The following is a 72,089-nucleotide window of genomic DNA, read 5'->3' as shown; positions in this document are numbered from 1 at the left end:
TGAGCAGGTTTTAAACTTTTGCCATCGGGACCTATTATGATGTAAGCGTACCCGCAAGCTTCATGCTTCATAATGGGTTGTGTGTATGAGGTAGCATGACTCGGTTCCGACGTATGCACTTTTTTGACGATAGCCTCAAAATCAGCATATATGATATATGGAATTGGATGTTGGAAATGTTGATTTCTAAATGAAAGAAATTTATCTTCCTCCAAAGGCATTTTAATATGCTGCGGTGAGTGTTCTTTGCAGAAAGTCATGTGCTTTTTTAAATTTCGCTCTTCCGAAAATCTGTGGAGACAGCGATAGCAGTAAAAAGTGCATGCCTTAAGACGTGTTAAATCTCCCATTAACCGCGAAAAATTTCTAATGAGGCAATAATGACTGCCTCCTTCATTAGAAATGTAGAGCAAATTAATACAGTCCTCATTTTCTTGAGAGGATACATAGAGGGGGAACACTTCATCATCTTCATATCCGAAGACGTTAATACGGATATTATTCAGTCTTTCAATGACTGGTATTTTCGTGACTGGAACGGGACACTGGATCTTGCCTAATTTAATATCTGCTTCATAGGGTATGTAATGACTAACTCGTTCAGGGTTATTTTTCCAGTGAATCTTCATTTTATGTGCTAGTAGACACCATACGAAGCATTTTAAGTCCATGTTCTGGATATTTAAAATGGCTTTCTTATCAGCCAGCTTTTTGGGAAGGGGGATGTAACTACTCGGGGCAAGCGGATGATATTTTGCCACACATAAATCTAATTGATTTATTTTATCGAGAATCCATCCCGATCCCCGCTGAGTAAATGCTTCGAAGGACTTTAGGATTTTTTGAAATCCCTCTTCCACATGACCTTCCACAGTTTCCTCCATTAATTCAATACCACATTTAGATCGGAAATGGGGGGGCAATAGTATCTAATTCCCCATCCCGTGTTGTGCGTGTTAAATGAACTTTTGCCACGACATACCATTTAATAGCAGATTTGTCGGCTAATTCTTCTTGTAATTTTGATGTAATTTGGGGGCGCATCTCTTCAAAACATAACAAAAAGTCGGACGCATTTTCCTCAGAGGGTGTAAACGTATGTACACTAAATACGTTTAAAGCACCTTCTTTCCTCATTTTTTTCACGGGACGATAGAGCGCATCGACCTTCCTTTTAGCGTAATGAGCCGTGCGCACATGTAGCAATTCACTCTTTTGAGTGAACACTTGGTCGCAAATATTACAAGAGTATTCTTTAGAAGGCTTGATATGGATCAAAGCATGACGTTTCAAGTCAGAATTTCTTGCAAATGCTTTCTGACAAACATCGCAAGTAAAACTTTTTTCTCCGGTATGAGTTTTCATATGTCTGGTTAAACTCTCCTTGCGGGTAAGAATTTAGAACAGATGGTACAGACCTAGGAAAATTAAAGGGGAACCCTATAAGTATATATCTTTTCAAGGTGTATGTTACATATTATATAAATATGCGTCACGCAAAGTGTAATAAAAATTTCTCATCTACCCCAACTATTTCACATAACACGCTTAAACATAACAGATATAACTAAACATAGTTTCCTCAAGATTTAAATCCTTTCGCATTTAACTCAAAGATACGGAAAAACATGAAGTGAATAATACCCTGAAAGCGAGCAGTTAAGTGAGAATCTTTACAAATACGGAAACGATCGCTGATAATGATCAGGTAGAAACTCTTCACAAAAGGGTCACGTGTGCAAAGCTGGTTAAAGTCACAAAGCAAGATTGCCAATTGTATCGTTACTTAAAAGATAACAAATAGAATTCTTCTACCCCAAAACAAGAATATATTTTCAATAGAAAGTGTGTATCTAAAATATTTAACTAACTACCGATATTTTTTCTTTTCTAACATTTAATGTATACATGGATTTACGTTGCATTTCAAGTACTGAGAAACATAGTTATTTCGGAATTTAAGATTCATTCATGTCTTAAGCGTGTAACGGAGAAGGATTATTGTTAACATACTACATTTTCTGATACCGTACCGCTACCTTTCTTAAAACACAACAACTTTGCAAATTATATGCAATACATAAAACTGAAAATGTAATATCAAAAATCACAACTATACATATGTAATTAAATATCAATACCTCTTCAAGAAACATTTATCAGCGTTAACTAAGTTCACGTTATAAGTTTAAACTTTCGAATGAGGTACTAAAACTTCAAAACATACACTGATACTAAAAATTCACACCGTAAAATCATGTAAAACATACCTAACAAACTGAAAAACTTAATCTGTAATAATCCATTTTAAAACTTTTCCCTAACATAAGAGGTCCTGAAAGAATGATCCACCCTAAAATAATTTTTGCAAAATAAAATATTTTATAAAAAAAAAAAAAAAACTTACATGTTCCGGAACCATACTGATTATCAGATCTCCAGCAACATCATTTTCAAAAGTTGACATTTTCAATTTAGAAAATATTAATGAGGAAGACTTGCTCTTTCCGAGATTGTCGAGCGAACTGACTTCTTCCATTTCTGAAACACCTTTTATAGGGATTAAAGAATGTTCTCCAACATTCCAGATTTGTGTAATCTGAACCAGGATAACCCTTTCTTTCGAATACAACTTCAACTTCCATTAACCCTTATCATGATAACGTGAAGTCTACAACGCTTATCAAGGATCTTCCTTCACTTATGTATGTATTGTCAAACTTGGAATAGCAACAACAACCTTAAGATAATACATTCTTTCGCATATGATTATCAGAGTTTTAGAAATTTTCCATTACTCTATCATGATAAGTGGATGATGCTTTTAAGATTCCCCTTATGCATATATGTAATGTCAAACTTAAGAATAACAACTCTTTCAAATAAGTTTTCAGTGATTATCAGAGTTTTCCATTAACCTATCTTACCCTGATAACGTAATATACATATGACGCCGGACAGACTGTCCTTCCCAAACAAGACAAGACAAGAATGTATTACGATAAGTGTTGATGAATTATATTGGTGAAGATATATTTTTATGTATTAATTTTAAAAATATAAGAGATTCTTTAAGGCAGGAAAAAATTGTTCATTTATTTTGTGATAGGTTTTTTGAATCGAAATGTTATGAAGATTATAAAAATGCATTGATATAAGTACAGCTATTCTATTTAAATTTCTGTGTTTGGTTGATGTTATGACTATTTTTTTTTCCTTATGTTTTTAATAGAAATATATTGAAATTTTGTTTTAATTTTAAAGCAAACGTGTATATCAAATGTCAGTAAATGGATATTGCTGTTAATTTGACATTAACTAATGAAAGAAAATTCCAAGTATATTTTATGTATAATACAGAAATTTATTCTTTGAAAATAAATGTATTGAAAGGTAAAAGCTTCTTGGTGAAATGAATGTTTTTCATAACATTTAAAAACGATGTAAAACAAATATTGATTGTAGAGAGAAGAAAGAGTCTATATATAAAAATAATGATTTTATTCATTTAATAAGGTTCCCATTTTCGTGGAGAACGTATATGTTTTACAGATTTAACATGCAATATTTTTTTTTCATATTAACATCATGATTCTGTAAATTTTCATTTATGATATAATCCATTGGCATGTTGATTTCAGTCAAGGCTTTTAAAAATTCGTTTTTAGCAGGAATATTAATCTTTTTCTTTTTGGTTGTAAAAATGATATTGAATAAGTCTATAATATTTGAGTGCTTAATTTTTTCCTTATGATAAAGTACCTCGCCTTTATCATTCCACTTAAGAATATCAGGATGTCGCTTTAAAATAGCTAATGCATTTTGTGCTTTTCTTCTCATTCGTAAAGGTACACTGTCTAAGATAACAGTAGAATAATCAGTTACAGTCATCTGTTTGTCGCCGTCTGTCACAGATGAAGGGGCTTCTTCCTCTTTCACTTTCTTGATCTCAGCTGAATCGTCTAAAGAATTTTGTGAGTCGTCTTTAGGAGGTTTAAAGGGTGAATTGTATTCCTTTAAGTTCAATTTCTTTTGTAAAAGTTCATAATAACGCACTATTTTCTCACGATCGTCAACTGAACTGTTTAAAATATGCATCATGGCTTTATCCAATTCACTTAACTGTTTATCAGAAATGGTATGCTTTGTCATCATCTCTTCTGGAACTAACACATATTTCTTAGTGAACTCCATTGATTAGTCCTGTAAGAACACTGAGAGCAGCAGGAATCAAAACGTTTAGAAAACCTCCTTTTTGTAAAATTAATTTTCGTTTCTTCACAAGAGAAATCTTACGATTTCCTAATTTTCGTAAAGTTGTTTTATGCTTACAGAGAGACTTCTTTTGTTGCTCCGACAATGGAACGTTTCCTTTGAGTATGTTTAAACTACATTCGCATATAGCTTTTATGCAATTGATATTAATTTTCTTTAATAGCTGTTTCCGTAACTTTAACGGACAAATGTTTAACAGCTGTAACTGTCTTAGCTGTTTCTTGACCAGCGTCATTTTATAAAATGATGATGCATTTTATAAAGCTGTTGTTTTTATTATTTTTTAATAACGTTTCATTTGATAAACATACTGTACTTGGTTAGGTAAAATTTGGGTGCGTAAACGTAATTCTTCCGGAGTTTCACTGCGCAGATCAATGAATAAATAAGAAAAAGGTTTCTTGGTTGCATCTTCATATACTTCTTGAAAAAACTTTAAATGACGCGGAAAGAGCTGTTTTCCTAAATGTACGATTTGACTGACATCTCTTCTGTTTTTACACAAAATCAAATAGTGTGCATTTAAAGTCACTTCACGCATTTCTTTTCCCTTGTGAAAAAAGTTTTGTGTGATAAAAATAACGCTTAAATTTAAATGATGACTTCCTTTTGTAAATAAGTTAGTCAGACGTTTATCATTCCCACATTCACTCATCAAATCGTCTATGATGAATAATGTGTTGGAACCTAAATATTCTTGATATTTAATTGGTAAACCTTCGACAAAAGTAACATTCGGTATATCATTATACAGAGGTTGGTAAATTCCATAACACCATACTACTTTATCGGGAATCGTTGAAAACATTTCCTCTTTATACTTTAACAGTTCTCGTACAAAATAGGTTTTCCCACATCCAGTGGGTCCCGAAATCACCATTGTGAAAGGATGTTGTAGCTTTGGAAATTCCATATTAAATGAGACAAGACACATAATGTATAAAGTTTAAATGTATTTATTGATAGAAAGAAGATCTTACATGAAATTTCTTGATTACAAAATTATATACTTTAATATCATTAGATATATGTTGAGGTATGAAAGATAACAATATATCATTGAGAGATTGTCCACGACATTTACAATGTAAATAGTATATGCAATATTGACCACATACTGCTGTTACATTAGTTTGGAGAGTCATCGAATTAAAGTCCATCTGTGGAAATCGTTCTGCATACTTGGCTATCGGTCCAGGAAAATAGGATGGGTCATGTCCATAGGAATCGAAAAATTCTAAATGCTGTGGGGATGAAATGTAAAAGGCTAACCAGTGACTACCGGATTCAGATGCACGATCTACATTAGCTATAAAGCAACTTGGATATTTCTTGATCTCGATAGGGAGTCGATCACTTGCAAAAACTCCCAGAAATGCTTTTCGTGTCTTTGCATTCTGAGAGAGTGCTCTGTTTATTTCAAGGCTGTCCATTGCTTAATTAGCAAAATCGCATAGTACATGACGAGATTTTGTTATTTCTATCACGTTTTGAAATTCTGCATAGACTAGCACCGAGAGAGTCACAGAGAGAGCTTTAGCAAATTTAATTTCTACTCGCAAATTACCTTGATGCTGTAAGTTAAAATGAGATCCATCACACATATCTGGAGTTAAATCGAAAGCATATAACACATGTCCTTTCACAAATTCTTCTCGAGATAAATAGATGCCTTTGTCGCGATTAAATCCAGAAAATAAACTGTGGTAAGCACGCACATAATGATTAGATTCGAAATCAAGGTCCATTGGTTTACATGGAACGGGTTGTCCATCTACATAAATCGATATAAAGTTGACATGATGATGGGCAAACAGAAAGGGATTCATTGAATATTGTCCATTCATTGCAGCATTTTCTACACAAGTAATAATGACTCGCTTGGGCATCAATCCTAAAAATACATTATCTTGCATAAAAGACCAACTTCCCTTAGATACTGAATATGCTTTGCATAATACTCGATCTATAGGGTATTTAGCAGAACTTTTTTCCAACGCTTTTACATGTCCGAGAGAGACTCCAGGGTTTACTTTTACTTTTCTGATAAACAAAGAAGCATGATCCAAGATCACTTTATAATCGGCATCTTTCTCAGTAGAAACTAGACAGAAAGCAGATTTACTACGCACCATTTTAATTTTCACATCAACTAAATTTAACATGAGTCGATTTTGTTGGAAAATGTCACAATGTAATTGTCCTATCAAATCCACACTTTGACTGTTTTTTATAAGTTCACCGCGAGCTTTTAGTCCAGCATCCGCATCTTGAGCTAAGACATCTATTTTATTAGATGAAGTGTCTTGGAAAAATCCTTCGCAGGTGAGTAAACTTTTCTTTGCATCTTCCCCATAATTCAATAACGTTTCGATGAAGGCTCTATAGGGATAGGTATTTGTCGCAGATGAAATGTTTCTTTCATTTAAACTTACATCTACTTGCGAAAAGAGAGAATGTAAAAATAAATTTACAGGGGCAACCGGTTCTTTGTCTGTTAGATTGGATCCGTCTGCCTTAACTACTTTAACTTTCACGTGTATATAAGAAGCAGCTAGATCAATATAGTCTTCACCACTGCCAGAAATATTAAATTCGATAGGTCCTCCATCTCGTATATTTGCGAGAGGGTGATATTCCACAAACTGTCCTTTTTCTATAGCTGTTTGCGTAGGAGGAATGGTAAATAAATCTAATTCAGATTTGACGCAAACGGGAGAGTCTCGATGTATATACGAAGTCATACTTTTTTTTTAAGAGAAAATATCCTGTGCTTTCACCTTCTTTGATCGGTGAAAAATGGTACGCTTTTTCCTACGTTTCTGCTTTTTATTGACTCGTCCAGAACCAATCATGTTCTTCACTTTAGTAGCAGCTTTATCCGTTAATATATTTCCGGCTTCTTTCAGTCGACGCTTAGCAGCCTCTTTTACATCTTGTCCTTGTGATACATCATTTAACAAATTCAGTCCACTATGCCATACTTGTTTTCCAATTGCTTTGGCTCCTGATTTAATAAGAGGTACGGCAGCGCGAAAGAAGGATCTGAATAGACCCCCTAATCCGTATCCTCTCTGATAAAGATTACCTTGATAATAATTCAATCCATGTCCTGTTTGTTGTACATAATAATCTTCAAAAGATTTTTGACAACACTGATAAGGTACATACATTATGACAAGTATTTTTGACGGAAATGAAGTTTCACGTATGACCTTCCTCGTTCAAATGGCGTAAATGCTCCCATATGCGTTCTTATATCGATTTCCAAAGTGTCTATCATTTTCCGATTCACAGGTAAATAATGAGGTCTATCAAATAGTGCACTCACCACTTCTCCATCGCTACCAGTTACTCTTACAATTCGAAGAAGAGGAGCTAAAACATCTCCTACGATTTGAGGTTCCACAATATCCGTATATATCATTAATACACGATAATGTGCACAGGGGTCGGCTGCAAAAGGACTTTCTACAACAGTTTCGGAACTATCATCTGTAGATGTAATTTCCATAGGTTCAAAACCTAACATTTGTGCTAACCCATCATGTAAAATCACTTTAGCGTTATTTTTCACTTTGATTTTCACTCGTTTTGTTACTGGGTTATAATTAAATATTATTTTGTTTTGATGTTCTTTAATATAAATAGCTTTTAAAATATCAGGTACTGTTTCATAACATCCTGGAGGTAATCTACGACCTAACATTTCACCATCTTTCTCTAAAACAAATCCAATTAAGTTATTGTCTGCATTCACATTGTGCCATGTGTGCGGATATAGCAATTCAACCAAACCAACTTCCCACATACCTTTTAATTCAATGGGAACAGGTAAACGTGTTATAAAATGTGAAATTTTATTTTCGGGGAAATAATTCATAGAGCTATCGCTCGGAAGTGTTACGTAGAAACTCATTTTCACAAATGATTCGGATACAATATTTTCTCACACTTTATATCGAGAGTAAATTAGAAGCTGGAATCCATTGATTGAATTTGTCGGGATAACCACGATATTTTACAAAGTATTCTGTCTGTTTCTTACGCATACGTTTCTTTAAAATTTTTTCAATGCGATATTCCTCTTTCAGTCTCACTTTCTGCAACTCTTGTGCATAAAACGTTCCTTTTACTGAGTCTCCAAGTAAATCTTTAATTCTATACACGGCTGGATGTCTTTTAACACACTCTGTCACCACAAATAGTTCTTCCGTCCAATTGGTTTCATAGCCTTTTTCGAAAGTAAGCTTTAGTTTGGAAACACGTACCACATCTCCTACAGCGAATATACATTTAGAAACGTTAGAAGGATGATCTTCATACAAGGTAAACCATACATCACTCTCATTTTCTGAATTGACTTCTATGGGAGCTCGCTTTATACTTGAATGAAAAGTAGCATTATAACTTTCTATTAATTTGTCCAAGACATCTACATATTTATACGTATTTCGAGTCGTAAAGTATTTCCACATTTTTGTTTTCAAAGTGCGATTAAACCTTTCCACCACGGATGCTTTGGTAGTATTGAATGTATTGAAAAGTTTAACTTGATTTCTTTTTAAAAATTTTATAAACACTTTATTTTTAAATTCGGTGCCCTGATCCGTTTGAAGGAATTTTGGTTTACGTTGACTCATTATTTTTTGAAACGCTTTCACAATATCTTCTCCTCTCTTTTGTTTCAGAGGAACAGCCCATGCATATTTGGATAATATGTCAATACAGGTTAATATATATCGATAACCATCATTATGATCACGTAAATGTGAAACATCCACTAAATCAGCTTGCCATTGTTGATCTATAGAATACACGATTACTCTATTCGTTGGAAATTTTCGGCGAATCGGTTTGTGAAGCGTGTACGCATCTATTCCCTCTAACCATGTTTGAATCTCTTTCCTGGAAACTTTACCTCCTGCAGCACGATGTAAAGCTTCAACACCACCAAAACTTGCAACATGAGCCGGATCCTGATACGATAAATTCATATTCATAACCTATTGAATTATTCTTCATATGGATAATGATAAATTCCCACTGTCGTTAAGACGTAGCGTAAAATCAATAGGAATTTTATGAAATTCTGTAAAAATATAGATGGATGATAAAATAACACATAAAACAGTGTATAAACACACCGCAACGGTGGCTTCTCTTGGGGCAGGCATAATTGCAATTGATGAGCTGATTCAAATTCCATTTTCTTATATAGGCTTTTTTTACCTGAATCTGAATGTATCCCGTCAGCTTAGTGGTTAAAATCTTCAAACTACTGAGCTGGTGAGATATTTTGTTTGAGAGTTCAATTCTATATTTTGAATCATACAACATTTTTTTAATAAAAGAAACTTCTAAATAAATTATTTTCTTTTTTCGTCCCTAGAGGACGCCATGAGCAATTCCTAAATAAATTATTTTCTTTTTTCATCCCTAGAGGACGCCATGGCTCCGTTGCCAAATTAAAAAAAACTAACTTTTAATGAAAAGCAGGAGGTCTACAACTCAATCAGCTATCTACCAACACCTCAACTCCTCTCGTGACCACGCCTCCTAGTGTGATGACGTTGCCTTTGGTCCCGCCCTCTGTGACGTCATTGACCACGCCCACACCGCACACCGCGTGCAGGTGAACCCGTATTTTTATACTACTCGTATTGCAATACGGATGATAGAGTTGTGAAGCATTAAATGAAGTATGTCCTGTTGTCTTTCTAGGTGAAAAAGTCTGCATATAGTTTTCGCGGGCGCATAGATTCGGATGGGATTATTGAGAATGAACTAGTGCTGGGTCTTTCGGTTTAAATTAGCGTTTCTGCAACTCTAATCGTTGTGTTTTGCATTTGAATCTCGTCCAACAATGACAGGTATTTTATCGGGAATAATGGAGAAGAGAACGCTGTCAATAAGTGTATTGCCTGAGGTGGTACATTGCAAAGAGAAAGACGTCTCCGTAGTATGGAAGAGTGGCTGAAGAAACCATGATCTCGTAACCTTGCTGTTGTCCTGGGTGATTAAGCAAGAGGAAAATTTATTATTTACATAGATCAAGATTCTTCCAGCTCTATGACGAAGCCTGTCACAACCATAGGAATATGATTCGTGATTTTCATAATTTTCAATTTATCACTCTCGTGGCGTGTTTTTCAGTAAGCAGACGAATGTCAGTATCATTATTCAGAATGAGGTCGTCGTGCTCATCAAGCTTGTTTCTTAGACTGTATGTATTTCATACAGCCATTTAACTGTGGGAAGTACAGTTCGGCATGTTATCCAACATGCAATGATGATTTCACAATGGAGTCTCTGTTTCTGAAACAGGTTTTTCTTAGGTACTTTCTGCGAGATCGCTAATTCCAAAGTTCTTGATATACAGGGTGATTCAGAATTTATCATCAATATTTGGCGAGGAGGTAGGGAATATTAAAAGAAGGAGATTTCGCATAGGAAAGTATGGGTGCAGACGAACGCATGGTGGTGTAGAGGGCGCTGTATGTACACAACTTTCATACATAAGCACAGCTGTTTGACGTGTACAGCCAGTCGTCATTCGACTATGTGACTTTGCAGAAATAACATGAACCAGTATACGTGGAATGAACTTGCAGATATGCATGTAAATGCCAGGCATATTCCAGAAGGTCCGATTGTCCATGCAACGCCGTTGTGAGTCATGCATTCTAGCACATGGTCAGCAGTTCGAGCACCTCTTGTAAGCCTGTAAAACCGATGCAAAGAAACGTTACATGTAAGATAATAAATGTTTTTTTCCTTACTACTTCCTTTTTATGTGTTCTTTCAATTATTAAACTGGGGTCATTTTGCCCTACTACATGGCATATGCGCCCATGCATTCCTATGTGAAATCTCCTTCTTTTCGTTTTCCCTACCTCCCCACCAAATATTGATGATGAATTCTGACTCACCCTGTATTTGATAAGGACTTGCAAGTCTTCTAGAGCTTTATTAGGGTCACTGACACGTTTTTGTAGGCGCGGCAAGAGCTTCTGGGTAACTTTTGTTGGAGATCGGAGTAATTTCTATGATTAGATTTGTCAGAGTTTAAGAATTTTGAAAATGTTTCGAAAACATGATATTTCATGATGAAGTTGGCACTGCGATGTACCCTCTTTTTGGGGGAACAATCCATTGAAAATGCGGGCTGCCATACTTGGCACACCTGGAGTTATGTCTACACGCAGTTTGAGTACGATGGAAGGAGTATCAGTGGTAGTACTGCATGTGGCCAACGCGAACACTGTATGACACGCTCTTTACTTCAAGGAAATGCATAAATCTAATGTTGTAGATAGGTCATGTTCTGTCACTTTTAGAGGCAGCAATCAGGAATAATTGTAGTTTTGTACATTTCTCAGTACTTCTTTATATCTATTGCTTAGTCTTCAACAGTTGATGCCCTAAGGAAATTATTTCTTGTTAGATATCATCTGCTTCGGTGTATGTGGAAAGCTTTTCGATATTTATGTTAGGGTTGCATTTTCCAAGCAAGATGAAGGAGTGATATTTAATTTAATTTAATTAATGAATAAAAAAACAGCCATTGTTCTGTGAGTCTGAGGGTTTCTCACACATACTTTAAAATGCGTGTCAGGCAATTTATTTCTTTTCCAGTCCATGGTAATAGCAGCTTTAATGACTTTTATGAAGTCCTTCCGCACTTATACGTAGAGTCTTAGACTACAAAATGAGGCATTCTGGCAGTCCGTATCGGGTGCTGAAATTCTGTATTATTTGCAATTTCAATTTCCGGAAGGGTTTTTTGAATCCCTTGAAGGGTTTGAAACATTCTCACATGCATTTGCATCGTCACTGGAGCTGTTTGGAATGGGAGCTTCATCCATTTGTTCCAAAGAAGCAGAGGGTGGGGCCTGTCAAGCTAAGTGATGGGTTTGGCTTTTACGTCTATATAAGACAGTAGACGTTTTAGGACTTTTGGTTCTACCTTTTCATCTTCAGAGTTAACGTTTTCTAAAAGGATTCATTAAATGAGTTTTATACAGAAATGTACTCAAACGTTGGGCTCAGACGCTTTATTGTTGGATCACATTGCTTCATCTTCAATGCGCATGAATTCGGTGGTTGTAGTTGCATTTTCATCATCAGATTCGGGAAATGGTGAGAGTAGTGGTAGGAATCCAATATGGGCTGATTCGTTATAAGAAGGAACAATCATCAATTCAATAGTTTTCCCAGAAAATATAGCAGGGTGTGAGCTAAATTAAGATTGGGAATCCTTCCATTCTAATCAGTACATCTAGTTCGGCAAGTTCTTTTACGGTGATGAATCCAGTTTCCTCCTTTCGTGACTGGAATCTGTAATTTCCTCCTCTGCAATCAAAGTCTGAAATTCGCTATATAATTCAGATCCAGATTCAAGTCCACATACTTTCAGAAGCAGACAGTAAAACCGTTCAAATGTCGAAAGAACCATTTTACAGCTCTCTTGAAACGAAGTTCCAAGTGTCAGCCTTTTATGAGCAAATAATACGAATACGCAGGGCAGAAAATCAAAATATTAAAACAATTGGAATCTCACCTAAAACAACTGCACAACTGCTTTCATTCACTCTCTCCCAGCTTAAGAATTCTATACTTATATCCATTAAGTAATTTGCATCATGGTGAGAGTTGACAAAAACTGAAGTGATAGTGTAGATAAAATAGTATAATAATTGGGTTAATCAATATTAAATCTTCAAAAATCCAATCTGAATGTTCCGAAAGATCATTTAGTTACTTTAAACTCCCATTATCGTCAATAAAATATTTTTCATTGTTTTCAAATTTGAATTGTGTTCCCTTTTAAGTGTTTGCTGGCCCACAAGCGGCAATTAGGTAAAATCATTGAACAGTGGTAATGCAGCAGGAAATCATATCCGACGAACGGACTGGCTTCATGGGAGGTTTCGGGGTTTTCTTCATCTGTAACGTTAATATGAAGCAATCTGTCTTAGAAAGGCCTCCACTAAGACATCCCTCCTCTTAGATAGATAGCCCTCCAGTGCTTTGCCGTAATCCAATTATTGCATTTGGGAAATGTGATCATCTTTTTTTTTACTATATTTTTGTTCTAAAACTTTTAAGGTATAATAATCAAGTATTTTGATAAATGAAATATTACAGTAAAAGTAAGGAGTTTAAATACCATACTCTGCAGAATAATAAATAATCGGTTTAAATTAATTATAATAGCCGTATCGAGCTGAGCGATTTCAATTAGGATTTCATCTACTATTCTGGTTATGGACTAACGAATATGCTTGAAAACAAATATGTAATAATGTATTACTAAGAATGTCTGTGGGGCACAGCTAACGATATTATTATTTCAAGGAAATTCTGAAAAAGGGGGAAATAACTTTCTCAGAATTGCTGCAAGACAGAATAAACATTCATGTATATTTGTTTTATATATGCATGCATCAAAATAACCATAACAATGATCTGTAATCAAATAAAAAATTCCTTTATTGTCTGTGTTAGGTATCATCGTCAGTCACACTGATATCTTATCAAAGCAATGTCAGAACTCGTAGTTTACGGAACGGAGCGTAGTAGTAATATCACTTCATACATACTTCACAGTCACGTGGTCTATCACGTTTTTGAATTTTGCTTTGATTGCTCGGAAAAATTGAAATTGAAATTCCTGTTACCTACCCCACTGATAAAGGCTGTAATAGCACGATATTCAAAAAAGGCTTCTCCTGGGAGAATATGAAATGACAGATGACCTGGAAAGATCGTCGTCAAATAGCTTGATACGCTACTTATAATAGTTAACAGATAGTTTTTGAAAGATATTTATGCGCATAATTATAATCCATTCATATGGCATAAAATTCCTTATATCATCTTCTATCTATAAAATTACTTCTATACAGAACAGATGAATTGTTTTTCCGTACAGTTTCTCGCGTATGCCTGCAAGAAGGATCTCTCACAAAATGAAGAATTCTCATTCTAGACAGCAAATCTGTTTTTTGTTCGCTTGCTACATCCACATAGCACAACACTGACCAGGTTTCAGATTTTTCAACTTTCTGTAGGTTAAGAGCATGAAAAGGAATTTAAGTTATAAGGTATTTCTTCCGCCTTCTTAGCATGCCTTCGTAGTGTAGTGGTCAACACGTTGGGCGCGTATTCCAGAGGTCCGTCGTGGTTCGATTCCCGGCGAGAGCGTTTCTAATTTTTCATGACACCTGCTTCCAAAAAATACCTAATGTCTCTACAACGTGTCCAAAAATTCACAGCATTAACGTAAATGTATGCAATGAAAGCGGAAGCAGAATTTTCCAGTCAGTTGGATATCTGAGCACATTCTTCACTAAACTTTCCAGAAAATATCGTCAATTGTTGTTTAAGAAATGTAGTTGAACATAAATAATCCATTCAGGATATAATTGATTTGTTCGGACATAATACTGTTTATAAAGGCTGACAACATGAAAGAAAACTTTTTTGGAAGAAGTGTCATAAATATTAAAGTAATATAACAATTTTGAGGTTCTTCATTTTCGATTGTTAGTCTAAGGAATGAATTAAGAAGCAGTTTTGAGTTATGTAAGCTGTATGAAAAGCTTTGAGGGAAAGGCTGAGTAAAGAAGTTGCCAAAAAAATGCCAGTTGTTTGATAATTTTAATTATCAAACAACTGGCATTTTTTTAACGTTTGATAATTTTAATTATTTGCTTCACCATATAATTATTAGAAAGGGAAACTCCATCACTAAACTACACAGTGTTTATGCATCCTTTCAGACCAGAAACAAAACATTTTTAATGTTTTGTTTCTGGTTAATAATTAATTAAACAGAAACAAATTTAATGTTAAATTTGTAGTTGAAGCTAAGATTAAGTGGAGAATACAGATAATTTCATAGATTCTTATGATTTAAAAATAAACAATTAGATTGCAGAGGAAATGACTAAAATACCTAGATTTACTAGAGTTCTATTTGAGGTCTTTTGCAACCTATTCCTTCTTTCCTTATCCTTTTTTTTATTTGATTTATTTATTTATTTATTTGGACACACTAGACACTTGAAAGAATAACAAAAAAAAAAAAAGTAAATAAATAAATAAATGAAGATTACCAAATGTTCCGTATTCTTTATCAGAAATTTAATTTTCTTTGACCCTGGGGAAATACGGGAGAAAACCAGAATAAAGCTATGTAGATCTGGCTCTAATCCTGAAAAGTTAAAAGCACAGGGGGCAGGAAGTAATGCTGAATATCAGTCGCCATATAATTTAAAAAATACATCCCTGAAGGCGTTGCAACTGATATGTAATAACGAGGAAGATACTACGAAAATCGATTTGTCGAGCGTTTAAAGGGAGACAGTGCGTTAGAGGTATTCAGACTACGAAGCGTTGAGATCTTTCGGGCCTTGCGTTTCATTTCTCCCTCTTCCACAGCCGATTTGCATGGGTCCATGGAGGTAAGAAAGTTCTTACTTCCTACTACCTCCATGCATGGGTCTATTTTGCGCGGGAACGTTTCGATCCCATGGGTTTAATTGTACATTTTACAACCAAAATTAAATTCTTGTTACACTTCCTTTGGGACAACGCAGTAGGCTCAAATGTTCCTTTAACTGACGGCATTCTCAGTGGAAAGAGTGATGTATGGAAAATAAGCAGCTAAACGATTTGATCAGATACTAATCGATTTGATTTAAATGACCTTACTACGAATATTTGGCATATTATGAAGTATAAAAAGATTCTAAACTCGATGAAATATAATCAAATGCAATGATGCATGCATTTTCGGACGCTAGTCTACAAATATATGGCGCAGTAGCTTCATTTAAATTAGCTCCAATTAGCTAACTGGAGCTAATTCGTATCTCAAATCTTTCAAAGGAATCCTGCAAATATGTATAATTTTTAATTTGCATTGAAAAGACCTAAAGCTGGCTTAAATCCTGAATTTTTTCCAATATAAGTCCGAAACTTGAATGACTTTCGAATTTTTTGAATAACAGACCTTTCGAATTCTTCGAATAAAAATAAGTAAATGATAAAAGAAAAAAAAATTCTAATTTGATATTAAAAATTTTCAAATAAAATAGAGCTTGTTATTTGCTGATGAAAAACAAATATAAGAATATGTTGTTTAAAAATACACCTAAGTTCAGTAAAAAGATGCGAATAAAATTTTAGCAAAAGAAATACATAATTAAACTCATGAATTTGAGATTCATCTATTTTTTGATTGATTTGAGATTCATTCATTATCATTTTATTTAACCAGTCATTAATATTTTCAGCCTGTGCTATCATTTGTCCTTTCCGTCTCCTCATCAAAATGTAAATTTAGTTTTAAAATATTTAAAATCAGAGTTTCTGATTGTAAGACAGAGCATGTTTCTGCCTCTCAAAGCCACGTTACTAGGTGTTGCTATCTCTGACAAGATCGTAATTCTTCGGCGTACGTTATAGCTGCTGATATTTAAATTGTTAAGCCAGTGAGAAATTTTGAGGCCATTTCGCGTTAAACAAATTGCGCAGTTGTTTACTGCTTAGCTTAGTTTAAATTTGAATTTGACTGTTACTTTAAGTTACTTTGCCACAAATAGTTGTTGATTTGTAAACACAAGACATGCAATTTATGTTCAAGTCCAGATTTAATAAAAAAAGTTTGTTTTTAAACCTCCTTAAGACTTTGCAGTTCTTTTCAGACACAGAGATAACACGCTCTAAGTCTGTTAGGAGTTTGGACTTAGTTTATGCTACAAAGAACACCAAACTCTATAATTTTCTAAATCGAATTTGATAAACATATTTGAGTAACAGCTCTGACCTTCAATTAATAATTCAAAATTTAGCAACCGTAGCCGAATAATTCAACAGATTTGGAGTTATGTTCCCTTCACAGCATTTATACCTCGTCCTAAGTTTTTAGAAACATGCAGGAGATACATTTACGCAATTATCGAAATAATTCGAGAGATTGTTTCGAGAATTTTCAACAAGGTTCAGAGCACAGATTACTTAAGTGGTAATTTTGACAAATTTCGTTAGATACCATATTGAAACAGTGTCACACGCATTGCTGTCAAGGGGTGAATTTAGTGAATCAAACAGTGAAATTTCAACAATTGCATTAGTTTTTAGTGAATCAATAAAACTAGTCTTTCCAAAATTCTGTGTTAAACGTTCGGTTAGATTCGAATAATATAAGATTTTCTTAGGGTAGATTCGAATAATATAAGAATGCTAATAATAATAATTAAAAAAGCAAAGTTTCGAGTTTTGAAAATTCTGATCTCTCTCTCTCTCTCTCTCTCTTTGTTTTTTTTTTTTTTTTTTTTTTTTTTTTTTTTTTTTTTTTAACTATTTATTTTAATGCAATATTCCTTTCTCGATGAGCGTATGCATGAGTCAGTTTCCTTTAGAAAAGTCTTTTACGAAGGCATTCCTCCTCTTTCGTAGATAGCCCTCGTATGCTTTGGAAAATTCGAGCAAACCTTTTTAGAATAGTAATTTTTCCGTAGTACACGCTGCCTGTTTAGCTTATTTATTTTACTCATTCCAGCAGATTGTGCATGAATTAAAGAAAAAACACGGGATTTTTTTTACAAATTATTGCTTTATTCTTCATAGAAATGAAAAGATTTTTACCTTGTTGTATTCGGAAAGACCATTATTATTCCTTCTTTCGATTTTAATGTACTTCTGTTAAAACGGTTTAAGAATTTTAAACGGGGGGAGGAAATATGAAAACCAGAAGGTAATGTTTATTTTCCCGTTTGAAAAAAGAACGCTGAATCGCATTGTGTGGTAGTTTCAAATCAGTATCATAAAAACAAATTATTTTGAACATACAATAAGAGAAATAAAAGTTCTTATTTATATTTATATGTAACAACGTTAATTAAACAGAAAATGCGAAATTCTTATTAACTTACTTAAAATTTTTAATTTCATCAAAATCTGTTTCATTCCTTTTAAAACCATATAAGGAATTGTCACTCTAAGAAAATCTTGCTGCGGCTCTCGAAGTTTCCTGAAATCTAACATATGGTTCCTACGGTCCTGAAGCTTGGCCACCCCTGCCATAGGCGTTCCATTGCTGGCCTGTAGATGTCAGTTTCTGGATACATTGAATTAAAAGAAAAGAAGCTATCCGCACCTTCCCTGAGAGATCATCAACAAGGAAATAAAAATTTTAAAGTATCATCTTCTTGAAGAAGAGTCCAGAATGTTTTCTAAGCTTGCCGAACACACGCAAGAATTGTGGTATATATCGGCGGGTGTGTAGACATGAGTGGTATATATCGGCGAATACCGGATAACCAACAAATATAAATTTTTTAATTAAAAAAATTTTAACAATAAAATTATTTTTGAAAAGTTTTTGAAACTGTACTCTGAAGGTTTTATATATTGTAAGATGCTTATTTTTAATTATATCTCAGTTTCAGAGTTGGTCATCTTACACAGATGATCGCCGTGAAACGTGCATAGATTCCTTTTCTAGTCTTGTTGCGCATAACCTTGCTTTATTTTAATAACGAATAAATAAAAATTCGGTAGATAATTTCTAACCAGCAAAATTTGAAACATAAATTTAAAAAAAAAATCATATTATTATTATAGCTACTTTCCTTTTTTAAAAAGCAAATTTAGTACAATATTTTTTGTGATTGCCTTCCGTTGTCACGCTCTTATCAACTATTAAATTCGAGGTTTTCATATCAGTTACACTAGATAATTCTAAATATCAAATTTTATTTGTATATATATGAAATTTAAAATAAATTTTAAAAAACCCTCTAACTATTTCTTTGACATCTTAACTAGTTTTAATATGCATTAATATGCATAATATGCAAAAAAAATTATTTTTGGAAAATAACATAAACATTGTGATTAAAAAGCAAAATTAATTAGCCCAGTTTTAAGGTTTCCGAAAAGTCGTTCCATAATCTTTCGTTGAAGATTTTAAAAAATCCGTGGTTAAGCTAAATAAGAACTTCTCAAAAGAAATTATATTTTAGATCCAGTTGAAAATCAGTCAGAATTAGAGACTGGGACATAGCGTGAAATGGTAGATTTTGGTGAGTGTATTTGACTAGCGACTATACTTCGGTAGAGCAAAGTTGAGTGTAGGATTGCCTCTGTCCTCTGATGTTAGAACTTAGTTTCTCGGCAGAGTAAAACGGCCTTGCGGTGCCTAACAGGCTTACTGCCCACTAATTAATTGCCGCGGTTATCAGTTGCTCTTTTTCCCATCTGGACGGAACGGATTTTGAGTTTTGTTAAGACTAAATTTTGCCGACCATCTTAGGCTGAAAGTACTTCACAAGGCCTCTGCCTTATAGGATGATGATGCATTGCCTATAAAATCACCAGCTCTGTTGTGAGGTTTGATAAGAGACTTCCCTGAACTTGTTAGAAATTTCCCAGGAATTAGTACTACTGAACAGAAGACATCCGAAAAGACAACATGCAACCCCAAGATTCAAATGCATCTATTGATAACGCTACAGCGGCTGAGAAAATGGACTTTCGGGTGTACCGCGAAAAGCGAAAGCATTGCCCAAACTCCCCACCTATATGACGATTTCAGCGTGCAATCGGTTTTCTGTACTTCGTTCTGAACATGAGGATAATGTCTGAAATGGCGAAGATTTCTCTTCCTTGACGGAAGCCCTTTTAAGAAAGAATGCGAACTTAAAGAAAGTACCATCCGCAAATAACGCGGATTTACATCCGATTCCGCAAGCCCGTTTTTTTCTGTTGGAGGTACCCGGACCCGCAGAAATCAGGAAAAAACACGAACATCCCAACCAATATCAGAGGTGAAGCAAAAATGTAGCCAACTCATTGATTCTCAACCGATGAATACGGAAAGTGCTGCCCAACCACGTGACAACAACTTCGAATTTCCCAGACAAAGTTCAAAATTGCTAGATATCATAATTAAGGACTTCGAATGAATGCACTTGGAGCGATCTCACCAAAGCACTCGATGAGGCAAAATTGCAGGATTATAAAGCCCAAATGAAAGCTGAGAACAAATTTCGCATCAAAGTCCAGTACAGACTCTCATCGCTAGGTAACTGCTCTTCTCGACAATAAAAATATTAAATTCCATCCTTGTCAGCTTTCATGTGGTAAGGACATCAAGGCCGTGATTAGGATCCTCCCAGGTAATACGGACGCTGTAGACATCCCAACTGAGTTAATAACCCTTGGTTATCAAGGCAAATTAGATTATTAACTGTCACATAGTATGATCAGTTTTCAAAAATTATTCTGAAAAACCATGATTTCGAAACACTCTGAAATTTATAATAATCAGGCTAAAAACACAGAAATTCTTGACGCAGTTAACGCCATATAACTTGTATTTACCATCTTAATTCAAGCCAAATTAATATATTTCCAAAATGTATTCAGCAGTTTTATCATCAGAGATCTTTTCTAAAAGAGTTAACTTTAATATAAAAAAGGACAGTATTTTAATCTCTGCCAGTAAATATAATATTAGACAATCCTCTGGAAAATATGAAATCTTATAAAATTGCTTTAACTAAAGCTATGTAAAATAGTGCTCAGAAAGTCACATCTAAGAATATAATTTAGCACGTTTACCTGTGTTATGTTCTTCTAATGAAAACTACCTGCTCGAAACTACGCTTATTCTCGACGTCTTCCTAAGGAACAATGCATATATTATCGTAAAATTCTGAAGTGCATATTTACGCAATCATTTTAAGGGCGGGGAATTGATATCAGCGGTTAGTTTGATTTACCTTTTCCAATAAAACTAGGTGATTTTTTATGAACTATTGTTCTTATGCTATAAGGAACAAAATAAAGCAAAGCTGATACGAAAACAACGTATTACAAAGTTTGGGATGATACATTCTGATTTGCTTAGCTTACTAAGCATTAAATTTAGATAAGTTATTTAATCTGCTTATTCCTCATGTTTGAAAAAAAACGTTACGGCAAATTAGAGAAATAAAATGTAGTGTTTTCAACTTTGATCATCCTCATTAGGTAATCAGTTTGAAAACCGAAGGCATTCTTCCTCTTTGGCAAATAACCTTCGCGTGCTTTGCCGTATTCAGTTTAACAAATTGCACACGCTTAGCACATTATTGAAATTCCTCTTGCAAAAAAAATCAAATATTTATAAAGTAGATCTTCAAATTCAATTTTAAAATGAGTGGAAAATTTAAAAAACATAAAAATGTTTTTATTTTTAAATATATATAATTTGAAACTCAAAATTATTAATGAACTGAAAGGATAAAAATTATTTATCATATAGTTTAATGGAAACAAGTGATTAAATAATTCTCTTTTCAAAAATTCATCTATAATTTTCTTCCACTAATAATACGAGTAAAAGCGTAGGGTGCCCTTGATGAACTTTTAAACAAAATATCTTCTCTTTTTGACACTGCAAATTGATTACTGGATTTCATTATTATTTGCTTTAATTATTCCCCCATGCTTTAACTAATCGTGTTATAAAATTGTAGATGAGTTTGGAAAACAGAATTATCTAACCTCTTATTCCCAATAAATTAGACGGTAAATCATTTTCCTCCTCTTAGTTCATTAATGATTTTATGAGTTTTAAATAAAAGCTTATTTTATAAAATCTTTTTTTTTTATATTTTTTTAGCTTCATCTTTTTATTCTTAAGTCTTCAATTACATTTTTCAATTTAAAAATCATTCTCCAACAATGAACAATACTCTTTTATTTCCAATAATTTCTGTTTCATTAAATGGGCGAAAATATCTAACGATTTTGTTAAAAAATGAGAAATCCTGTTCAAATCTCATATGAACTTCATTTAGAAAAATGTTTTCTCCCTATTCGATGGTTTAAACTACACAATTCTGAGAGTTTTAGTTCATTTGTTAAAAGAAGATATGTGCAAAGAATGGTTTCAACATTAAATTTAAAAACTCTGAATCAAATTTGGCAAAAGCTGCTGTCATAAACATTTTATTGTCATCCGTATATGTATGCAAATTTGAACTTAATAGCTTGCTTATCAGGGAATAGTTTAAAAAAAAGGATGGCAAAGTTTTGTGGCAGTGAGACAAACACTCTTTTCAAAAATTCAGTTTAAAAAATTCAGCTAGTTCAATAAAAGCTTCTAAAAAAGTGCTAGTTTTAACAAATCCTAGAAATTCGCCTGATTAATATTTTTTTAATCATTTTTGTGTTAAAAGGGGGGGAGTTTGTTTCATAATCTTCAAAAATTTCAAATCTTTATAACGGGCACCTTTTTGAATGTCACATAAAAGAAACATAATATTACGCTGAATGGTATACTACCGGCGATAGCAAGATGCCACTGTTGTGTGAATGACATCATAACGTTTCTGTTTCATACACCAGCGTAATTAAGAAAAAAAAAAATGTAGAAAATCGTTCAATCAATACCTTTTTATTACCCCTGTTTTAAAAGAAAGCGAAGAGTTTCTTTCCTGACCTATGAAAACTTCAAAACTATTGTAAGGTACCTCACTTTGGAATTCTAAGTTAATGTTGGAAGTGAGGAACCTAGGAACTGATAAGCGAATAATCGCTAGAGTTCGAAGACAGGAAACAACAAGAGAGAAGGGTAAATAACCTTTTATTATTTCGATAAGATTTAACAAAACTCCGCCTGGGAGTGTACAAATAAAGTCTGCACTTTGGACTTGAACTTAAAAGACTAAGTATTAAACTAAAACTAAGATTAACTAACTAAGTATAGCCAAAGCTATCAAGGTTCAATGAGAGTTGGCCCCTTAACTTATTTTACTACGAAGCTTAGCAAGGGCCTGAGTACGGCCGAGCGCAAAAATAGCTTTGAGAGAGAGAGCGGCCAAAAAGGCAGACGCGCGTAGTTCAGAAACTCTGTTTCTCTCTCTCTCTCAGTAACTTCGTGGTTTAAATACCGCTCCTTCTCATTAAATATTCAGCAAATTCCAAACTACGTTCTAGCCGGAAGTAGTAAGTTGAAGTTAAGAATTTGACAGGAAAGGAACTTTAACATAAAATTTAACCGTTAATAAAATTAACATAATCCTTACACTATAACCGATACATTTTTAGATGCTGAAATTTAAAAATCATAGATGTTGTAGCGTTGCGTGCCTCCAACTTGCACGCAACCAAGAGGTGACTGTGAAAACTGGATAAAAGACAGAGTCTTGTTAAGGGTTTAAGTCCCTTTTTATTCAACGTAATAAATTACAAGTGCGTGCTCTTGACGCTCACAAACTGCGTCAACTCGGCGGTCAAAAAAAATAATAACCTGAAAAAAAACTAAAGACAAGACTCTAACTACGAGGCTCTCTAAAAGTAACTAACCTCACCGCGTTTTACAATACCGCTGCTAATTCAGCAACCTTGAAGATCACGTTGAACGATTAACAATACTTCCCGGCAAGCACACCGGCCGAAACGCGGGGTTCTTCAATTTCTGGCTAACTACCTCCGCGCTCGTGAAGTAAGAACAGCACACCTCTAACTCGTTTCCTTTCTATTTAACTCAGAATACTTCCGCTGATAATTTGAATCCTTGCGCGTTCTACTAAAATTTACATACTCTGGCATTGGCAGTTCCAGGGGAAAAGTAAGGCTTGACAGGAAAGGTAGTTTAAACTTAAAATAAATGTTAGTTAAAATAAATATAAACCCTACATTTGCCGCTGCCAGAATTTGGAAAACTTGGAAGCAGGTCCTACAAACGACCTGTTGTAAGTTTCTATAATTCTGAACTAACTCTCGAGAACCTCGTTTACACAAAAAAAAAAAAAAAAATCTTATGTAACAAATTGTATACTAAAATTCTGTGTACACTTATAACTCTCTCTTCCTACAGCAACTTTTCCTGGACTTCATCAATCAATCTTGGTCTTTCCTTTCCAGCATCTGGAAGGAATAAGTATCAGTATCTTTCTAAATGCATTACAATTTACACTTTCTTAACACAATAAATTTTTGTTTTTAAACGATTCGTTTTCCTTAGTTATTGCTTAATTCACATTCATTCAATTTTTCAAGCATTAATTTAACTTTACCCTGGCTCTCCACCATGTGTGGTGTCAAACGGGAATATTCGTGTTTTAGTCTTACAACACTTCCCCTAACCACCATGATTTGTTAGAATTCAACGACCAAATAGACACACCTTACTCGACATTCTACAACTCAATGAGCTACTTTAACATTCTTAAACATTCAAGTGTAGGTGGAGAACCCTACAAAACACATTCATTCTAACTTCCCCCTCATTCATCTTTAAACATGCAGGCTTTCGCTCTAAAGCATGACTTTATCTACAGTTTAATACTTAAATTTTGAATTCATTCCTTTTGAGCATTTTACTTTTAGCATCTAAAATTTTATGCTTCTAGACTAAATTCTACTTTTACATAACATTCAAGTATTTACGTACATTTACAAAATTTTAATACATATGATTTTTACAATTTACCATAAAATGAATAAGAGAAATAAATTTTTACTTTACTCATTCTTCGCCAAGTTGGCGGCACTGAAACTAAAATTCTTATTAATACAAGAATACGAAGTTATTTTTATCTTCGGCCAAATTTTGGCTTTAACATAACAGAATTAGTCCTTCGACCAACAGAAAATGCTTGTTCTTAGCTTTTATACTTAAAGAAAATAATACTTTCGCCTTAGCTAAATAAAGTAAAACAAAACTAAGTCTCAACCGAGACATATTGACTTTCGTCAAAACATAGAACTTCGTACTTATGCACAACATTTCGGAACAAAAGAGAAAAAATTTTATCGAAGATTTTAACTTATCTTTGAGTTTTCGATGCTTGAAACTCCGTCATTCTTTTGTGGCAATATTGTTCCCAAGTTATAGGTTTCATGGACGTCAATCTTCTCCTTACTGATCTCCGAGTGTCGTCCACATTAGTTTTTCTTTTGCGTCCTCTGCATGCTGGCCTCTTGGCGGAGTAATCGTCGGGCTGTTGTCGTTTCCGTTTTTCCATGGGACGGCTGGTCTTGACGTCCTCCGGCCTGGAGTCCTTCTTGACTTTCTTCTGTTGTTCGTGGTATTTTTGTTCCTCCTGTTGCCGTTTCAGTTTCCGGAACGGCGGCCTTGCAGGCACCTGACTCTCTGGCCCTGGGCGCGTTCTCCTTGATGTATAATTTCTCCTGCGATCCGTTGTAGGTGGTGTTTTGCTCTTTACCACGGTTTCTTTACGCGGTGCATCTGTATTCTTGTTTTTCTTAAATGCTGGAGTTTGAAAGTTTTTCTTTTTTCTTTTTGGTACCGTCGTCCGGGTTGTAGGAGGGCTAGGTCTCTCTCCAGTTCTCTGCTTCTTGGGTGGTGGAACAGTTGTTGTTATCTCTGGACCTTCGTTTAGACTTGAGTCCTGCAAGAAACTTTTAAGGATTTCAAAATCATTTGGATTATAGTATTTTTTCACCTGGTCGGGACTTGCTTTACAGATCTCCCCTCTCTCGTTCTTAAGATATAATACGACACCTTTGATTTCCTGAATTACATAGGGGCCTTCAAATTTTGGAGCTAGCTTTGCCGTAAAATTGTCTGGGGCACTTGATAAACATAAAGAAAATTTCCGCTTCAATACTTTATCCCCAACTTTAAAATCTGCTTCACGGCGTTTTCTATCGTAATATGTTTTTTGCTTATTTCTTGCCGTATCCGAGCTTTTAAGCGCCTGATCAATCAGTTTTTGCACATCTTTCTGTTTAAACTCTTGCTCTCTTTGTTGCACAAAGAATAATTTATCTAAAGGCATAATTAACTTTCTGCCTAAAAATAATTCTGCTGGGGTTTTTCCCGTAGTATCGTGATTTGCCGTTCTTAAAGCATAAGCTAATTCATTTATGTAGCCATCCCAGCGCTTGTGATGTGTGCTCACGTAACTGCGAATTATTTTTACTATGTTTTTATTCACTCTTTCTGCTATGTTTGCCTGTGGTCTATACGGAACCACTTTGATATGGCGTATGCCAAGTCCATTGCATATGTTTTCAAATATTTGACTAATGAATTGTTTTCCGTTATCGCTAATGACTTTTATCGGTGCACCGTATTTTAAAATGTATCTGTGTAAGAATGCATCTGCGACTGTTTTGGCTGACGCGCGTTTAAGTGGAACAATTTCTGTCCATTTTGAAAAATGATCTACTATTACTAAAAGAAAACGATTCTTATTTAACTCGCTCTGGGGGAAGGGACCAAGAAGATCTATGCCTAAAATTTCATTCGAAAATGTAGCGCGAATGCTATTTAAGTACCCGGCCGGGCTGTAATTAATATCATTTATTAACTGACATTGATTGCAGGACCTGACATACGCCGTTACTATTTTGTATAATTGCGGAAAATATACTGCATCACGTACCCTTTTTAAAGTCTTTCTGACCCCTAAATAACCCGCTGTTTTCGCGTCGTGTAATTCCTTCAAAATGGTTAATCGAAGCGAGGCTGGGATGACTGGTTTATACTCAAGATTTTCGTTTGTTGTTTTCGTATAAAATAATAAATTATCTATTATTTCATAGTTTTCTGCTCTATTTCTTATCGCATCGATATCTGTGTGCTCAAAGCTTTCGGGGTCTTTCAAATATGCATAGATATTTCCAAATTCAGGATCAGCTTTCAGTTCAGTGATAATCGTATCTCTAGAATCTAAAATTTTTGAAGTCAACACAGCGCATTTAAGTTCATTTCCTTCATCGTCCAGTTTTATACGAGAAAGTGCGTCAGCTACATTGTTTTCCTTACCCGGTTTATATTTTATTCTGATATTATATTCTTGGAGTTTTAAAGCCCATCTTATTAACCTGGGCGTTAGGTTTTTCCCCGAGTAAAGTCTACCAACAGCCGCATGATCCGAAAAGACTGTTACTGGCGCTTTGCCGAAATAAACTCGAAATTTGTGTACAGCCATTAATACAGCTAATGTTTCTCTTTCTGTAGCTGTATAATTCCTTTGTGTCTGATTCAATGTTTTACTAAAAAATGCCAGAGGATGGCTATTTTGCATAAGAACCGCACCCACCGCATAATCTGACGCATCTGCTGCAATTTCCAGGTTTTCGTTCCCCTCCGGGAATTTTAAAACAGGGGCATTGATGAGCGCTTCTTTTAATCTTTCAAAAGCTGTGTTTGCTTCCGCTGTCCACGTAAATTTACCTTTCTTTCTTTTCATTACTAAGAGTGGTTCAACAATATTAGCGAAATCTTTTATGAAAGACCGATAGTAAGAACATAACCCAAGGAAAGAAGAAAGTTTCTTGGCGGTGTTGGGCGGTGGGAAATTCTTGATGGCTTTTATTTTTGAATCTTGCGTTTCTATACCCTTTTGCGAAATTTTATAACCGAGATATTTAAGTTCTTTAGTTGCGAAATTCCATTTTGAGGCGTTAATTGTAAGACCGGCCTCTTTTAATAATTTAAAAACTTCTTCTAGATCATTAATGTGTTGTTCCAACGTACTACTCGTTATAATTATATCATCTAGATAAATTAAAGTTGATTTTCCTAGGACAGGCTTTAGAACAATGTCCATAGCTCTTTGGAATGTTGATGGGGCCCTACACAACCCAAAGGGCATGCGTAAAAATGCATAAGTGCCCGATTTTGTTATAAACGCGGTTTTATGTACGTCTTCGGGTCTCATAGCTATTTGATAGTAGCCAGACGTTAAGTCCAAAGTAGACATGTATCTTGTCGATTTAATCTGTCTAATGATTTCCTCTATAACCGGCAAAGGGTAAACTGGAAATTTAGTAATACTATTTAGTTTTCTGTAATCGATAGCAAACCTCCAAGCCCTTTTATCCGAAGGAGGAAACTCGTTCTTTTTCCTACATAGTACGACTGGACTCGCGTACTGACTATTTATGGGCGTTATTATTTTATTCTTTAACATCTCCTGAATATGTTCTTCGATGATTACGTCTTTTTGTTTGTCGTACCGATAAGGTTTAGTCCTACAAGGTTTTTCGGCAGTTACTTGTATCTTATGCGTAACTATCTGACAATTTCCCGGTTTTTCTGAAAACAAATTAGAAAAATTACTCACCACTTGCTGTATTGCTTGCCTTTCATGGTCATTCAGATGGCTAAGGTACACTTGCGGTGTCTCCACAGGTTCCACCACCCTCTGGTCCATCTCCAGTACCACGGAACTGTCTTGAAAATTCAATTTGGCCCTCGCGGCCCTTAAAAACTCCATACCTAAAATAAGAGAATTTTGCAGATTTTTTACTACAAAAATTAATACTTTGAGGCTTTCCTCTTTTACCTGTATGTTTAATGATAATTTCCCGATGCAGTGACATGTTTTTCCTTGCGCCGCTATAATTTCCGTATTTTTGGTTTTAAATAATCGTACCCTATAAAAATTCTTTTTGAAGAAATTTTCGCTCATAAAATTTCCTTCTGCTCCTGTATCGATGAGGGCTTCTACTGGTACATCGCCAACCAGGACTTGTATAATTGGTAGATGTGAGTTTTTTACGATGACCGTATTTAAATGTCTTTTTGAGGGTTTTTTTAAAAATTCCGGGGTCTGGACCCTCGCTTTCACAGGCCCCTCTACTCGTTTAAAGCTTTCCTTTCAACTTCTGCCTTCTGGGTACGCGGATGTTTGTTTTCGAATTTTCTTTTTGGGCCTTGACCTTCGAGGTTCGATGAGTTAGCTTGATAGCTCTTTCCCCAATAAGAGCGATTTCCATTTCTGGTTTCCTCATTTGAAGATTTCCTTCGGGTACTTTGAGAATACGTTGCCCCTCTAGCTTTTTCCGCTATTCTGCGATTTTGAAACTTCACCGCCAATTCGAAGAGCTCCTGCAATGTGCTTGGGTTTCTAATTTCGAAGTAGTCTTGAACAGCGGGTAACAATCTTGGTAAGATTATTTCAATAATTTCCGCATCGGGTTTCTTCCCATACAGCATATCCGTCAGCTTAATTTTTCGTAGAATAAAGTCCGTCAAATCTTCTATATCCCGTTGATAGAAACTATATAGTTCGGCTTCCAGCCTTGCTCGATCTTTCACTATTGGGAAGGCCTTTACTAACGATTTTTTGAAATTTTCAAATGTATACGTCTGGCCTCCAAATTCCCCTAATAAAAATTTGCCTATATTTTTCCACCATAGCGCGGCCTGTCCTCTTAGTGCGGATGTGGCGATGGCAACTTTTTGTCTTTCAGGAACAGGGTAGAGCTGAAAGTGGTTTTCTAGACCTTCTAGAAATACCGCCACCGAATTTTTTCCGTCGAAATGAACGTTTGGCTTGATTGACGCTCTTAAAGTCTGGACCAGGTATCAAAATCCTTCCAATTGGTATTGTCCAGCGGCTTCCATCGAATTTTCGGCCATTTCAGTTCGATAAGTGTTCGGGCGCCAATGTAGCGTTGCGTGCCTCCAACTTGCACGCAACCAAGAGGTGACTGTGAAAACTGGATAAAAGACAGAGTCTTGTTAAGGGTTTAAGTCCCTTTTTATTCAACGTAATAAATTACAAGTGCGTGCTCTTGACGCTCACAAACTGCGTCAACTCGGCGGTCAAAAAAAATAATAACCTGAAAAAAAACTAAAGACAAGACTCTAACTACGAGGCTCTCTAAAAGTAACTAACCTCACCGCGTTTTACAATACCGCTGCTAATTCAGCAACCTTGAAGATCACGTTGAACGATTAACAATACTTCCCGGCAAGCACACCGGCCGAAACGCGGGGTTCTTCAATTTCTGGCTAACTACCTCCGCGCTCGTGAAGTAAGAACAGCACACCTCTAACTCGTTTCCTTTCTATTTAACTCAGAATACTTCCGCTGATAATTTGAATCCTTGCGCGTTCTACTAAAATTTACATACTCTGGCATTGGCAGTTCCAGGGGAAAAGTAAGGCTTGACAGGAAAGGTAGTTTAAACTTAAAATAAATGTTAGTTAAAATAAATATAAACCCTACAATGTCAAATAGTTGGGAAAAAAATAAAGCGATTTTCGAAAATTCGCCAAAAAATCAAAAACTGCATTAAATTTTTTATGCGAATTTCATTAAAAGGTTTTTTACCCCCTTCTAACCAATGATGCAAATAATAAATTTTTGAGATTTTTAGTTTTTTCGTTAAATGACTATATGAGAGAAAAATCGTTTCAACATCGAAATTTAAACAATATAAATCGAATTTTTAAAAACTGCTTTATCGTATTGTAATGTCATTCGAAAACAGTTTGTGTACAAAATTTGAACTCGATGCCTTATAGGGAAAAAGTTAAAAAAATTACTGCTAACTTTTGATCATGGAGAAAAACACCATCAATGAACTAAATAAAAGCTCGTAGAAATGTAGGTGATTCCCCATATTCAAAAAGAAAAATTTAGGTTAAAATTAAATGCTGAATCGCTATAAATGAAAATAAATAAAATAAAATAATTTTGATCTTTCAAAACTAACTATTATATGACACGAATGGACTCAAACTTTTACGGCTCTTTATTTCCGCCAACGTTCACTATTGACTGACTGGTTAGATCATTAAACATTATAGCAATCGAATTCTAGTTCTAAATCATGACGAAAGGCTAACTGCATGAATGTTTTAGTGGTTTTCCCTCGTGAGTAACGGAAGAATGAATCTGTTTTGCTTTGAAAGTTTTCCAAGAAAGCATTCCTTCCCTTTCAGATATTTCTCGCGTGCTTTGCATTAATCCACATCATTGCGTCAACCACCGAGTGTACGAATGATGCCTGCTGGTAACCTGCACAACGCGTTGCTGATAGGACTCCACAGTTCGTCTTGGTTTATGGAAAAGGAAGGTATTCCATCGACGTCCAGTCATGTGCCACAAGTGCTCAATCAGCCTGGGATCAGAGAATCGTACTGGCGAAGGGGAACGCTTATACACCTTACAAGCATTCAGTGTGAGTGGAGCAATGGGTGGCAGTGCATTATCCTGTTGATAAATGGCTTTTGGGGTACCCCTGAACATACGGAATAATATGGAGCTGCATCACGTCTTCAGCATAGCGGCATCCCATTAAAGCGCCTGTAATGCTTATTAGAAATGAACAGCTGTTAGCACAAGGTGGCACCTAAAACCTTTACTCCACACTGACGGGCCATGTGTGGCTCCAAAATGGACGTACACCTGCGGCCGCGTCGTCCAGACACCACTCGCTGGTTATGATTTCTGAGGCAGAAACGAGATTTGTCACTGAAATCTACACTGCCCCATTCTACAACTCTACTGCGACACTAGTGCAAATGTTCACAACACTGGATCCAAAGAGTTTAGAATAAACTCAGTAAGCACGATGCCACAAAATTAAAGCCAAAGGAATGCCAAGAGTAAGACATCACGTCTTATTATGGCCGTCGTGCAGCATTTTGTTTGTTCATACACTCTCAAGGAAGGTCTTTCAACTCTAAACTCTCAGTTTTTCTAAAAAAAAAAAAAAATATGAATCTAATTTTAAAATTTTATCGACCCTCAAGGGATCAAACCTCCCCAGTTGGGAACTCATGGTCTAGACCAAAGTCTCCCTAATGTTTAGACTTTAGCAATAAAGTTGAATAATGAGTGAAACTGGAGATATTTGCATCTTCCAAGAACAAAAATATTTTGAAAAAAAAATTACAGCAGTTTGCATTTATATAAATATGTGTAAAAGAAATTAAATACATCGTAAATAATATTATTTGAATCAACTCCAAACGAAAGACTGCAATATTTTGCGAGGCTAAACTTTGCGCGAATATCTTCTTGACCTCAGGCTGCTGAAATAAAAAAATTCGTGAAAAGCAGTGATTCCCTGAAACGAAGTTTTCCTTTGTTTACTAAACTGTTTATTTATTTATTTATTTATTTATTTATTTTTTTTTTTTTTTTTTTTTTTTTTTTTTTTTTCATTTATAGAAATTTAACAGTTAATTTCAACTTTAGCTTTATTTCTGAAATTACAGAATCTGTTCTATTTCTTTTCACCGAAATCAGTTTAAAACTCAAGTAAGTGCAAATTGCAGTTTTGTTGAAAAACTGAGCAATCATTTCCGATAAAACATTGAAATTATTAGATGTTCGGTTAGGTTTATTGAATGTGACAAAACTCACGATGGCTATTTGCCTAAATGGAGGGATGCCTTCGTGGAGGGCTTTTTATGGAAAATCGACTGTTATTCCCATTACGCACGAAAATAACCATGCACCCATCTCGTTAGCCTGGGGTAGAAACCGGATCGAGCTCTCAGTATTCAACAGTGTTAGTCACTGGGTTTAGTTAGGTTTGGTTTATTTGATTATGGCAAAACACGTTAAGGTTACCTAAGAAAAGGACTTTTTAACGGAAACTGGTTTGCATAGAGAAAACGCACATGCGGCCAGCCCGTTCGTTTAGAATCGAACCTAGGTTGAACTATAAGGTATTTTTCCCACTTTCCTAGCGTCCTTCGTGGTGTAGTGGTTCTGCACACTGATCCGGTATTTCAGAGGTCCGTGGTTCGATTCCCGGCGAAGGCGTTTGCTAATTTTTCATCTTGCTGGCTTCTAAAAAATCCTAATGACTGTACAAGTGGCGTCCGAACTAAAAGGGTTGTGGATGATGATTCTCCGCACCCAGGATTTGGCGACTAGGTCTCCTAAAACCCTAGTCGCCCTTTAAAAAGGGGAGTATATAAGGTATTTCTCCCACTTTCCTAGCGTCCTTCGTGGTGTAGTGGTTCTGCACACTGAGTCGGTATTTCAGAGGTCCGTGGTTCGATTCCCGGCGAAGGCGTTTGCTAATTTTTCATCTTGCTGGCTTCTAAAAAAATCCTAATGACTCTACAGAACTACCAGCGTTCAGTGACTCTATCCCTTCGGTTACTAGTGGGCAGTCGACCACTAGAAAGCGGATTTGAAATTATTGGAAATAAAGCAATACATAGGAATTGAAAGTGCTTTTGTTCTCGTAGATAAAAAAAAATATAAATTTAACTGCTAACTAGATGTAAATTGGAACTGAAATTATATAAATATGGTGATACAGCTTTATTTGGGAGGTTTTTTTATGAGAAAATGATCAAAAACTCTCTGTTTTGTAATTTTTTTTTTTTTTCCATTATGTATATAGTATTAGCAGTTTTTTAAAATCTTATATAACTGTAGATGAGTATACAGTAGATTCATATAAATTTTTGAGAGAAGTTGAGATTTCAAGGCTGAAAAACCTTTTTTGTTAGTGGCAAGCGAAATGCTACACGGCGAACACGATAAGACATGACGTCATAGTGTTGGATTTTTTTTACTTTACTTCAGTGATGTCATGATTACTCCATTTATTTTGAATATCTTAGAGCTATTGTTGTGAACGTCTGCAATAATGTCGCAACACGAATGTTACACGGCGAGCATGATAAGACATGACGTCATAGTATTGGCATTCCTTTCCCTTCACTTCAGTGATGTCATGCTTACATCATTTGTTCTGAACTTCTTGGAGCTATTGTTGTGAACGTCTGAAATAGTGTCACAATAAAATTGACAGATATTGACGACATTATTGCCATTAGCAGTAACAATAAAATAGAAAGATAACACATTTATTATAAATGCCTTAAAACTAGATAAAACTAAAACTATAGAACCAGAAACTGATTATTTAGACCTGCAGATCTAAGACCTTAACACAATAACAATTTTTGACAAAAGAAGTCAAGTTTTCAATTTCAAAATCATAAATCCGCAATAAATCAAAAGTTTTCAGAAAATTAATTGTTAACATTATAATAAATCACACCACTAAACTTAAAAAAAGCTGTATTAGGGCAAAGCATACTAGGGGTAGCTGTCTAAGAGGAGGGTTGCCTTCGTGAAGGACTTTCAGAGGGAAACTAGCTCCCATACATATTACATATGGAAGAAACAACGAAAACGCCCATGCAGCTAGTCCGTTGACCTGCAATCGAAACCAGGTCGGAACTATCAGCGTTTAGCGATTTTACCGCTCAACGCTGGTGGGCAAAAGCTATAGTGACAATGGAGAACTCAAACTTTTGATTAAAATTCTTACAAATAATAATATTCCATGTAATTTTATTAAAAAATAGCTAGGTAAGTAATGCTTATCAGTCAAAGTTGCAAAATTAAACTACTGATTTGTACGAAACCTAAACAGCTAAATTTATTAGATACAAAATTTTTAATCATTAGTTAAACTAAGCTTTTTTTGTAAAAAAAATCTTACGATTTCATAACAATTTTGAATAAAATGTTTAATGCTTTCATTCTAATTAAAGGGCCTATTTCAATTTCATTTCTCATGATAGCCAGCATGAGCTAATTCTATATACTTTAATAAATCAACTTATTTTGCCTTCCAAACCTTTTATTTTCTTCCATAAAATCTACCAGTTTCTTGGGACTCGTATTTTACTTGATTCATTTGAACATAGAAGTTTCAAGGACCTAGCTTTTAAGGTAAAATTTAAACTAAAAATAAATTTAAACCCTATTTTTCGAACTACAATAGTGCAGTTTTTATTAATTTCATATAAGTTATAGAGTCAAAAAGTTTTCCTTGATTAGTATATATTAAATTCAGGATAGAGTTTGCACACATTAGAGGTAGATAGTTCGGCAGTTTTGTTCTTAATTTTTTAATTTTCGAGTGAGTTTTAAAGTTTTCCTATTTTACTTGATTATTTGCACAATCTGTGCTTGTTTGAATTTATTTTTTTTTAAATTTTAGTTGTATATGAATTGTATATTTAATTCTTATTCTCCATGCGAAACTTTAGTTTCTTATTTGTTTACTGCTGTCTGTATTTTACTGTTAAAAATGACTAACATTATTCGAAAAATTTTTCAGATTATATTTTTGTTTACATGCGCATCTCAAAATTATCTTACAAAAATTTTTAAACTATTCTTCGTGTTGGATGTTCCTATTTTTGGATTTACCTTCCTTTATAGGTTTTATGTCTAATCTACTTTAAATTTAATCAAAGTACCTTTTCATTTCCAGCCTGTAGGTGTTCGGCTAGTAGATGTAGTTTGATTTAATTTGTACTTTTTTACCGTTTTAAATTTAATTTCGGAATTTTGAATCTGTTGGCGCAGGGACATGTGTCCCGTCTCCTATTTCTGGTCATACCAAACCCCTGAAGATGTATCGAGAGATGTAAAATTAACTTGACTTTTTTTTTCACCTTTTTATCGATTTGAAGTAATTTTTTGTTCGAAATTTTATAGTTAATCGATGTAGTGGTTATTTACATTTTTACAATTTTGGGTAACTTATGTGCCAGTTCATTAATCTATTTTACCAAACTGATAATGAAAACTGAATTTGTTTTAATTTTAATTATTTTGATCACTGAAATACTGCAGATTACAGTGCGCAATTTTGACCCTAGTTTTTTAACTGCATTTTTCCTTTTTACTTGTTATATACATATAATGAAGCAAACTTAACTGAAATGTTTTAGCATAAGTTGATGGCTTAGAACACTGATAAGTTGATCCATAATGAATACGAAAATGGCAGCACAGGTGGATTACATATTCATCTTCATTTCAATTGACATTTGCAGCCACAATTCACTTTTGGCTATTCCAGAACATTCTCCAATTTTATCTATTCCAGAACATTTACATTTTTGATAATAGGAAGCAGCACGTCAGCGTCTTAACGGCAAGAGAACTAGAAGCAAAAGTGCTCAGTTATCCAACATGGAAGCTCACCACGAGAAAGGTTTCAATTCTCAAAATTATGATTTCAAGTTCCATATTAGCCTTGCCATCAGCGTTACGCAAATCATATAATACAGATTGATCTAGAAATGACAGAAATTGATCATATACAGGATGTTTCAGCAAATCGGTTACAAACGTTCAGGAGAGATAGAGTACCCCTATAGACGATGGAAAATCACAAAGCAATGCATAGTCGAAAAGGCCTTCCGGGAGCGGTAGTGACACCACTAAACACAAGAAAGGAGGAACATTAACAGGATGAGGAAACATATTTATTATGCTTAGTACAGAAGAAATCAAGAACAAAAATAGACAATGATTGTCATCAAAGACGATGTTTGAAATTACGACCCCGGATCCTGATGGAGGCCTCACATCTCCGGCATATAGATCTGATGTTCTAGAAAATGCCGGGCATGTCCCGGACGCATGTTCCTAAAACGTACTCGCCGTACCCCCTGCTGTGACAATGCTCAATCACTATTGGCTGATCGACTTGCTACGTAAAAACGTCACTTGTTTGGTCACGTGACAAGCCGATTGCACGTATTCTGAACAAGGAGGTTAGAACCTCCTTGATTCTGAAGTGTCATGGAACCGCTGTGAAATGTAATTTGTAGTTTGCTCTATAAAACGTAATAAATTTTGTATGCATATACAATTCTGAATTAATAATAAACCACTAAAAGGTACAGCTGGTAAAGAATATAGAACACAAACCTCTTCAGACATAACGCTTGAAGTATTTTACTTGGACGGCATAAGATATGTTTACTAGGAAGACAAATTTCGGCAAACAAAATATATAGTTATGTAAAAGAAATTTCGTTACCAGAGCATAAAAGTATCTATTATTGTACTTTAGATTTTCAAATATCAGAAGTTGGGAAATAATGTAAGAGAATTTTGATTTAACGTAAGAGATTCAATTTTGAGGGAGTTGGAGCTTGACATGAAGGGCTTTTTTTATTTATTTTTAGTAAAACAAGATTGGTTTTGTATTTTTGAAAATTTTTGGCAGAAGAACAGTTTAATCATTTAATATTTCATTGGCATGTTAATATTTTTCTGGTATTAAATTAAAAAAATGGAGGACTGTTAATGTTTGCAGTAATAACCGATATTCTGAAAAAGAATATTGTTTTCGATTATTTAAAAATATAGAGCAACTTCTGATAATGTCCGTCTTTTAAAACGGTACAAAAAGGCAAACTAGAACACTACTTTGTCATTGTCACCAGTAATGTATCAAAAAACATTGTTTCAGTTTTGGATGTGGGTATTCAGTTGCATACTAAGTTATGTGAATCACAGGAAAAAAATAAGCATTCAAAAACTTGGAAACAGTCATTATGGTATTTCTAGGCAGAGTTTGCATGATGAATTAATAATTTCAAAAAGTTGTGTAGTGGATTTGTCATTCGGAAAGCACTTTGTAAGGTTGGAATGTGCTCAGAATATCATGGTATGCCTTGAATAATAAGAAGAAATGCTTACCAGTAAGGGTCAGAATTCAATAGAGCCAAGATTGTTGCCTATAGAGAGTGTGGATTATCGTTCTGTGATATCGCCCGTTGCACTAGTCGACATCCAACCACTGTTAAGCGAATATGGCATGTATGGAATACTGAGGATTATACTGAACGGCATGCAGGATCTCAATGCCGTCCCATGATTAATACCCGAGAGGACAGGCATATTGTGAGGTCAGCCCTCCAAATTTACAACCCCATCACAGACTGTTGTGAAATGAACTGAAGTAATAACCGGCGCGAGGCGCTGCTGTTTGTGACGTCCGCCTGCGTGCTGAGTGTTTCGAATGTTTTACTTGTAGACGAACGAAAGCTGATCTCGGAAGAGTGATACTGTTTTGATGGAAATAAAGAATGACTCATTAAGAACTTTTTTGTCTTTATTCATAATGCACCCAGCCTCGGGTAGAGGCAGGCCCGCAACTGAACGAACTGTTTTGAATATATTTGATTTATATATTTTCTGTGTTCTTCGTAACATAGTGGTACCCTCGGCGGGACCGGGTGCTTTGAATTAGAATTTTCCGATTGAACTTTTGATATTGAATTTCGATTTTGAATATACTTTGAAGATGGATTTGATCGCTTTAAAGTCCCAAAGAAAAGGACTTAGAATTGCATTTTCGCAAACCTCAAGGAAAACCGAAAGTGAATTAACTAAAGAAGTAAGAGATTTAAAAATACTTTCAATTTTGAAGTGTCAACTTTGTGATAAATTCCAGAGACTTGATGTATGCCAGAGTGCTATATCGCAGCAGATTTTGCAGACTGAAGATGGAGAAAAATTATTTAGTGATGATTTTTAAGAAGCGGAGAATTATCGAGATAAGTTTCTAGAACAGTGTGCTCAAATAGAAATTGAGCTTAAAAAATTCAGTGGTGAAGCTAAAGATTACCTGACTTTTTGGAGTCAGTTCCAGAAAATCCACGATGACAAAAGTATCGCCGATGAAGATAAAATGCAGTATCTATTGCAGGCCATGGAACCCAAATCGAAAGCAGAACGCCTAGTCCTTAGCTTCCCGGCAACGGCAGCTAATTATCCTAAAGCCATCGAACAACTAAGAGAGCGCTTTGGACGCGAAGATTTACTTGTGCAAATCTATGTGAGAGACTTGTTAAGCCTAGTGATGAAGAACGCTGTAACCGGAAGAGCAAAAACGGATCTACCCTCCCTGTATGATGAACTAGAAGGAAAATTGCGAGCGTTGGAAAGTTTGGGGAGAACCCAAGAAAAATATGGGGATTTTTTGACCCCCTTAGTGGAAAGTTGCTTACCAGAAGAAGTACTGATGGCATGGGAAAGAAGCAGAAATCACGACTCCATTGAAACTAAAGGGACTCGATCCTTGAAATATTTAATGAATTTCTTAAAACAGGAAGTTGAGGGGGAAGAGATGGTTCTCCTCGCAAGAACAGGTTTCGCTTCCAACAGAACCATCGGAAGAAAGATTTTAACCACGAACAGGTAAAGTAAAATGATTCCGTAACAGCATTAGCTCTAGTAAGTCTTGAGAATTCCGTAACAGCATTAGCTCTAGTAAGTCTTGAGAATTCAGGTAAGAGTGTTCCGAACTGTAATTTTTGTGAAAAGAAACATTTTAGTGAAAAATGTTACTCTGCAAAAAAAATGACTTAGCTGAAAAACAACAATTGTTGTTGAAAAAAGGGGCTTGTTTTTCTTGTCTGAAAAGAGCGAGTCACATTAGTAAATTTTGTCCTTTCAAAGGTAAGTTAAGTTGTTCTATTTGCAAAAGTTGTAATCATTTTCATGTAATGTGTAATCAAAAGCTAAAAAATAAAGATCAGATAAATGTTTCAAAAGCGAGTTCTCTTTCTAACTGTGGCAGAAGCGAAACTGTATTTTTGCAAACGCTTTGCGTTCGAATTCGGTGTCAAGGTCGCGAGAAAATTATTCTCTGCAGCGGAAATTATCCGCTGATAGCGGAAGCCAAAGTAGCTACGTTAGTGAAAATATGATGAGTCAGCTTAAAGCATCTCCACTTCGGGAGGAGACAGTTATACATGCACTGTTTGGGGGGGGGACGAAACGAAACCTAAACAACATGAAGTGTTTTCGATCGAGGTCAGCAATTTAAAAGGAACATTCGCATGTAGTTTTGAGGCATTATCGGAAGAAAAGATTTACGGTTTTATTCCTAAGGTTAAAGATAAAGAGATTTTGAATGAATTAAAAGAAAAAGAAATCGAATTTTCTGATCCATTGCGAAAGGAAATTGAAATTAACCTTTTAATCGGAGCAGATGTTATAGGAAAATTATTGACGGGAAATTCTATTGACTTACAGTCCGGGGTAACGGCTGTCCAAACGAAACTTGGGTGGACGGTATTTGGAAAACGAAATTCGGGTGAAAAGGATAATATTTTGAAAACATTTTCAATGCATATCAGGAGAATTCCTCTGAATGAGTTATGGGAACTTGAAAAAATAGGAATATGCGCTCCAAACGAAACTGTTAAAATCAATGAAAGTTTTAATTTATCTGAATTTGAGAACAAAATGAAAATTCTTCCAGATGGAAGATATGAAGTAGAACTTCCGTGGAAATGTGATACGACACATTTAACCGATAAAAAAGAATTATCCTGGAAAAGGTTGTAAGGATCTTAAGTTTTACTAACGTTTATTTTATTTTAAATCTTTACTATCACTTCTTATTTTCTACTTCCGGCCAGAATTATAAGCGTTAAAGTATTTATGCAAAATTTGTCTGGCGAACGCCAAGTATTTAAGTTGTGGCTTTTCGCCAAGCGAGAGAGAGGAAGCAGTGAGTCGAAGCAGGCCACTTACCTTAGAAGTTTTACGCAGTTGCTGGTTGCCTTCCAGGCCAGAGGTTTTAATCCTCTTGATAAATTTTAAACATATTGTAGTGTTCACAGTTCTCTGTACTACATACGGCTTCCTGTTAATATAAGGCCAATCTTCCACGTTTATTATTTTAAAGTTAAATTAGAGTTTAGTTCTATTTTTATATTTTTACGTTAGACCCCAAGTAGCAGGTCTGTGTATTCCGAAGTACGGAAGTTATTGTAAATAGAGAAAAATAAAGGGTTTTGTATACCCTTCTTGTGTATCCTGTCTACTTCCCACAGTTTTGAACATAGCTTTAGTAAGCTCTCTGTTCCGAGACAGGTCCTTGCATATTCCCGAAGAAGGTAAGACGGGACATTGATCCTGATAGTGGCGCCCAACGAAGAAGAATAACCATGGCCGAGTTTCAAGAAGAACCTGTGCTGCCTGCAGAAGCGGGTCAGAATCCAGAAATGCCAGCTGCCGCCCTGGAAGGATTTGGTTACATCGTCCAGACCATGCGCGCTTCGATGAAACCAGAAGCAACATTTAATGGAAACTCACCGGTAACCAGTTTTTTGGAAAAATTGGATGACCACTTCATGCTCTACCCCGTGCACGAATTTCAAAAAGTTACCTTAGCTACCAGCGCTTTGAGGGGCCAAGCGCTTAACTGGTTCAAATGTCTAGGCAGAAGTCTCTTGGGTCAAGTAGGAAGTCCCACCTATACTTACGAGAATTTCAAGACTGCCCTACTAAAAGCCTTCCCTGTTGTAAGGGATCGTGCGAAATTAGAAACGGAACTTTTCAGTATATATCAGCAAAGATTCGAAAACCTCTCAAGCTTTATTTTAAGAAAAATTCACGTCTTCAAACTCTTGTATGGAAACCGTCCGGATCCTGAAATAATTCAAGTGATTTTGCCGAGGTTACTTCCCCAAGTGCAAGACTTTATTGAATTAAGAAATCCGACTACACTGGAAAAGTTATTTGAGCTAGCAATCCAGTTTGAAAGTAGAAGAACGGCGGACATTGAAAGAAGACGCCAATATCAACAGCGAAACCAATTTGGTGCGCCAAGACTACAGCAAACTCAAGCACACGGCTACGGAAGCAAAGCGAATCAGTGGGCAAGGAAACCCGAGCATTCAAAAACAGCCTGCGAACGTCGACAGTTCAATAGCAATCCAGGAAAAAAGTCTCAAGGCCAGTGGAAAAAGAAGGAAAGCACGGAAATGAAAAATAATTTAAACTAAAACGGATTTCTGCTGACGAGAGGGTGCGGAAATCCGAAGGCCACGAAAACCCCTCTTCCTTCAAGTTAAATACAGTAATGGTGAAAAATTTGACTCTTCCGAAGATTGAAGTGTTGGTGAATAATATCCCAGCCACCGCACTCCTGGATACAGGCGCGCAGTGTTCCTGTGTGGCAGAAGAATTTTTTAGGAAGTATTTTCGCAAATACCGCATATATAATTCGGATAATACGACAGTGTAAGCTGCGCAAGGAGAAAAATGTAAGTGTATAGGTAAAGTACCGCAGTATATCCGTATCAAGGACGAACAAGTAAAGGTGATGTTTTTTATAGTAAAGAATCTGCAAGCACATATAATCTTAGGAATAGATTTTCTTTCAGAAGCACAAGCAACGCTGGATTTTAATGAAGCGACCCTTAAGCTGACAATGAAACCAGTTCGTGCAGAAAAGGCTGAAACGCCAAGGTTAAATCTTGACCACCTGCCTAATGACGAGCAAAGAAGAATCCGACAAGTGGTAAGTGAATTTGCTTTGTTATTTAGTGAAATTACAGGATTTACTCAGGTTACTAACCATAGTATTGACACCGGAGATTCAATGCCAGTTCGCCATAAAGCATACCGGTATGATAAGAATAAGGAAAAAATTATAGAATGGCATATCACCGATATGCTACGTAAAAAGATCATAACGCCCATCTCAAGTAGTTATGCTAGCCCGGTGGTTTTATGTAAGAAAAATAATGACTATCCTTTGACACATCCAAAAAGATGGAGATTCGCGATTGATTACCGTAAATTAAACTCCATAACTAAATATCCGGTATATCCGTTACCTATAATTGAAGAAATTCTAAGGAACATAACATCCACCAAATATATGACGACTTTAGACTTAACGACTGGTTATTTTCAAATAGGGGTTAGACCTGAGGACGTGCCTAAGACTGCTTTTATAACCAAGTCTGGCACTTATGCATTTTTGCGTATGCCGTTTGGCCTTTCAGGGGCCCCGGCAACATTTCAGCGATGTATGGACATTGTGTTAAGACCTGTTCTTGGAAAGTCCACATTTATCTATTTAGACGATATCATTATTACTAGTGATAATCTCGACCAACATGTACAGGATTTAAGACAGGTGTTTTCTTTATTAAATGAGGCCGGTCTAAAAGTTAATGTCGAAAAGTGCAAATTTGCAGCCCCTGAATTAAAATATTTAGGTTACAAGATATCTCAGAAAGGAATAGAGACAGACGAATCAAAAATAATCGCTGTACAAAAGTATCCGACTGCAAACACGGCAAAGAAGCTCTCTTCTTTTCTAAGACTTTGTTCATATTATAGGTCCTTTATAAAAGATTTTGCAGCTATCGCTGAGCCATTGTTAAAATTAAAAAGGAAAAAGGCAAGATTCTCGTGGACGGCCGAAGCCAATAGTGCTTTCGAAAAATTAAAACAAGCATTAACGCAAGCCCCTGTGTTGAAATTTCCTGAAAAGGATGAGAATTTAGAAATTTCAGCGGATGCTTCGGATTATGCGGTAGGAGCGGTACAAAAGTTCCGAGTCTATTTTGGAAAGGCGCCAATAACAGTGTACTCTGATCATGCGGCGGTAAGTAGATTGTACTAAGGGAAAAACTTATCCCCAAGGTTAATAAGATGGGCACTCAAGCTACAAGAATATAATCTGGTAATCAAACATACCCCCGGAAAGGAAAATATCGTAGCAGATGCCCTATCAAGAATTAAAATAGATGAACAAGGTAATACTGTAAAGGTGGCAATGCTCACAGCATGTACAATAAATTCCCGAGAAACTGTAATAACCGAACTGAGTAAGGATCCTGAGTTTGGAAGCATTTATGAGTATTTAAAGGATCCTGAAAATTTTAGCCACCAAGATATTGTGGCGATAAGAAATAGGGCGGCCCATTACAAACTAATAGATGGTCTATTATTCTATACAAAAACTACGAATCCCAACAACGAATTTCGACCTGTTATCCCAGCTAGTCTTAGATTAAATATCCTGCAGAAGCTCCATGACAGCCCTTTAGCTTCTCATGCTGGTATTCGAAAAACTATCCAACGCGTACGCGAAGCAGTCTATTTTCCTGAACTGCAAAAGTTAACAAGGGCGTATGTCCAGTCCTGCCCAACATGTCAAGCAGTTAATTATATTAATTTCCGCCCGGCCGGGTTTCTAAATAGTATTAAATCCGAATTTCCAAATGAAATAATTGGCATCGATTTATTGGGCCCTTTCCCAAAAAGTCAGTTAAATAAAAGTAGCTATCTCCTTGTTATGGTTGATCATTTTAGTAAATGGACCGAAATTGTTCCCTTAAAACGAGCCTCCGCGAAATTAGTTACTGATTCTATTTTAAATAAATATATTTTAAAATACGGGGCGCCCCTAAAAGTTATATCGGATAATGGTCCTCAATTTGTAAGTAATATATTTGAAGACATGTGCCAAAAACTGGGCATACGTCATTTAAAAATGGTCCCGTATCGGCCGCAATCAAATATAGCGAAACGGCTCAATAGAAATATAGTGAAAATTATCCGTAGTTATGTTAAAAATTTTCATAAAAGCTGGGATAACTATGTCAATGTATTAGCTTTCGCCCTTAGGACCGCAAAACATGATACAACGGGCAAAACTCCTGCTGAGTTATTTTTAGGCAGAAAGATTATAACGCCGTTAGATAAATTATTTTATGTGCAACAAAGAGCCCCAGAATTTAAAATGGGTGATATAGAAAAACTAATTAAGGAAGCAAAGAAGAATACTGAAGTAGCACAGAGAAAACAGAAACTCTATTATGACTTGAAACGACGGGGAGTAACTTATAAAGTAGGGGATGAAGTTTTAAAAATTAAGCATTCACTTTCTTCAGCACCAGAAGATAAAACTGCCAAGTTTTTTCCACGATTTGAAGGACCATATGTTATAGAAAAAATAACTCACGCTGTTGTAGTGTTAAAAGCCAGAAATGGTGAAACCTGTTCCGCAAACATTGATCAAATCAAGCCCTACTTCGATCGTAATAAAATGCAAATATTTTCAGATCTTTTGCAGGATCCGGCACGGCAGACACCGCAGGCACAAGCTCCAGAGGTGGAAAAACGACAAGTACAAGGGCAAGCCATTAAGAGGCAGGAGCAAGTGAAAAGAAAGTTTCCCTGCGGAAAAATTGAAGGTAGCAAGAAAAAGAAGCCGTTCCACCGTCCAGAAAAGAGAGTTCACGAACACCCCCAGAATGAAGAAGGGAGAAGGACGACGTATGCAAAGAGAACCAGGAGAAATGACGGCAACTATAACACGGCTCTAAAACGGAAGATCTACTCATCCGACAGGACTCTCCGCTGCAAATGTCGCCGAACTGCGGAAGGGCCATCAGCGGCGGAGGAAAAGTTACAACTAAAATTTGAACGGCCAGCAACGAGCTCCAAGCAGGAACACGAAAGAAGTTTCCCGGTTCCGCCAAGACCAGCTGCCATCAAACGACCAAGACCACAGGCAGAAGCGAAAATGAAGGTATTCAAGGGTGACCGAACTGGAGAAAACAAAAGCATCTAGAGGAAGGCACTGAAGGGCGAGCCCATACAAGAAGGAGGATAAATCAAACAACTATCTGCACTACCTTTAAGGACTGGGCCCAGAAAAGAATGTCCGAATACCACAAAGATAAGTAAAATTTTATGTTACTTTGCAAACTTAAGTTAACCTTTCATTCTTACTGCAAGTGGCAGATTTCAAGAAGTTTTACCTCATGCCAGGTCTACCTTAATCGCCAAAAGGGCGAGAAATGAGTTGTTACCGAGTTTGGTATTATGTTTTTCAATTACTCGCGCGTAAAACTAAACTTGATGTATAATAGCGTTGTGTAAAGACTTAAATATTGTATAAATATTATTTAAAACATTCTGGCAAGAAAGAAGTTTTTAGTCTGAAAGACTTTTTGAAATGTATTATTTCAATGTAGAAAGAATTGGCACTTGCTTTGAAAAGAATAGAAGTTAACAATGTACTAATGTATGTTTTCAAATGTGTAAAATTAACGGCATGTTAATATGTTCTTATGTACATGTGAACTGTTATTTTAAATGTTAAGAAATACCGTGATATGGTAAAAGTGAAAGTAATGTTAAAATTTATTTTATTCGTGTGACTGTAAAAAGACTAAATCATGGTGAATATGTGTTAAAGGTTGAATGATGTAGTTAGGCTCTCTGACGCTACACTTCAGAGTTAGCCACTTTCAGAATAGTACCTCAGGGTTTAGAGTTGAAATTAGGGTGTGTTACGAGGTCTTGCTATGTTGAATTTTAACACGTTAGTGTTTTGATTGTAGGAGGAAGTGTTGAACACATAGACATAAACACATTCGTGTTTGGTGTTCTTTTACAACACATGTCAGAGAGCATGGGGAGAGATAATTAAAATAGTCATAAATGAAATAAGAATGTTAAGAGAAACATAATTATACATGTTACTTGCCATTTCATTTTGTAACATTTCATTAAACTAGTTTTCCTTCCAGATCTCTGGAAAGAACCAGATTTGAATAAAAGCTCCTGTTTAGATGCAGTACAGATGAAACAAATTGTGTGTCCTGGGAGCTGCTATTGTAAAAACAAATTTCTTTCTTTTAAATTTCTAGTTTCTAGCGAAAAATGTTTGTAAAAGATTGGCCTCGCGTTAGATTCTAGAGCTAAAAGTTTTCAACAAGGTCGTTTTAGACCTCAGTTTCAAACTAATTAACTCTGGCGGGAAGTATGTAAGGATCTTAAGTTTTACTAACGTTTATTTTATTTTAAATCTTTACTATCACTTCTTATTTTCTACTTCCGGCCAGAATTATAAGCGTTAAAGTATTTATGCAAAATTTGTCTGGCGAACGCCAAGAATTTAAGTTGTGGCTTTTTGCCAAGCGAGAGAGAGGAAGCAGTGATTCGAAGCAGGCCGCTTACCTTAGAAGTTTACTCAGTTGCTGGTTGCCTTCCAGGCCAGAGATTTTAATCCTCTTGATAAATTTTAAACGTATTGTAGTGTTCACAGTTCTCTGTACTACATACGGCTTCCTGTTAATATAAGGCCAATCTTCCACGTTTATTATTTTAAAGTTAAATTAGAGTTTAGTTCTATTTTTATATTTTTACGTTAGACCCCAAGTAGCGGGTCTGTGTATTCCGAAGTACGGAAGTTATTGTAAATAGAGAAAAATAAAGGGTTTTGTATACCCTTCTTGTGTATCCTGTCTACTTCCCACAGTTTTGAACATAGCTTTAGTAAGCTCTCTGTTCCGAGTCAGGTCCTTGCATGTTCCCGAAGAAGGTAAGACGGAACATTGATCCTGATAAGGTATCAAAAGATGATCTATAAACTCAGATGTAGTAAATTTTTCGATGATTATCAAAATGTGTTCAAGGAATGGGAAAGGTTGAATATTATTGAACGCGTACCAGAAACGAATTGAATAATGAATGTCATTATTTGCCGCATAGGCCTGTAATCAAATTAGGAAGTGAAACCACGAAAATTCGTCCTGTTTTTGACGCTTCTGCATCTGAGAAAGGGAAACTGTCTTTGAACGAATGTTTGTGTAAAGGAATAAATCTTATTGAATTAATGCCTGATATTCTAGATCGTTTTAGAATGTATCAGATTGGTATTAGTGCCGGTATTGAAAAGGATTTTTTAATGTTATCTGTCGCAACTAAAGATAGAGATTTTCTCAGATATTTTTTTCCCATGCAATGAAGGGCAATTAATTTATAGGCATTGCAGAGTTGTGTTTGGAGTTTCTTCCAGCCCCTACTTGTTGAACGCATCTATAATGCATCTATTAGAAAACTGTCCACGTCAATATAGTGAAGTTGCTCAAAAATTAAAATCGCCATTTTATGTGGATAATTGTTTATCTAGCGTTTGTAGTATTGATGAACAGTTTACTTTTATTGAACATTCCAAATTAATCATGTCAAATGGATGTGTTAACTTGCGCGGTTTTGAAAGCAATATGGCTGGTACAAATGTTGACAAACATTCAGGGAATACTTCCGTTTTGGGGGTAATTTGGAATTTGGATAATGATACACTGAGGTGCTGAACAGATACAGATACATTGACCTGTGATACGAAAATCACAAAGAGGACAATTTTGGCAATTGTGCAGACAATTTTTGATCCTATTGGTTTATTAACGCCAACTACATTGCTTCCAAAACTGTTGTTGCAAAAATTGTGGAAAGTGAAAATTACATGGGATGATGAATTGTCTCCGAATGATGTAAATATATTTTTGAACTGGTTTAAAGAACTTAATGTTTTGAAAGATGTTACTTTGCCTCGATACTTGTTTATCAATGACACGTCTGAACTACATGTATTTGTGGATGCTTGCAAGGGGGCGTATGCAGCGTGCGTCTTTGTTCGATCAATATTTAATTCTGAAGTAAAAATAAATCTCGTACGGGCGAAGTCTAGAGTATCGCCTTTGAAATCTTTAAGCATTCCTCGCTTAGAATTAATGGCTTGTTGTATAGGTTCTAGACTTGCAAATTCTATTATCAAGGCTCTCAGTTTGCCCGATTTAACAGTTACCTTCTGGTCTGATTCAACCACTGCCCTTTGGTGGATAACAGAGCAAGGAAATTGGTCTGTTTTCTTCGAAAATAGGGTTAAAGAGATTCGAGAGTTGACGCGAGGTCATTCATGGAGACATGTCCCAGGGAAACTAAATATTGCCGACTTGTTATCGCGCGGATGTTTTGCGAAGCAAATGCTTCGGTCTAGATGGTGGGAAGGCCCCTTGTGGTTGCGAGAAGGTCCTGAAAACTGGCCCACTGGTGAGATTATTTGTTTGCATGAAGAAATAGAATTGGAGAGGAAAAAGATAAAAATAGTGAATATTGATCTATCAAAAGACGCACCCCCTTGGCATCGAATCAGTGTATCCAATTATGATAAAATGATTAGAGTATTTGCATGGATATTTAGATTTGTAAATAATTGTAAAGGTGGTTCTGAAAAGAATGGAAACATTGAACTTTCACAGTATGAAATTGAAAATTCTGAGAAAAATTTAATTCGTTTGGTTCAAAATTATTATCTGACTGATAAGAAATATTATAATTTTATTGAAACGCTCATTGATGATAATAGTATTCTAAGAGTTAAAACGAGAATACTAAATAGAGATGACTATGAATCTTTTCTGTATCCAATACTGTTACCAGAAAAATGTGATTTCACTAAGTTATTAATCAGAAATGTGCATAATAAGAACTGTCATGCTGGTCTTCAGATGATGCAATGCATATTACGAGAAAGATTTTGGATAGTCAGAGCTAGAAAGGCCATTAAAAATGTCCTCTTTAACTGTATCGTTTGTAAAAGATTTAAAACTAAGGCTATGTCAAGCGAACCGACACCTCTGCCGCCAGACCGAGTTACGGATTGTGCGCCATTTGAAATCATAGGGATCGATTTGACCGGACCGCTGTTTTTAAAAAATGGGGGAAAGGTGTGGATCGCGCTGTTCACCTGCGCTGTGTACCGTGCCATTCACCTTGAACTCGTAAATTCTCTTTCTACTGATGCGTTTCTCCTGGCGCTTCGACGATTTGTTGCTAGGCGCAGACGTCCTAGAATAATCTATAGTGATAACGGGACAAATTTTCGGGGTGCATCTAATGATTTATCAAAACTAAATGGGGCTAAAGTATTAAAGGAAACAGGAACTGAAAGGATAATCTGGAAATTTATTCCACCTACTGCAGCTTGGTGGGGTGGCTGGTGGGAGAGGTTGGTTCGTACAGTAAAAGAATTGCTGAAACGTACTTTAGGTAAATCAGTGTTATCATATGAAGAACTTTATACTATTATTTGTGATTGTGAAACTATAATTAATTCTCAGACCCTTAACTTATGTTTCTGAAGATCCGCAAGAATTAGTACCTCTGACACCCGCCATGTTTCTTATCGAGAACAGAAATTCCAATGTTGAAGATCTTGATGAATTAAATTCGTCAAGTCTTAATAAGAGATTAAAGTATAGAACTAAATTGTTAAATGATCTGAGACAACGATTTAGAAAAGAATACCTTAGTCAACTGGTTCAAAAGCATAATGAAAAACGATCTCGGGAACCTGTAGTAGGAGAAATAGTACTGATGGGGGATGATAACAGAAAACGTTTATTTTGGCCTTTAGCCCGAATTACAGAATTGATCCCTGGACGTGATGAAAAGATTCGTACGGTTAAACTTAAGACCCGGCATGGAATAGTTATACGACCAATACAACGCATCTTTCCTCTGGCGATACAGTCCAATGATAGAAACATAATTCCTGATAAGAAACAGGGTGCAGAGGAATCTAATTCTAGTGCTGGGTGTACGTTAAAAAAGGGAATTGCACCTGATAAAATGGTGATGCAACAATATTCCTCATCTGGACGACTTGTAAAAGTTCCAAAAAGACTTGATCTTTTAAATAATGTTTGTTATGAGTTTGAGACTCAACCTGAGTCTCAAGGGGGGAAGGATGTTGTGAAATGAACTGAAGTAATAACCGGCGCGAGGCGCTGCTGTTTGTGACGTCCGCCTGCGTGCTGAGTGTTTCGAATGTTTTACTTGTAGACGAACGAAAGCTGATCTCGGAAGAGTGATACTGTTTTGATGGAAATAAAGAATGACTCATTAAGAACTTTTTTGTCTTTATTCATAATGCACCCAGCCTCGGGTAGAGGCAGGCCCGCAACTGAACGAACTGTTTTGAATATATTTGATTTATATATTTTCTGTGTTCTTCGTAACACAGACCATTAGTCAGAAAATGGGCATGTTCGCAGCATGGCCAGTATCTGCTCGTACGGTGTGTCAACGTTTACATCAGCATGGACTATCAGCACGGTGTCCATTACTTTAGCTTCTCTTGACAATGCAGCACAGAGAGAAACGGCTACTGTGGTGTGTCCAACAATAAAGCTGGATATAGAAGGGGCACAATGTCGTCTTTTCAGACGAGTTCCGTTTCTGTGTGCATTATTTTGATGGTCGTATAAGTGTCTAGAGGCTCCAAGGAGAGTTGCACATTGTGTTCTGACCTTCCTCGATACGCAGTGTATTTGATTGCTGCCCTGGCCTGTACGGTCTCCAGATCTGTCACCCATTGAAAACACCTGCTCATGGTTTGCTGAGGACTGGCCTAGCAACCCTCTCCATCTAATACGATTGATGAAGTGTGGCATAGACTTGAATCAAAATGGAATGAGATGCCAATTTCTGTCATTCAAGCGAAATTCTACTCAGTGCCTAACCGGATAAGGGCCGTTTTAAGCTGCCAGGTGGAGCAGTTGTTTCGACTGCTTTTGCACCCTTGTAAACCCCCAAACTGCTTACAAATTTAATCATTTTGTCTTCATGCCATACTATTTACGTACAACAAATATTTTTTTTATTTGCTTTCCTTCATGCTGTAGCAATTTTAATGGCTATTAGTGTATTATTGATTAACAGTTATCTAAGAGACTTCAAGAGTAGGTACTTTACATAGTTTATAAAACTATCGCATATTTCTGTATAAAAAATTATTGATGCAGGATAGATAGCGCCTAAAGACTTCATGCAGCCATCAATGGAGTTGACAACACATTCATATTAGATGATTTTCTTTTATACGTTTCCCGCCCACCAGTAGACTGCAAATAAAAAACAAAGTGACTTACAATTACAACATAGCCAGACTGTCCTGAAGTAAACATTAACAATACAAAGCCAAAATAATTATATTCGCATAATATGTGCATGACACTTTGTTACTAATAAATGTCAGAGTGTCTTGGATCAAATTAATATTTTAACATATGAAAAATTAAGTTTGACACTACCCAGGCAGCACGTCTCCAAAAATATACGTATAATTTTGGTGAAATAAGCGTACGGTATTTTTTGCACGTTACTTTTACGAAATTTATACGAATGAAAAAGGTTGAAGTTACTGTTGACTCTTTACCGTTATTTTCCACACGTTATTTTTACGAAAATTATACGAATCCGAATGTACTGAAAAAAATACCGCCATAATGGTATATTTTATTCGTCACTTTTACGCATATTATACGAATCCGAATGTTCTGAAAGAAACTACTGCCTTTATGGTATATTTCATTCGTCACTTTTACGGATATTATACGAAGTCTAAAAAGATTGAAAATAAAGTTTATTAATTGAAAATATTTAGTGATTTTTTGGCATTTCACTTTGTTTTCCTTTTCCACGAACATGAAAAAAAGGGGCATTCATATATAAGGCTAAAATTTTTCTATGAATTTTAACATGTGAGCTAAATCTTTACGTGCATTTTTGCAAAAAATTATATTTTCTTAATTTAAAGATCTTCAAAATAACTTATTTATTTTCTTATATCATATTTGTTATTTTTATTCATATCAACACTTACATTAATTTACACAATTTAATTTCTTTTATGAAAATCCTATTACCCATTTAACTGGAATAAGGTGTATATTAAATTTGTGTACTTACTGAGTTTGGTACAATACTCGCCTTATTTTATTTAGCAAATGTGAGCATTTAAATTGGAATAAGACTAGCAAATCTTTCATGTAGAGGAATAGAATAATAAATAGAGCAGAAGATGCTTGAAAATGTTTAACTTCTTGATAATAATAATTATTTTTAATAATTTTTATATGAGGGAAAAATAAATAAATAATTATATTATATTTTATATTTTTTCTGAAACAGTTAAAGACATTCTTAATATGGAGATCTACAGAATAAGTACAAGGGTCCAGTTAAATGAACTCAAAATTTGCATAGTTAATTTTACGCTAACTTATAAAAATTAACCAGATTTACGATTATACACTGAGCATGCGCATACACAGACATTTCTATTTTTCGTAGAAAAATTGAATTATTACCTTAATACAGAGATGCTGTGAATATAAATTTATATAATGCAAAATTAAGGTTATTTTATATGCTAATTAGAGGCTTTCTTAATATGTTTAATTATAAAGAAAAAAAAAAGCGTTGTAATGCTTGTTCACTGACCAATGGCAAAGCAGACACTTTCTACTTCCGGTTGTGGCAAAGAAGAGATTCTTTGGTTGTGGCGGGATACAGGGGGGGGCCCAAGAGCGATGCGCAGTGCAGGGAGAAAGTTATGCCACATACGCATGACGTCATGTGGGTGACAGTGTTAGTTCTTGGCGTTTGTTTACTTTCGTTGCATCAACAGTTTGATTTGATTTGTGTTGATAATTTGCTATTATACCTAGGCGGAAGTGGCAAATTGTGTTATAGCGTTGTGTCAGAATTATACACGTTAATACGTTTTTTGGCGGGAAACACTCTTTACAACCAGATAAAATAACTATTTTTTAATTAATTTATGTAGTTTTCATACATAACTGTGATGTAATTTTACATTTATTTTTCATTTTACTGCTATTTTACATTTAAATTGAAAAATTTCTCATTTTATATCCTTCTTTATCATAATCTTCATTTTGTGTATGAGACTTACATCGTAGTGAGATATTTAAACTCAGTTTACCAATACTGAGTACCTGAATGATTAGTTAATAAATTCGCCTATCCAATTTCATTCACGTGTTTTGGTTACTTTCTTTACATCCCAAACGTAATTCTATGTATTGAAGCAGCGTCAGGGTTACGCTTTGCGAACTAAGTAAACTGATACATGCCTCACCGTGAGGAAAGAACAATTTCTCGACCACACTATGATGCAAACATCGAATGAGTGAGTGACATATTTCCTTCAGTGTTATTTAACTGATGCATTACAGGTATGTGTGATGTAATTTAATTGGTATAACTTACACATGCTTGAACCTGAAGGAAAACAAATCTGTGTATAATGCTAGAATACAAATAGCGAAAGAGTAAGTAAGATATTCTGTTCAGTGTTATTTAACTGCTGCATATGTTTTAATTTTGATTCCATATAACTTGTTTTTAATTATAAGAGAAAGAAAAATAATTCAATATTGAACACATATTTCGAGTATAACAAAAATATTTTAAGAAACAACCTGATAAAAAATACAGTACATTAGTAATTAAAAATATTTAATTTATGTACAGGCTGAATTGAAATTAAGATGTGGTGGTGTGTTTAATTATGGCAAAGCACACTAGGGCTATCTGCGTAATAGGTGTGATGCCTTCGTGGAGGACTTTCTCAAGGAAACTGGCTCGTATACACGTTACACATGAGGAAAACCACGAAAACGCCCATGCAGCCAGAGCGTTCGCGGGATTCGTACCGAACTACCAGTGTTCAGCGACTTTACCGCTCGGCCGCTGGTGGGCCCATCGTGGAATGAAAATCAAACCATTAGATAGCGAGATCTTAATTGCCTCACATAATTTCTACACCAAATGTGATAATCACGAAAATGAAGCTGTACGTAGCATAGGAGATTATGACTATACAGTACGTAGCATAGGAGATTATGACTATACAGTATAAAGTATAATGACGGATATTAAGAAATTTGTAGAATTTTATGGTATTTAAATATGAATTTGTTAAGTCAAATCTTTTTATATACATTTTTGCTTGAGATATGTAATTTAAACTGAAAATCACGATCATATATTTCTCATGGAATGTCAAAGTTCATTTGTATTAAAAAAAGTGCATGAGCAATGAAAATAAATAGATAATACTTTTTGATTATGTTTTTACCATGGTCTTAGCAGTTATGCCATAATGTGTTCTGTTCAACAAGATTTATTTAGTGCAAACAATACTACGAAAAAATATTGAAAAATACCTTGTTTTACAATATTTATTTCCCTTAATTAACTTAAATATCGTTTTTCATTTTCTAATGCTTTCCTTTACGAAAAGAATTTAATGTTTACAATTATTTTCAGCATTCGTACGAATTCTGTGCATAAAATAAACATTTTCTTTAACAAAAAGAAATCGGAAAGTACCCGGTATTTCCCGTGTATCTACCACATATAAAATGATCATTTTGCTTTAGTTTACATTTTTTCCATTACCAAAATCATGTAGCAGATCCGTTCCTGGCCTAACCTTAGTATATTAAAGAACCTTGGGCGGGATATTTGTGAAGTCAGCAATGGCGGTCGAAAAGAATGGTAAAGTCGCAAAGAATACTGTTTGTTCGTGGATTGGCGTTTGTGACTGAATCCATCGAGGTTACTAGCTATTTGAAGAAAGTAAGTGAATATTTTATATTTTCAGTACTTTCTTCACCTATATAAAATTTTATAAACAGCGTCTGTGTAGGAAATGAGATTTTCCATGTGTTGTTCTTTTGTGTACGTGCCTAATGATTCATTTTCAGGATTTGGTACTGTTAATGACATAGAATACCAAATCAATAGAAAAAAATTTTGCACTAGTCTGTTTCTTACTGTTTGTGTCACTCCTGTTTGTATGTGTCTCACCTTTTTATAGTTATATTATTTTTACTCAAACGTTTTAATATTTATCTTAAAGCATACTGTAATTAAGCAGGAAATAGCTTTTAATGGAAAAAGAAAGGCATTATTAACATGACTAATTGTTCAGAAATCTGTTCTGGAAATATTATTTACCTTATGCCAAAAAATAAAGCATGTAACTTTCATTTATTTATGAAATTCAAAATTTTTTATTTGCTTAGTGTTTTCACTAAAAATAATTTAATTTCTTATTTTTGAATTTAGTTTTATAAATTTGCTTTAATATATAATCTTTAACTCAAAGATATTGTGCTATTAAAAAAGGAAATTTTATGTGATAGAAACACAGGTACTTTGATCCAAATCTGTGTTCATTTTTTTTTTATATATACAGTGTCTCAAAAAAGTGATGGGACACTTGTGCTTTACAAAAGGAAACTGCAATAAAATAAATTTAAACAACATGTAAAATTTTTTGTGGGTGTTTTTCATACTTAAATTTAGTAACAATTGTTACATAACATACATTTTCTCAAAATATTAATTTAATAAAAATAAAATTGTTTAGAACGGAGCAGAAAATGGCTCACTTAAGTGATGGGACACTTACTTTTCCATCAAATATTTATCCAAAAATTTTACTTTTTAAAAGGTTTTAATATTTTGTTGGATTTCCTTTTACTTTTAAAACATGATTTAATCTTCTTGGGATGGATTCGACTAATTTTGTTGTGATTTCTGGAGTGATTTTACCCCATTCTTCTTGAAGCACCGATTTTAATTGTTGTTTTGAAGAAATGGTATGTTTGCGAATTCTTGATTCCAATTCTTGCCAAATATTCTCTATGGGATTTAATTGTGGAGATTGTGAAGGTGTTTTTATTATTTCAGGACAGTTATACAGTAGTCAGAGTCTAACGTTCAAAGCACTGTGCTTGAGGTCATTGTCATGGTAGAATTTAAAATCGTTATGAAGGTTCAATTTTCGTGCTGAAGATTTCAAATTTTGATTTAAAATGTCAATATACTTGTACTGATCCATTATACTGTCAATAAAAACAAGATTACCAACTCCAGCGGACGACATACACCCCCATACCATAACTCCTCCTCCACCATGTTTTACCGTTGGCACCAAGTTCTGTTTGCGAAATTCTTCCCTGGGTTTTCTCTACACCAAGATTCTACCGTCAGAACCAAATATATTAAATTTACTCTCGTCAGCAAATATAACTTCATTCCAGTAATCAGAATTCTTATTTATGTTGGATTTTGCGAAAGCCAGTCTGAGTTTTCTATTCTTTTCACTTACGAAGAATTTTTTTCCTAGCTGCTCTACCGTGATATCCAGTAGATCGAATTACTCTTCTAATAGTCTCAGAATTAACAATTACTCCATATAATGCTTTTAAATCAGCAGCAACTTTAGGAGCACTCATTCTTGGATTTTTTTTAAATATTTCGAACGATAATTCGCTTTATTCCATTGGATAGCTTTGATGGTCGGCCAGGTCTTCTTTTATCGTGAATAATATGATTCTTTTTGTATCGTTTAATGATATTGAAAACTGTTGAATGACTGAAGTTAACTGTTTCCGTAGTTTCTCTAATAGATTTTCCACGTTCAATATGCAAATTAATAACTAATTTTCGAATTCCAGGCAAAGTTTCTTTTCGTTTAGCATTCATGGCTGCACAGAGCTAAAAAACACAAAAATTCCAAAACAAACTGGAGAGAAATACTGCAGACGATTTTATAAATTATTGGCAATTGCTTTTGAGTAAAAATAAATACCCCAAAAGATATTTTTATTGCTCACTTCAGACGATTTTTGTTGCATAGTACGTAGTGTCCCATCACTTAAGTGAGCCATTTTCTGCTCCGTTCTAAACAATTTTATTTTTAATAAATTAATATTTTGAGAAAATGTATGTTATGTAATAATTGTTACTAAATTTAAGTATGAAACACACCCACAAAAAAGTTTACATGTTTTTTTAATTTATTTTATTACAGTTTCCTTTTGTAAAGCACAAGTGTCCCATCACTTTTTTGAGACACTGTATATACTGAATTTTCATGCACTTGTAATTACTGAAATATATCCTTTCATGAATAATAAGTAAGTCATCAGTCCTTTCATGAATGCATTTCTTTTTTGTTTGTTTGATTTTGTTGTTTTAAAAGATCTGCTATAGTTCAAGAAAGAAAATAAAGTAAAAATGCTTTACTTTCAGTTTTTTGAAAAAATTTATTACTATTTACTGCAGCTTCAGGTTTCTCTAAACATAATTTTCGAAGTCAAAACTTGATAGTTATGTTGATTATTAGACTTGCATGAAAAAATTTATTGAAAAGTTAGTATTTGATCTAAAATACCTTAAATTATTTGAATTATAGGTTGATCTTTACAATATGGTAACTGGTAGTTTGGCGACATTTTGGAGGCGATAAAGGTTACTACCTGGGACTTTGGTAATAATGTGAGCAGTACTCAGTTCCGATTACGCATTATTTTGCGTGAGGGAAATGAGAGATCATGGGATATGTCATGTGATATTAATGGACGAATTATGGTTCTTTAATCGGAAAAAGGGGGAAATCGAGAAAAAATGTGGAAATTTTGTATTTAGCTTTATTCTGTGTTGTGTGAAACAGTGTTGTGTAATTTTTGGATCCCATGGCCCTAACTAAAGTGAATTTGAAATGGGTATTTAGGCATTGTGATAAAGAGAAGTTTGCTTTTTATTTAGCGGAGGAAGTATGGAGGAAAAATTCGCAGAAAAAATCTTTCAATAATTTTATTGAATGAATTAGAAAAGTGTATCGTCCACGTAATCAAGATTCTGAAGAAGATTAGGTAAGTTAGTATTTTTAATTATTTGAGGATATTATTTGTATGCATTGTTCTAAATGTAAGGTGGAAAGGAATTTGGTATTATTGGGAAATTGTTATTAGCAATGATTTAGTTTAAAGTAATTAGGATTGTAAGGTAATTTTTATTAATTTAATGTATGTGCTCATTTATATTTTAAGTAGTGTTTTTGAATTTAATTATATTTTAATGAAATGATAGTTATTTTGTGAATTTTATGTTTGTAGGAATTTGGTATACGTTTAAGTTGAAATAAACGTGCATGGAAATAATTTAAATATTTGATACTAAGTATTTGTAATACTTGCGGTATGAATTCGTTGGTGACGTGTATAATGTAATAGATGATTTAGAGGTAAAAGTTTTTGGATATTTTATTTATTTTATATGTGGAAATGTTCATATTTGTAAAGGGTAAATACTTTTTCGCGATCAGGTAATTTCATATATGTTCTTTTTACCGGGTTTAAAGATTGAGAAAATTGTCATGTATTTTCGTGAAATTTTTCTAATTTATGAGAAAAAAGCAGTGTACATGGATATAGTGAAGAGTGTGCGCAATGCCATTTTTGTGCAATTCTGGGATGTTTTTTTAAGTAAAAATAAGTCGGCGTGTACATGGTTTATGTGTATGTGTTATTTTGAAAAATTCGTAAGGAGTATGGTATTGTGCACTTTTTCCCAATTTTGCAGTGAATATTTGTCATGATTAAGCAGTTTTGTTTGATAAAATTTCTAGCAAAAGTGTAATTCGGCTAGTAGATTGTTGGAAGAAGTGTTCAGTAGATAAGAAGAAAAGAAACATGTCTTTACTGCGTGAAGACAAAATGGCGGCGGGGGGAAAAAAATGGAGGTTTGCTGTAGGAGAGTTGGTTGCCAAATTTTCGCCAAAAAATCGCCAAGTTACCATAATGTAAAGATCAACCGAATTATATTTTACTAAATCATGTATTTTGATATAACTAGATGGTTAAAAAAATGAAAATTGTAAATGTACAGAAATGCTTATATAAAACGAAAAATTGTTTATATTTTTGTTGCTTTTTCCTTTGTAAATTAAATATATATATATATTACAGTCTGGGGAGTCAGCACCCTGCTGAATTGTAGTAAACGAGATGTCCAATCTACTAGACCATCAAAGATGCAGATTTGGATTTTCTATTTCATAGTTATTGAAATCATAATGGTATGTTTGTTTAAATTAGTACTGTTTATGAATGTGATAAAAATGAATTCTGATAAGCTAAGAAATGATTTATTTTCTATTAATTATTAATTTTTTTTTTTTTTTAAAAAGGGAGGTGATCTTATTTATACAATTCTTGCAGAGATACCAAGAAATAAAACATTTCAGGAATTTTCACTCAGTATATCTTGATGTGTAAAATCATGTTGTTCAATGCCATATTACTTTTTCACAGGAAAGTAATTTTATTGATCTAACAATAATCAAACTTTTTTAAGAATGATTCAGTTTCTAAGCTTTCTTAACTTAAAATTTTCAGATTTAGAAAGTTTAACGTAGCATTAGTTTTCAGTGGAATAGAAAAGGTTTTAAAAGTTCAGTTGTTAGAGGGAAATAATATAAATGAGATTGTCCTGATATAGTTTCAGCTGGAAATGAAACTGAATTTTCAGATAGTGAAGATTTCATTTAAGAATTCTAATAAAACTGATTAATGTAAATCCTATGATTCATGTAGGTATTCTTCTGTTATCATGACCAGATTCAGAAATGTGTGTTTATATGCATGCATTTTTAAATGTAGGTGCTCGTGTGTGCATGTGTATATTCTTTATGTATGTATGTGTATACTTATACACATATATGTGCATACATGCATATACACATACTTACATATCTACAGTGGAACCTCGAGATTCATTCCAGCATTCAACTGGTATATCTAGAAACAAGCTTCCCTATTGAAAATAATGGAAATTCAGTTAACTCGTTCCACACCTAAAAAAAATATCAACATTTTAATATCAAGTCAATTTTTCCTAATAAATAACACTGGTAAATAATATAACCATAGTTTAACTTTGTTACCAACCTTTTAACTGCTTTTCATTAATTCACACCAACAACAGCTTCTTAACATCTAGGAGTATTTTTATGGTGCTTGGAAGCAACGATAATTTCTTTGGCTACATCAAGTTTCTTAATTTGTTCCTGCTTCTGAATAGTGTAGATTTTCGATGTTGAAAACTTTCCTTGCATCTCGAGGTTTTATTGTACATTTCTGTATCCCGTCCTGATAACAGAGGAGTACCTTTGCCAGTATTGCAACAGAGCTAGAATTATTGTGTTAAATATGTGGAAAATGCATACTTAAAGTACTGTTATTTTCTAAAAATATTCTCTATTTTTTACAAGAAAAAATAGCTGAAAGTTGTTTATTTATTAGTCCAAAGGGGCTTTGTCCCTAAAGGACTATTGTTTTTATTTTGCGTTGGTTCACTATAAATATCCGTTTCACTTTTCAAACTGTTCCCACCAAATGTTAAGAGTCCCTAGTGTGGGATTAATACTCTCTATCTTAGTGCCCTCTATAACCTATGTTAGGGTTAACCTGTATAACCTACAAGGATTGCCAGTTTGGGTGAGATATCAGGGTAGTCATCATAATACGTACCTTATTCTTTATTATTTTTAAATTAAATTGAAAGTAATAAACTAGTTTTCAAGAATGGAGTTAAACTAGATTTGCATTCAACTCTGGTTTCTTGTGTTAATGATTGTTTTGCTGTAACAAATATAATTTTTTTCTTTAAGTATAATAATTTAAAATGTTTTTCTAGAGAATGAAGTACTGCCACTAAGTCGTATTGGATATGTTGCAAGGTAATTTTCTATTCTACATTAACTCAATCTTTATGTCCTGTTACAGATATATTGGCAGAAACAATGAAAACCTGACATTCAAAAAGAAAAATAATAACATTGAATGTAGTATATTAGATAATGCGCATCGGTGGTTTTAAGATTCAGTGGTAATCCAAGTTTGTCGAAAGTGTGGTGGTTCAGCAAAACATAATATCACATCTCATATCAATAAATCAAAATCAATAATCACCAATCAATAAAATATAAATTGATTTAATTAAATATAATATCTCAATCTCGGAAATCGCGCATCATCCATCGAGTCTCGGCACACACTCAATGGCGCCCTCTAGCGTTAGGCGGATCTTACCAGATAGTTAACTGTGGTTTGGCAGCTTATTATTAATCTTACACATATTGAATACGAATAATTTTGACAAATACCGGTATTTTCAATAGTATAAAATTAGGCAAGAAAGCAGCTTTAGTTTAGCACCGATTTTAAATACAACTCTCTTAATTTCGAAGGTGATCCTGCACACACAGGTCCTGTGTAATAGAAGGCTCGCCAACAGCCCAGCGGTAAAGTCGCTGAACACTGGTGGTAGTTCGGTTCGACGTTCAAATCCTACGAACGGTCTGGCTGCATGGCCGTTTCCGTGGTTATCCCCATGTGTAACATGTATACGAGCCAGTTTCCCTTAGAAAGTCCTTCACAAAGGCATTCCTCACTTTAGGCAGATAGCCCCTATTGTGCTTTGCAGTAATCAAATAAACCTAAACCAAACCTGTTACAGATGTATTTTTATGTTACTAAAATAGTAAAACATAAAACTAAATTGGATGGCACAAACAGCCTTTAGAAAGCCATGGCTGGCAATGCCTTGATATTTATTTTCTAGACAGTGAGCTCTGTGGTGTTTGTGCATAAGTGGTCAGCTTGTTGCAGGCCCCCCCCCGGTATTTAGTCCCCGATGGAACTTGGTACTAATTTTATCGACCCACTCAAGGGATGAAAGGCTGTTTCAACCTTGCCCAGCCTGGGAATCAAACGCGGGACCTCTGGTGCTGCTGCGTGACGCACTAGCTACTGTGCTACCGAGCCTCCCTAAAATAGTAAATTTATGAAAATTATTTTTAAAAATGCAAAATATTAGGGTACTTTTCCGTTTCGCTGGCACAAATCTTGTCAAGCAGACTTTATTGGTGACAACACACAGTATACACATAAAAAATGTTCACAAATGTTAGTTCTAAGAAATTTTTATTTTAAAGGCATAAACATTTTAATAAAATTTTCTAAAATGATAATAAATAAAGACAATAAATTTGTAGAAAGACATTAATTTGTATTTGTAAAAAGAGATTAAGAATTTACTATGCTTTCATGGTACAACATTCTGATTCGCCGTTTCATATCATGTGACCCCAAGTGATCTCATCTCATGTTAAACTACGCTAATTCTCTCAGTAATTATCTACATTAATTTCAAGTTAAATCTTAATTTGGAATACAAGTTTAAATGCAAAAATTATTTCATTTCGTATGAATAGCTTACTCAGAAATTATGTAAAGCCACAGAGCTTTACTTCGCTAGTGCATTCTCATTAGAATTGATGAATTTAGCCCTTGATTTTGCCTTTTCTATATTTTCGGGTGAGCGTGTGATTGCATCCTAATTAATTTAATTACCGCAAGTAGCCTTAGGACATAAAATTGAACTATCTGGTAAAAATTATATGTAATTGTACCCCAGTATTGAAAGAAACATTCAATCTGATAGAAATAGCTGCGACTTGTTTTGTAAATGAAACGTAAAAGTTATCAGCGAGGATATTCCTGTTTGGCATCGGTTGTACCATTTTGGGCGACTTTATCACTTGCACCGGCAAAAAGGAAAAGTACCAATATTGGTTTGACAAAGGTAAGGTGTAATTGAATTTAATAAGTTGGAAATACTGTCTGTCTTTCCACGAGTTAAAAAATAATTTCAAATAAAATTTCTTTTTTCAGTTTTTCATATTTTTTGTTTAATGTTATTGTAATCTGATTTATCATATAAAGTCACATATTTCATCCCTCTTTGCACTATATGTTATGTCTAGCGGTGTGGGTTCAGTGAAGTGCATGATGCAACCAAAACAGGCTAGTTCACGGCACAAACATTTATTTCTAACTAACTAATAAGACAGCAGCAATGCGCTATTTACGCAGTTACATTACATTCTACTCTACTCTCGTTCACAGAGGTTCTCGGGTATAAGAGTACTGATACTCTCAAAATCAGATGCTACATCCCTCCGCACTTATTTAGAGATTTAATCTCTGAGGAGCTTTGCGAATGCATGAAGATCGTCTAAGTCCTGGCTGAGGTTGCTGCAACTCTTTATCAGGATCCACTGGAAGGACTGGATCAGTTTTCCTTGGAACTGACGATGTTTCAAGTCCGTCTAAAGTTTGCACAGCTTCACTTCTTTGTTCAATGTCCTTGTCCGGAGCCTGTGACTTCACGTTTCCATCTGAAGTAACAGCCATAGATTATCGGTGCAGACGGAACATCGCTCCCTGCCGATCTGATCTGATTGACGTGCCTGCGCAGTAAAGTTCATTGAACATCAATGGTATAATGCAGCGCTCCATCCTTATTTGTCACTCTGCCAATTTTTTATCAAGAATTTGCCGATCTATAATCCCGAATGGCAACCTTTTCTCCAATCTCAAAATTTCTGTCTTTGAAATCGTAAGTATTCCTTCGGATGCGTTCTTCCATTCTTCGTTTAAGATTCAGAACAACTAAATCAATTCAAGTTCTAATTTCTCTTTTTAAGAATAACATTGCTGGACTTAACAAGGTTGTCATGTTCGGTGCCTTTCTGTAATTCACGAGGAATATGGCAAGTTTTTGCTTAATATTTCCTGGATAACCTTGCATTGCACGTAATGCTTGTTTAATGGTGTAAACGTACTGCTATGCTTGCCCGTTACTTGCCAGTTTAAATGGAGTACACGTTTTGTGTATAATTCCATTATTCCTTATAAAAGTTTCAAATTCCCCCGATGTGAACTGAGGACCATTGTCACTCACTACTACTAAAGGCAGTCCGTATCTTTCAAAACAGTCTCTCAAACATTCAATTGTCTGAAAGGAATTTGCTGGCTTTAAGGTATACACTTCTAACCATTTAGAATGTGCGTCAACGATAATCAAGAACATTCGTTCAAAAATAGGGCCTGCAAAATCTACGTGAATGCGTTCCCAAGGTGCACTTGGATCTTCCCAGTGATGGAACCTTGCCCTTACTGGATCTGATTTGAACTTAATACAATCGACACAATTCCTAGAAAATTCTTCAATATCATGATCAATTCCCTTCCAAAAGACGTAGGATCTGGCGATTGCCTTCATTTTGACGATTCCTAATTTCCTTGGTGTAACTCTTCAAGAATTTTAACTCTGAGTTTTTTCGGAACAACTACCCTCTGACCACTCATTATACAGTCATCTTGTAAGGTGTACTCGGCTTCCCTACCTTCCAAACTTTCTCCAGATTTTAATTTCATAAAAAGACTATTTAATTCTTCATCAGCTCGCGTTTCCCGAACTATCTCCCTGGCTGTTACCAGAAGAGTTTCAATTTGGGAGAGTTGGAATATTTCAACATCATCCTTAATGCTTAAATCTTCGGACTTAAGAGGTAGACGCGACAGGCAGTCAGCATTACCGTGTTCCTTGGTATTTCGATACACAATATCAAATTGATATGCTTGCAATATCAGTGCATCATGTAAGAGTCGGGTGGCTGCGAGGATAGGAAGTCCTCTTTTCGATTTGAAAACAGCCACTAAAGGTTTATGATCTGTCACCAGAGAAAAGCATCTCCCCTTTAGATATAGATAAAACTTTTTGACAGCCCAGACAATTGACAGTGCTTCTTTATCGATTTGGGCGTATTTCTGCTCTGTGTTAGTCAGTGTCCTCGATGCGAAAGCTATAGGCCTTTCTGTTCCGTCAGACAAAACATGCGAGAGCACTGCCCAAGACCTACCAGGGATGCATCAGTAGCTAGCATTAACGGTAATGTGGAATCGTAATGCATTAAAACTGTCTGAACAAATTTCCTTTTTTATTTTTTCAAAAGCGATTTGACAGTTTTCTGACCAACTCCATTTAACATCTTTTTTTGTTAAATTATTTAATGGATGTGCCAAAGTTGCCAGATTAGGGCAAAATTTGGCATAAAAATTCACTAATCCCAAAAAGCTTTTGATGTCTTGGACGCCTTTCGGCGTAGGGGCATTAGCAAATGCCGAAATCTTTTCATCCGTTTTATGAAATCCAGCGGCATCAATTTTATGCCCTAAAAATTTAATCTCATTTTGAAAAAATTTACTTTTATTTAAGTTTAATTTTAGGCCGTGCTCCTTGCATTTTTTGAAAAATATTTCCAATGCTTTTAAATGAGACTGATCATCCGGTCCTGTCACTCGAGCATCATCCATAAAAATTTTAATTCCTTCAATCCCCTGAAATAATCCCTCAACATAGCACTGCCAAATAGCTGGGGCAGCATTTAATCCATACATTAAGCGTTTACAAATATACAACCCCTTATGCGTGTTTATTGTTAATAACCGTTGGCTCTCCGGATGCACCTTCATTTGTAGATAAGCATGACTGAAATGAAGTTTCGAAAAATTTTTACCTCCATTAAGGCAGGAAAACATTTCTTCGAGTTTGGGTAATGGATGCTGTAGCACTTCCAAATTAGGATTCAGAGTCATAGAATAATCAGCACAAAGCCTAATGGAAAAATCAGATTTAACAATTGGCACAACTGGTGTTGCCCATTCTGAAGTCTCAACCCTCTCAATGATACCTTCTTTCTCAAGCCGATCAATTTCTGATTCAACTCTATTTTTTAATGTGAAAGGTACCGGTTGTGACCTACAAAATATTGGTTGAGTATTAGGTTTCAAATTTAGCTTTACTTCGTGATTGTTAATTTCACCTAATTTACCATCAAAAATTTCCTTATACTCCTCAAGCAATTTTTTTAAATTCAATTCACTAGAAGTTTTCAATGCTTTGATGGCATTCCAATCGAGATTGATTTTATACAGCCATTCTCAGCTGAAGATTGTGTCCAAATTTTCCTTCACAATGTATAGATTTAAAACTAATTTTTGACCTTGGTATTCAACTTTAACAGGAACATATCCTAAAGGTACCACCTTATCACCTCTGTAAGTTTTAAAAACTAAATTTGTAGGCTGAATCTTTTTATTGGAAACTTTTCTAAATTTATTTATAGACATTACCGAAACTGTTCCCCCAGTATCAAGTTCCATGCTAACTGGTTTGTTTTCAATTTTTACTTGAACCGTTATTGGCGGTCTTTTTGGCTCTTCTCTCTTAACATGTGCGTTCTGGAGTTAAATCCATACATGGGGACCTCATTTTTCGAATCATAATCATTATTTGCCTCAACTTTCTTTTGTTTAACCTGTCTGTTTTTCCTAGACAAATAACACGCCTTTTCGATATGTCCAATTTTTTTACAAAAGCGGCATTCACTTGTTGCAAATCTACAGTTGTTTTTATTGTGATTTGCTCCTAAGCAACGCGAACAAGATTCATTTTTACCTTTATTATTCTTAGCAACAAAGTTTTGTTTCCGCGGTTTGGACTCATTTTTTTGGGTTTTAAGTACTTTCAGTTCTACGGAATTTCCTGTAATCTCATTTGCACCCTTAACCGCCTTTTCCATCGCCAAGGCTATCTTTAATGTTTTCTCTAAATCGATATCATCTTCCTGAAATATTCGATCTAAGATATTACGATCTCGTAGACCACTAACGAAAACATCCCTTAACATTGCATTTAGCATATCCTCTTTATATTCACAAGGAATCGCTAACGAGCGTAATTCAGTGACATAACTACTAATTGATTCCCCCTCATGCTGTTTTCTGTTAATAAACATGTGCCGACTAGGTATTATTAATGCTTTAGGATTTAAATCATCCTTAAGAACCTTTTTTAGTTCGGTAAAATTTTTATCTGAAGGATTATCCGGAGAGAGTAAATTTTTCAACAAATTATACAATTTCGCATTCAAGCTTGAGATCAGAACTTTCCCACGTTTTGCCTCTGGAACATTTTGAATGTCCAAAAAAGCCTCAAATCTATCTATGAACGAATCGAAATTTTCTACCATTTCATCGAACTTATCAAAAGAAACAGAAATTTTGTCTTGTTTATGTTCCGATTTCTCTTGCAATGCGACCATTAAAGCTGCATTCTGCTTTATCAATTCTTCAATTAACTTCTCCATCCTTTCAAAATAAAAATCAAATAACTTTCCTACCTTTTGCAGTTTTTGGAAAATCCCCTAAATCCAAGTTTCGGTTTTGCCACTACTTTACGCATGTAACCGAGTGCGCCGAGTGGGGAACGATTTGCTTCTCACACAGCCTCGTCGCCAACTTGTTGTGTCTAGCGGTGTGGGTTCAGTGAAGTGCATGACGCAACCAAAACAGACTAGTTCACGGCACAAACATTTATTTCTAACTAACTAATAAGACAGCAGCGATGCGCTATTTACGCAGTTATATTACATTCTACTCTACTCTCGTTCACAGAGGTTCTCGGGTATAAGAGTACTGATACTCTCGAAATCAAATGCTACACTATAGTATATAATTCAAAGGACTTATCAGTTTCAGCAATATTTTTTTTACCAGTATACATTTTTACCATAGCCCACCAGCGGCTGAGCGGTAAAGTCGCTGAACACTGGTAGTTCGGTCCGAGGTTCGAATCTCGCGAACGGGCTGGCTGCATGGGCGTTTTCGTGGTTTTCCCCATGTGTAACGTGTATACGAGCCAGTTTCCCTTAGAAAGGCCTCCACGAAGGCATCCCTCCCCTTAGGCGAGATAGCCCTCGAGGCTTTGCCATAATCACACACACATTTTTACCATAAGTCTGTTTCTAAATCATATCCTGAAAAATTAAGGAGTAAAGTACACAAAGAAGGAAAATATGCAAGTAAATAATGGCATTTAGTGTTGTTTATGTCTAATATATTTGTACTAGATTGTAAAAGTTATAAAATTCTATTAGCTTTTATTTTTTTTTTTAAATTGAGATGCTTCTTTGCACCCAAATGGTTAAAGCCTTCCAGAACTGGTACTTTGATCTAACTTCTATTCCTAATAAATAATCCAGCTGCATACAGTTTACTCAATTTCTGCCATGTGTAAGGTAAACAGTATTAGCTTTTTTTTAAATATATCTTTTACAACTATTCCATCAGGTAGATTTCTTTCATATTTTGCCTTAATTGAGTCATCATGCTAATTAAGAAGTTATTAAAGTTAATATGTTAAGTTTTTGTGTGTATAATTCATTTTAAGTATGTGCAAGCAAGTGCATACATTAACAGTTACGTAGTATGTTTTGGGTATCTAATTCAGAAATTTTTGGGCTGTTTTTAGAAGATTTATTAATGATTTATACCATATTAATATTGGTAAAAAATTCTGTAGCTTTTATATGAGAGTATATTTTAAAATAGGTATTACAGTCAAAAGTCGTTAATCCGGACTCGTCGGGACTTCGGCGATTTCGGATTATCGATTTTTCCGGATTATAGATCATCAGTTTAAATCTGGTAAGATGGCATGCAAAAATTACAAAATTAAAAATATGAAACCGTAATTTATGAAATAAAGAACAATTATGATCTAAAGGGGATCAAAATTTACAAAAAGAAAAGGCTTAATATTTATTTGTTTACTTTATTAAACATTTCTTTCAATGTAAGTTGCTTCGTTTCATGTGATAATACTTTCTCTTTAATTCTATTAAACAGACATAATTTCTTGTTTAGTTACAAAGTTCCGCTGTTCAAGTCCTATAATTGCTGTGTTTAGAATGCCGACTAATTTGTCAATCGAAATGTTTTCGTTTTCAATAACCTCTCTCTCACTTTCTTCACTATCGAAAGCGAATTATAATGACGAGGAACTTGATTTAAATCATATCAAAGACGGAGTACATCGAGATGAAATACTACACTTAGTAAGGAATTATAAGCCAAATAAAATAAAAAATCTGCCCTGAAGATAAGGATAGTGCTGACAGATCAACTTCCAATCCGCGGCGTGAAATTGATAAACAGATTTCGGATTGCAAAACATACTTTCGCTTTGTAGATAAAATTACATATTAGTAAATATATATCGGAAATTCTATTTGACATAATCGAAAGTTCAAGCTTACTTTTATGAAATTGTTCTAACAGTCTGCAAAAAATAATAAGCCGGATCCAATTCGTAGTTTAAGGAACAACGCAATCTGCAACATTAACTGAATTAGATAATTTTACCTTACCTCCGTTACACATTACACGTGCATGCGCACAAACATATTCACAGCCGTAAAGGTCTTACGCGCACTCGTAAACGCCTGTGCGCATGCGTGAACGCAACTCCTGCGCAGAAAGTTTGCAGCTTTGAGGTCCGGATTATAGATCATTCCGGATTATGGGTGTCCGAATTAACGACTTTTGACTGTATTAATTCTTTTAAAATAGGTAATTTTAATATGGTAGAGGTAAAAAGCTTCATGTGGATCATAAATTAATATTACGTGGGAATTTTTCATTTATTTAATAAAGAAAATATTCAAGCCACAATTAAATTTTTTCACTGGATTATTTGCATACAAAGTTTGCAGCAAATATTTCCTGCAACAGAAGTGACAATTTTTATTTTGCCAAGACAGAAAATTTAGTTAGTGAAAGCAGTAACCCTATTTTGAGATGTTAAATTGGAAGGCAAATTTTTGAATTTAAATTGATTTTTGAAGGAAGACTTCATTTAGTCTTGCTATCAATCTACATGGCTTTTAACTTTTTTATGGTATTTATAATTTTATTGTTATTCAGCTTTCTGTTTGCTTAGAATGCACATGAATGTAGACTTAAAATATTTTATATTGCGAACTGAGATGCCATTGTTATAATTAAAGATTTGTGTTCTGATTCTGGAGGAAATTACTGATAATACTTTTGATTGTGTATTTGTTTCTGGTTTATTGAGATGTGTAAAATAGCCTGTTAATGCATATATGTATGTTAATGACATGTATATGTTTATGAAGTAATCTGTATATGTGTATGGTGTTGTGATTAGTTTTCTGATTACTCTTTTTTTTTAAGAAAAAGTTACCTGTAAGAAAGCGAATATTCTTTACCTATATGTAAGAGTAAAATTGGAAAGGCTAATGCAATATAATACAAAATTAAGTTGTTTCTCGTGTACTTAAATACAAACATAACCATTAAAGACTTTCTTAACCTTGCAGTTCTAAACAAATCTTTAAGTATTTTTTACTTGAAATTATAGGCATTGTGTAAGGTATATAATTGAACTTTACTGTGTGATAGTATGAGCTTAAATTTTTAATTACTGAAATGTAAATTTTTAAGTATGAAATACTCAGTGCATTTTATATGCATCTTTTAATACTTCAACTATATTTAAAAACTGAAAATGTGTGAAATTATTACAAATTTTTCTTTTTCTTGTTTAGGAGCTGTTCTCAAAACATTAGGTGACAAAGAATTCACTTTTACAAAAATCGAGCAAGATATTAAAGACAGCAAAATATAGAACAAATATGGCGAAGCTGAATGAAATCTATGTTGAATTTTATTATTGAAAAAATTATGTTCTTCAGATTTAATATTAGTTTTTATTGTTTAACAGTAAATGCAGTTTTCGAATACCTGTTAAATAAACCTAACTCTTAAATTAATTTCATGTGTATTTCTTTTGGTAGTATTACAGTTCATAATACTTCAAACAACTTGAAATTTGATACTTGTTAATTTATGTGGGATATGTTCATATTAATTTTATAATTTAAATAACTCATTGTCATCATATGAGTGTAATCTAAAATGCACAGCATTTGACAACAAATTAATAAAAAATTAGCAACTTCTAATTGCTTTCTTTTGTCCAGTTGCCTCCTTTTAAATTTTAATACTATAAAGCTATTTGATGAAAAAAAAAAATAATTGGTATGTCCACATCATCTACATTTATAATGATGTCATAGAAAAAGTCACACGACATATTTAAAAACTTCAATATTCCTAAACAAATTAACTTTTTAAAAATTTATCTGGTATATAAGATAAAATAAAGAACATATTTAGTAATTTTGAATTTGCATAATTTTATGAACTTGTTTATGAAATTAACAGTTACATTGTAAAAGGGAACTTTTTAAAAATGCCTCGATAAAGCATTTCTTTTGTAGAGGTGAACTTTTAGTACTGATCTAATATATTTATAAGATTTTAAATTGAGAAAGACAACAATAATAGATTACAATACATTGCAAGATTGACTGATAAATGTAAAATTTTTACATATCATAATTATGTGTGTAACTAAAACAGATTTTTAAAACAGAAGTTACTCGATTAACTTACATGCAAATTAATATTTTCTTTAACATGTTTTTGATAAACTTAATTTTAATAAATGAATATATATTTTTGTGTATTATCTGAAGATATGAATGCAATATTTGTGACATTAAACATTCATATTCAAGGAAAATAAGCAAGAATTCAATTTCGTAACTATTGGAAGAGGTAAGTACAGTCGTTTACTGAATTTGGTAATTAACTATACTTTAGATAGAAATTAACGTATATATTCCACATATTTTACGGTACCAAAAGTTATATATTTGATAATTGACCTAAATCTTCCCTATGTTTTCTTTGCATATATGAATGACTTGGGTAAAAATTTAGTCTGATATCTTCTCCTCTTTACTGTGTATAAGTGCACATTTTTGGTAAAAAATTTGCAAGAATTAATCTCCAATTACCTTTTTACTGCATTTTTCGTCAAATGTGCTTATTTTAATCTCATATTTTTTATATAAATCTATGCAAAAATGTTCTGCATATTATGATTAAAAGATAAAATGTTAATTTGATATCAAATTTTTACATATCCACCTTTTAGGTATGTACAGAAATATGGAATATATATAACTGGAAAATTTAAATGCAAAAAAAAATAATTTCTATTCAAAAATTATGTAACACTTAAAGGCTGAAAATCGCTTTCAATATTTCATTTCAAAGTGACTACAAAATATGCAATAAATTTTTTAAACCTTAGTTCTATGTTTTAAATCAATTAATGCTA

The 72,089-nt window shown here is 34.5% G+C and overlaps 2 protein-coding genes and 1 long non-coding RNA gene across 6 annotated transcripts in view; 1 reads left to right on the top strand and 2 right to left on the bottom strand.

The window, feature by feature from the left end:
• LOC118194808 (facilitated trehalose transporter Tret1-like) overlaps positions 1–21,046 on the bottom strand; it is a 74,789-nt gene extending 53,743 nt beyond the window's left edge. Inside the window, exon 1 of one of the 3 annotated variants that reach the window (XM_035366010.2) lies at positions 20,914–21,046. The gene's annotated coding sequence lies outside the window, so the exon portion shown is untranslated. Of the gene's footprint in view, positions 1–2,407; positions 2,564–20,913 lie in introns of those variants that run through there. The other 2 variants (XM_035366011.2, XM_035366013.2) reach the window with 2 other exon arrangements.
• LOC118187449 (uncharacterized protein F54H12.2-like) lies at positions 5,712–7,019 on the bottom strand. Its single transcript, XM_085808236.1, has one exon. The coding sequence runs from the start codon at positions 7,017–7,019 to the stop codon at positions 5,712–5,714; it is 1,308 nt and encodes a 435-aa protein (XP_085664362.1).
• A 33,605-nt stretch (positions 21,047–54,651) lies between the features above and the next one.
• On the top strand, positions 54,652–70,851 carry LOC146993349 (uncharacterized). 2 transcript variants are annotated; one of them, XR_015038347.1, is made up of 4 exons: positions 54,652–54,908; positions 59,093–59,202; positions 60,822–60,864; positions 70,447–70,851. It is a non-coding gene; the product is annotated as an uncharacterized LOC146993349 (long non-coding RNA). The 2 variants fall into 2 exon arrangements; XR_015038348.1 differs by lacking the exon at positions 60,822–60,864 and having other exon boundaries at positions 54,671–54,908.
• The last annotated feature ends 1,238 nt before the right edge of the window (positions 70,852–72,089 follow it).

The sequence above is a fragment of the Stegodyphus dumicola genome, chromosome X1, assembly GCF_044657685.1.
Source record: "Stegodyphus dumicola isolate Sdum_Otavi_A_Nest chromosome X1, ASM4465768v1".
Classification (NCBI taxonomy): domain Eukaryota; kingdom Metazoa; phylum Arthropoda; class Arachnida; order Araneae; family Eresidae; genus Stegodyphus; species Stegodyphus dumicola.
The sequence above is the reverse complement of the archived record's forward strand: the minus strand, read 5'-3'. Positions and strand labels throughout refer to the sequence as shown.

What these genes read in the sequence shown, in the direction of transcription:
- LOC118187449 (XM_085808236.1), bottom strand. Translation starts at nt 7,019, where the DNA reads ATGACTTCGTATATACATCGAGACTCTCCCGTTTGCGTCAAATCTGAA.